This window comes from Solea solea, chromosome 20 (genome assembly GCF_958295425.1).
Source record: "Solea solea chromosome 20, fSolSol10.1, whole genome shotgun sequence".
NCBI lineage: Eukaryota > Metazoa > Chordata > Actinopteri > Pleuronectiformes > Soleidae > Solea > Solea solea.
Genome location: NC_081153.1, coordinates 884,413 through 956,501, shown reverse-complemented (window position 1 = coordinate 956,501; position 72,089 = coordinate 884,413). Strand labels below are relative to the sequence as shown.

The window sequence follows — 72,089 nt, the reverse complement described above, 5'->3', positions numbered from 1 at the left end:
GGTGTGAACATGTTAACGTCTGTGATTAGTCAACATACCAAACTGTGTTGTGTGTCAACACGACTGCTATTTTTACCACAGTACAACATTGTTATCTATAGATTGATGACGATAATCAGATCATTAAAGAATCGGACGTCATGACGTCAATGATAACAGACAGTTCATTTTGGAAAAAGATATAAATATACAGCTAATGACATCATGGATCACATGACTGTCAGTAACCAGTACAATGGGTCTATTGTTTGCCTCGTGAATAATTAACCATTGTATTACAACATATGTTAGATGAAAGAATGAATAACACTGTTGTTGTTCTAACTATAATGTAAGTACATATTTATACAGTCAAATCTGCATGATCAAATACAACTGAAAGGCATTTATTTTGTCTAAGTTTAGGGTTTTTAGAATGGTCATTTATCATCTGATATGACAGCTGATCTGAAAGGTTCCAGCACAAAACAGTCAAATCTCAGTTCTGAGGAAGAGACACAACCAAGTGAAGAGTCAACAAGATGATTCTGCATTATAAAAGAAACAGAGAGTAGTGTTGTATACATATACAGTAAAGTGTAAAAGGGTGAAAGTTGTTTAACATATACAACGTGTATGTCATGCTCAATCATGTGTTTAAGACCTTGTTGTTGTTGTTTTTTAATGAAAATAACATTTTAAAACCAAGGCCAGGACCTGCTTCATAAACTGCGAGATAAATCATCTACCAACCAACAGAGGGGCAGAGATAAGGGCGTGGCTAGTGTGTATCAACCAGGAGTCAATCTGGATTAACTGCAGCGCAACATAATTCACACACAACACCGTCAATAACCACACCGTGATCCTGTATAATTAAATATTACAATATTACAGGTTAGTAATAGACCCGTGTGTCCAGTTGGCGGACATGAATTATATTTTTGGTCTGATAGTGTTATCTTTAGTTTGAGGTCAGATAGTTGTGCGACACCACAGTCATGCTGTTGCACACTGAGTACGTCAAAGAGAAAACCACATCCATCAAAACAAGATTCATCATCCCCGACTGCGACACCAGGCCAAATGCCTCTAAGAGCAATGTCTTAGAATAAAGTTTTATACAGTGACACTTTTCTACTTCCAAAATATCACTTCAACAAACTATTATCAAAATTGAGACGCTATGACCTTCAAATACAATTATATTACAATATAAACACATGAATAAATAACAGCTTTATGATTCTTTTTTACAGACAGTTATACTTTGTATAACTTTGTGGAGTTTATTTTACTGTGCGTTTCCCTGCTAATATTAAACAATTTGAAAGGTAATATCTGGCTTTTCAACACTTGAAACACCCTTCAAACTGTAAAGTGCTAAAAACACTGATGGCTTTTTAAATGTGTCTCAGGAGCTCGATGACTTTTAGTCAATGCCCGTTGTTGTGAACAATGTGCTAAAGTCCATACATTTTCTCTGCATAGCAACAGGTGACGCTAACCAGTTATCTGTGGCCCCTTTAAATGTCAGCTCACATTAAAAAAAGAAAAGTTTATGTGGGAATGAACATTTTTCTCATTTATTTAAACATAATGTCTTGAAACTGTACGACCAAACAATGCGTATGTCACTCGGGCAGTTTGCCCCGCCCCCTCCTCCACCGGCCTGCCGGTCCTGATTACACACACCTGCTGACAATTAAGCCATGTGAACCTTAAAAACTCTCTGTTTGCTTGTTTCAGTGCCAGTGTGTTTTCGTCCATACCTGATCACCAGAGCTCCTCGTCACAGCCACAGATTCCACAAGTTTCTCGATCCTCTTAGTGAGCGACGCTTTCTTTGTAAGTTTTCTTATCATAGCCTGTTAGCTGACACTTTAGTTAAGATTTATAGCCTTTTTGTTTTCCTCCTTGGGAGAGATTTCTGTTTGTAAATTTTCACAGCCATTTTAGGAACTCCAATCACTAGGATTGTGACTTACCTGTTATTAGTTAGATTGATTAGATCCAATCATTTAGATTGCATTTTGTTTTTGACCTCGTTCTTAGTTAGTTAAAGATCGCCAATCAATAGGATTGTGCTTTAGAGTTAGTTTCCGTTTTGAAGTGTTTAGAGCTTTGTTTTCCTCCGTTTGGAGAGTTTTCTGTTTTGAGTTTTAGGTGTTAACCATAGTCTGAGTTTGTTTCCTCTTCAGAGTGATTTTTTGTTCCTCATCTCTAGGTCGAAAGTTTCTTTTGAAGGGCGTTGCGTTCTCCATTTGTTATAGTTTTTCATAGCCTCGTTTTTGTTTTCCCTCAGTAAAGAGGATCTGTCTTGTGTTTTGTTAACGAGTGCCAATAAAGACCATTAAAAGGCCTCTGCGTCTGAGTCCTCTCTGAACCGTTACAGTAATCCAACCTGGAGGAGACAAAGGCATTGACGAGCTTCTCTGCAGCTGGAAGGGAGAGGAAGGGGCGGAGTTTGGAGATGTTACGGAGGTGAAAGAAGGAGGTTTTGCATATGTGGGTGACATGATTGTCGAAGGAGAGGGGGGGGGGAGTCAAACCTGACCCCAAGGTTGGTAACACAGGGAGAGAGGGGAATGTTGTGGTCAAAAAGTGAAACTGAGGTTATGGGGGAAGAACAAAGTTGTTGAGGAGTACCGGTTTCTCCTCCAGGCAGGAGCCGAGACGAGCAACAGTGGCGGACCCAGAGGGGGAGACCTTAAGGTAGAATTGTGTGTTGTCAGCATAGCAGTGGAAATTAATTCCATGCCTGCTGACGACACGAGGGTGAAGAGAGTTGGACCGAGCACGGAGCCCTGGGGGACCCCACAGGTGACAGTGTGGGGGTGAGATTTAGCATCTCCCAGGAACACGTGCTCGGCCTTGTCAGTGAGATAGGAGCGGAACCAGCAAAGGGCAGCGTCAGAGAGGCAGTTGAAGTGCTGGAGACGGTGGAGGAGGTGTCGAACGCAGCAGAGAGGTCGAGAAGAATGAGGAGGGATGTGGAACTGGAGTCAGAGGACATCAGCAGATCACTGGAGACTCTGATGAGAGCTGTTTCTGTGCTGTGGGAGGGGTGCAAACCGGATTGGAATTTTTCATAGAGGTAATTTGAGATGGTTGTGAAGCTGGATCGAAACAACTTTTTCTAGGGTTTTGGAAATAAATGGAAGATTTGCAATGGGTCTGTAATTTGACAGAGGGATTGGGTCTAAGGTTGGTTTTTTGAGCAGAGGAGAAGGGAGGGGATCAAGGGAGCAGGTGGATGGTTTGGATCTGCGGATGATCTTCTCGACCTCCTGCTGCGTTGTGGGGATGAAACGTGAGAAATGTTGTGTTGAGGAGGACACCGTGTGTTTAAGGATTACAATCTGAATCCCCACTACGTGACCAAACACGAGGACAAATACAAGAACCTGCCTGATGAGGAGCGCAGGTAGAGAACCATGTTCAGGAGCCATCATTGTCTCTTATCATCGAACCAGCGACACCACAGTAGTATAGTATAATAGTATATTTTCAATAGAGTTTTTATTGTGTGTTTGTCTTCTGCTCAATTTACACCACACAATATAATTGACTGCTTTTTTATAAAGAGATAAAATGAAGATTGAGCAGAATTTATTGGTCCTCATGTGTCTGTTTGGTCCCCTGACCGAGACTCCCTGAGACGGATGACACGATGTCTCACCAACATCTGCATCACTCTATGTTATAAGCCCCGCCCCCTCAATGTAAGCAGCTGAGACAGATGAATTCCATTAAGGAATGTAAACATCTATTTTGTTTGTGTTTAAATGTCTCATCTGATAAACAGGTTTTTTTTTATTCTTTTAGTCCACTTTTTATCCTTGTGTGTTTTTAATTATGTTGTATTTATGTTTCATGAATTTATTTTTATACTGTCTGTTTTTAATGCTGTGTGTCTGTAATGCTTTTATTTGGTAAAACCCTTTGGTCACCTGTGGGTTGTTGAAAAGGGCTATAAAACTGAAGCACATTACATTCATCGTGTTCATGTATGTATATATATATCAGGTTAAAACAGGTTTTAAGAAATAAATTCAAATCATTCTAAACTTTGTATTTTCATTAACTTTGTACTTAATAGTAATTAATAGTCCATCATACATAGGGCTGGTACCGAACTTCGGTTCTTTTATGGCACCGACTGAAATGTTTCGATACTCCCGGGTATCGAAACATGCCTTGTTTTTCTGTCCTAAGTTTCGATACCTTCGGAGTTTATCACGTGATCAAGATCTGATAATGCTGCCGGGGATTGGCTGTAACGTTACACGTGGTTACAGCGTGCAGGAAGAATATATGCTGTTACACCCACAGACGTGTGTCTGTGTTGTTAACTACACGCAAGTGTGTTGTGATGAAGGGGCTAAAAATGTGCTGCCACTGTAACTACACCTGCTGTCATTGTAACTGCACCTGCTGCCACTGTAACTACACCTGCTGCCACTGTAACTACACCTGCTGTCACTGTAACTGCACCTGCTGCCACTGTAACTACACCTGCTGCCACTGTAACTACACCTGCTGTCATTGTAACTGCACCTGCTGCCACTGTAACTACACCTGCTGTCATTGTAACTGCACCTGCTGCCACTGTAACTACACCTGCTGCCACTGTAACTACACCTGCTGTCATTGTAACTGCACCTGCTGTCATTGTAACTGCACCTGCTGCCACTGTAACTACACCTGCTGCCACTGTAACTACACCTGCTGTCATTGTAACTGCACCTGCTGCCACTGTAACTACACCTGCTGCCACTGTAACTACACCTGCTGTCATTGTAACTGCACCTGCTGCCACTGTAACTACACCTGCTGTCATTGTAACTGCACCTGCTGTCATTGTAACTACACCTGCTGTCATTGTAACTGCACCTGCTGCCACTGTAACTACACCTGCTGCCACTGTAACTACACCTGCTGTCATTGTAACTGCACCTGCTGCCACTGTAACTACACCTGCTGCCACTGTAACTACACCTGCTGCCACTGTAACTACACCTGCTGCCACTGTAACTACAAACTACACCTGCTGCCACTGTAACTACACCTGCTGCCACTGTAACTACACCTACTGTAACTACACCTGCTGCCACTGTAACTACACCTGCTGCCACTGTAACTACACCTGCTGCCACTGTAACTACACCTGCTGTCATTGTAACTGCACCTGCTGCCACTGTAACTACAAACTACACCTGCTGCCACTGTAACTACACCTGCTGCCACTGTAACTACACCTGCTGCCACTGTAACTACACCTGCTGCTACGTGAACTACACCTGTTACACGTGATGATTTCAATGACAAACATTTGTTTAAATGTTAAGAAAGCAGCAGAAGAGCATGAAAACACCTACAGGCATAAAACGTCAGGACAGAAACATGTCAGAAAACCATTTGATTTGATGTTTACGTGTGTTGTGTCATTGTCATTCTTATGAGTAATGCTGATAGTATTAACAGACTGTGCAGACAGTGCAGTGCGTCACATACTCACCTTCCTGAACACACCTTTGATGTTGTGTCTTTATCTGTGCCATCAACCTTTTTCTATTGAAATCACTTCTTATAAAACGTGGACACAGATGGGATTTGTCCACATCATCACTGAGGTTTGATCACATCTTCACTCACCAAACAAACTCCATCCAAGTGTAAGTACGACTGTTCTTTATTTCTATTTATTCATAAACTACATTTGTTCTTTATGATGTGGAAATTCAATTGAAACTTTAGATTTTTGATCGTTAATCATTTTAAATTTTACTACGAAAAGTTCAAATATTTTCACTATTTAGTATGAATTACCAAACTTGTTTCCAGCAAGATTCATGACACAAATCCTACATTCAATTCATGTCATCATTCATTTGACAGTTTTATACAAACTTCTAACTATTTTGAGTTCAATTTGTTAATAAAAGTGTGTTTGTGTGTTTGACTGATTTGTGAATAGAACAAAGGTAGTAGTAGAAAAGAAGTAAAAAAACTTCAAATATAATAATTTAAAACCTTGAACATTCATGAGTTGACACTTACAATTTAAAACCACACAGAATAATTACATTTTCATGTTTTCATACGTTTTCATGTTTTCAAACATTTTTATGTTTTCATGTTTTCATGTTTTCATACGTTTTCATACATTTTGTTTTTATGTTTTTATGTTTTCATACTTTTTCATGTTTTCATACATTTTAATGTTTTCATACGTTTTCATGTTTTCATACGTTTCATGTTTTCATACGTTTTCATGTTTTCTCTCTTGATTTTCCAGGTGAACGAGAAGAATCATGAAGAATACAAACATTTGTGTCGTTCTTCTATTGTTCATTGGTAAGTTGATTTTTGTTTATCTTTTTAATAAATGTAATCATTTTTATTCAGGGAAGAATTATTGTTACTGTAAAAATTACTGAAATATGTTTGTTAAAGGCTTTTAAAAAATAATAATACTGATCTACAACTACAACTACAGCTGCTGTAACTACAACTACAGCTGCTGTAACTACACCTGCTGCAACTACAACTACAGCTGCTGCAACTACAGCTGCTGCAACTACAACTACAGCTGCTGTAACTACAACTACAGCTGCTGTAACTACACCTGCTGCAACTACAACTACAGCTGCTGTAACTACAACTACAGCTGCTGTAACTACACCTGCTGCAACTACAACTACAGCTGCTGTAACTACAACTACACCTGCTGTAACTACACCTGCTGCAACTACAACTACAGCTGCTACAACTACAGCTGCTGTAACTACAACTACAGCTGCTGTAACTACAACTACAGCTGCTGTAACTACACCTGCTGCAACTACAACTACAGCTGCTGCAACTACAACTACACCTGCTGCAACTACAACTACACCTGCTGCAACTACAACTACAGCTGCTGTAACTACAACTACAGCTGCTGTAACTACACCTGCTGCAACTACAACTACAGCTGCTGCAACTACAACTACACCTGCTGCAACAACAACTACAGCTGCTGCAACTACAACTACAGCTGCTGCAACTACAACTACAGCTGCTGCAACTACAACTACAGCTGCTGCAACTACAACTACACCTGCTGCAACTACAACTACAGCTGCTGCAACTACAGCTGCTGCAACTACACCTGCTGCAACTACAACTACACCTGCTGCAACTACAGCTGCTGTAACTACAACTACAGCTGCTGCAACTACACCTGCTGCAACTACAACTACAGCTGCTGTAACTACACCTGCTGCAACTACAACTACACCTGCTGCAACTACAACTACAGCTGCTGCAACTACACCTGCTGCAACTACAACTACAGCTGCTGTAACTACAACTACAGCTGCTGCAACTACAACTACAGCTGCTGCAACTGCACCTGCTGCAACTACAACTACAGCTGCTGTAACTACACCTGCTGCAACTACAACTACACCTGCTGCAACTACAACTACAGCTGCTGTAACTACAACTACAGCTGCTGCAACTACACCTGCTGCAACTACAACTACAGCTGCTGTAACTACACCTGCTGCAACTACAACTACACCTGCTGCAACTACAACTACAGCTGCTGCAACTACACCTGCTGCAACTACAACTACAGCTGCTGCAACTACAACTACAGCTGCTGTAACTACACCTTCTGCAACTACAACTACAGCTGCTGCAACTACAACTACAGCTGCTGCAACTATAACTACACCTGCTGCAACTACAGCTGCTGCAACTACAGCTGCTGCAACTACACCTGCTGCAACTACAACTACAGCTGCTGCAACTACAACTACAGCTGCTGTAACTATAACTACACCTGCTGCAACTACAGCTGCTGCAACTACAGCTGCTGTAACTACACCTGCTGCAACTACAACTACAGCTGCTGTAACTACACCTGCTGCAACTACAACTACAGCTGCTGTAACTACAGCTGCTGTAACTACACCTGCTGCAACTACAACTACAGCTGCTGTAACTACACCTGCTGCAACTACAACTACAGCTGCTGCAACTACAACTACAGCTGCTGCAACTACAACTACAGCTGCTGCAACTACACCTGCTGCAACTACAACTACAGCTGCTGCAACTACAACTACAGCTGCTGTAACTACACCTTCTGCAACTACAACTACAGCTGCTGCAACTACAACTACAGCTGCTGCAACTATAACTACACCTGCTGCAACTACAGCTGCTGCAACTACAGCTGCTGCAACTACACCTGCTGCAACTACAACTACAGCTGCTGCAACTACAACTACAGCTGCTGTAACTATAACTACACCTGCTGCAACTACAGCTGCTGCAACTACAGCTGCTGCAACTACACCTGCTGCAACTACAACTACAGCTGCTGCAACTACAACTACAGCTGCTGCAACTATAACTACACCTGCTGCAACTACAGCTGCTGCAACTACAGCTGCTGTAACTACACCTGCTGCAACTACAACTACAGCTGCTGTAACTACAACTACAGCTGCTGTAACTACACCTGCTGCAACTACAACTACAGCTGCTGTAACTACAACTACACCTGCTGTAACTACACCTGCTGCAACTACAACTACAGCTGCTACAACTACAGCTGCTGTAACTACAACTACAGCTGCTGTAACTACAACTACAGCTGCTGTAACTACACCTGCTGCAACTACAACTACAGCTGCTGCAACTACAACTACACCTGCTGCAACTACAACTACACCTGCTGCAACTACAACTACAGCTGCTGTAACTACAACTACAGCTGCTGTAACTACAACTACAGCTGCTGTAACTACACCTGCTGCAACTACAACTACAGCTGCTGCAACTACAACTACACCTGCTGCAACAACAACTACAGCTGCTGCAACTACAACTACAGCTGCTGCAACTACAACTACAGCTGCTGCAACTACAACTACACCTGCTGCAACTACAACTACAGCTGCTGCAACTACAGCTGCTGCAACTACACCTGCTGCAACTACAACTACACCTGCTGCAACTACAGCTGCTGTAACTACAACTACAGCTGCTGCAACTACACCTGCTGCAACTACAACTACAGCTGCTGTAACTACACCTGCTGCAACTACAACTACACCTGCTGCAACTACAACTACAGCTGCTGCAACTACACCTGCTGCAACTACAACTACAGCTGCTGTAACTACAACTACAGCTGCTGCAACTACAACTACAGCTGCTGCAACTGCACCTGCTGCAACTACAACTACAGCTGCTGTAACTACACCTGCTGCAACTACAACTACACCTGCTGCAACTACAACTACAGCTGCTGTAACTACAACTACAGCTGCTGCAACTACAACTACAGCTGCTGCAACTACACCTGCTGCAACTACAACTACAGCTGCTGTAACTACACCTGCTGCAACTACAACTACACCTGCTGCAACTACAACTACAGCTGCTGCAACTACACCTGCTGCAACTACAACTACAGCTGCTGCAACTACAACTACAGCTGCTGTAACTACACCTTCTGCAACTACAACTACAGCTGCTGCAACTACAACTACAGCTGCTGCAACTATAACTACACCTGCTGCAACTACAGCTGCTGCAACTACAGCTGCTGCAACTACACCTGCTGCAACTACAACTACAGCTGCTGCAACTACAACTACAGCTGCTGTAACTACACCTGCTGCAACTACAACTACAGCTGCTGTAACTACAGCTGCTGTAACTACACCTGCTGCAACTACAACTACAGCTGCTGTAACTACACCTGCTGCAACTACAACTACAGCTGCTGTAACTACAGCTGCTGTAACTACACCTGCTGCAACTACAACTACAGCTGCTGTAACTACACCTGCTGCAACTACAACTACAGCTGCTGCAACTACAACTACAGCTGCTGCAACTACAACTACAGCTGCTGCAACTACAGCTGCTACAACTACACCTGCTGCAACTACAACTACACCTGCTGCAACTACAACTACACCTGCTGCAACTACAACTACAGCTGCTGCAACTACACCTGCTGTAACTACAGCTGCTGCAACTACAACTACACCTGCTGTAACTACAGCTGCTGTAACTACACCTGCTGCAACTACAACTACAGCTGCTGCAACTACACCTGCTGCAACTACAACTACAGCTGCTGCAACTACAGCTGCTGCAACTACAGCTGCTGCAACTACACCTGCTGCAACTACAACTACACCTGCTGCAACTACAACTACAGCTGCTGCAACTATAACTACACCTGCTGCAACTACACCTGCTGCAACTACACCTGCTGCAACTACAGCTGCTGCAACTACACCTGCTGCAACTACAACTACAGCTGCTGCAACTACAACTACAGCTGCTGTAACTACACCTGCTGCAACTACAACTACAGCTGCTGCAACTACAACTACAGCTGCTGTAACTACACCTGCTGCAACTACAACTACAGCTGCTGTAACTACACCTGCTGCAACTACAACTACAGCTGCTGCAACTACAACTACAGCTGCTGCAACTACACCTGCTGTAACTACAGCTGCTGCAACTACAACTACACCTGCTGTAACTACAGCTGCTGTAACTACACCTGCTGCAACTACAACTACAGCTGCTGCAACTACACCTGCTGCAACTACAACTACAGTTGCTGCAACTACAGCTGCTGCAACTACAGCTGCTGCAACTACACCTGCTGCAACAACAACTACACCTGCTGCAACTACAGCTGCTGTAACTACACCTGCTGCAACTACAACTACAGCTGCTGCAACTACACCTGCTGCAACTACAACTACAGCTGCTGCAACTACAGCTGCTGCAACTACAGCTGTTGCAACTACACCTGCTGCCACTGTAACTACACCCGCTGCCACTGTATCTACACCTGCTGCCACTGTATCTACACCTACTGTCACTGTATCTACACCTGCTGCTACTGTATCTACACCTGCTGCCACTGTATCTACACCTGCTGCCACTGTATCTACACCTACTGTCACTGCAACTACACCTGCTGCCACCACCTCATCGGCTTTTGTCAGCACAATCAATGTGTTGTCAGTTGCTGTTGCCATGTTGTCAGGTGTACTTTGTTTCCATCTTTGAAGACGTTAAGTTCAATTCTTTGTAAACATTGTGAAGAAATGAAGGAGTTTTGATGTAAACATCTAATTTTATATGCTAAGTTATCTGTGTGTGTGTGTGTGTGTGTCTTCCTGAGATTGTGTGTATATTAACCACATATCTGTGATGGGAGGAGTTTATTATTATTTGTCATTTTTTTAGTAACTTAAATTAAAACACTGTAACTGAAATGGTGTGGTTCATGAAACGGTTTTAGGTTTTTGTTCTTAATTCAGACTTCTAATAAGTCGCACTCACTGACACTGGTTTGTTGAAGACCTTTACAATAGATGATATTCCTAACAGATAATTCACTTTAAAAGATTCAATTGAACAAAATTTTTGATATAGAACTTTCTAGAGAATGAGTCACTGATTTTCCCAGGGCCACACAGTGGAGTATGTGGCTAGCACTGTTGCCTCACAGTGAGAAGGTTGTCGGTTTGTGTCCCGATGGACTGGCGACCTGTCCAGGGTGTGACCCCACCTATCAGGGTGTGACCCCGCCTATCAGGGCGTGACCTGTCGCTCACCATGACTATCCCGGACACGGTCACCGCGCTGGACAGATTCCAGCTGATTCGGGCAGACAGGACGGTGGAGGAGGGCTGCCGCAGGAATTTTCGCATGTTATCGTGATAGCTGCTTACGTTCCCCCCTCTGCTAATGCTAATGCAGCCTGTGATGTCCTGCACTCAGTGATGAGCAGGCTGCAGACACAGCATCCACAGGCTTTCCTCCTGATCTCTGCTCATACTCACTCAGTATGTCACATGCCACACCAGAGACAATAAAACACTGGACCTTTTCTATGCCAACAGCTCATCCCCCCTCCCTCCCCTCAGAAGATCTGATCACATCCTGGTTCATCTCCTTCCTGTGTACAAACCTCTGAGTGAATGTGCGTGCACCACAGGAAAATCCCCCAGCAGTCTAGGTCTATAGCAGCAGAACTAAGAGATGGTCCAGGTTTCCCTGAACCAGCTCTAACTATAAGCTTTATCAAAAAGGAACATTTTAAGTCTAACTTTAAATACAGGGAGAGGCTCCGCCTCCAGAACTGTCATTGGAAGCTGGTTCCACAGGATAGGAGGAGCCTGGTTACTGAAGGCTCTGCCTCCCATTCTGCTCTTACAGACTCTGGGAACCACAAGTAAACCTGTATTTTGTGACCTAAGTGGTCTGTAAGGGTGATAAGGTAAGACTAGGTCTTTCAGGTATGAAGGGGCCTGACCATTAAGTGCTTTGTACGTGAGGAGGAGGATTTTAAATTGAATTCTAAACTGTGGGTGGAGCCAGTGTAGAGAAGCTAACACTGGAGTTATATGGTCTCTCTTTCTAGTTCCTGTCAGAACTCGTGCTGCAGCATTTTGAATGAACTGAAGGGTTCTAACAGACTTGTTGGAACATCCTGATAATAAGGAGTTACAGTAATCTAATCTAGATGTAACAAAAGCATGAACTAGTTTTTCAGCGTCCTGTAAAGACAGAATGTTTCTAATTTTCATAATGTTCCGCAGGTGGAAGAAGGCTGTTCTGGAAATGAGTTTTATGTGTGAATCAAATGACATTTCCTGGTCAAAAGTAACTCCAAGGTTCCTCACAGTGGAACTGGAAGCCATGGTGATGTCATCTAAAGTGACAATGTGATCAGAGAGTTTTTCTCTGAGGTGTTTAGGGCCGAGTATAAAAGTTTAAAAGTAGAAAGTTACAGGTCATCCAGCACTTAATGTCTCTGAGACATTTCTGGAGTTGAACAACCTGATTTATTTAATCCGGCCTCATTGATAAATATAGCTGTGTGTCATCTGCATAACAATGAAAGTGTATGTTGTGCTTCCTAATAATGTTCCCTAGAGGAAGCATATATAAGGTAAAAAGTATAGGCCCAAGCACTGAGCCTTGTGGAACTCCACAATTAACTTTTGTTTGTAGTGAGGCTTTATCATTAACATGAACAAACTGGAATCTATCAGATAAGTATGATTTAAACCAGCAGAGGGCAGCACCTGTGATACCAAGAGTCTGCTCCAATCTCTGCAGTAGAATATTATGATCAATGGTGTCAAATGCAGCACTAAGATCTAACAGGACAAGTAAAGAAACTAGACCATTATCTGAAGCCAAGAGAAGATCATTACTAACTTTAACTAGTGCTGTTTCTGTGCTGTGGTTTAATCTAAAACCTGACTGAAAATCTTCAAACAGGCCATTAATGTGCAAATATTCACATCATTGATTAGCAACTGCCTTTTCTAAGATTTTAGAAACAAAGGGAAGATTAGATATAGGTCGGTAATTAGCTAAAATATCTGGGTCAAGGGTCGCTTTTTTGAGAAGGGGTTTAATAACTGCTATTTTAAACGTTTGGGGCACATATCCAGTTAATAAGGATAGATTAATTTGAGTTAATATAGAGCTGTTAATTAAAGGAAACACATCTGTGAGCTTTTCCCACTCACTGGGGTTCGGGAAGGACGAGGAGGCGGCGTTGAGGGAGTAAATAGACCGGTTTATTGTCAACTCAAAACAATCAACCAAACAAATAAAAGAAGTCAGCTGTGGCTGCGATGTCAGCGCTCTGCTGCGCTGCGCTGCTCTGACTCTCTCTCTCTGACTTTCCGTGTCTCTCCGTCTCTCTCTCTCTCTGGGTGTGTCTGCGTGAGGACCCAGCCTACTGCAAGAGATCAGAACCAGGTTACAAACATGCTTATATAGCTGACTAATTACCTGATTCTGTCCAGCTGTCTGATCACCGGCTGAGCCACTCCTTCCTTTCCTCCAGCAGCCGTCGCTCTAACCAAGCCCCACTGCCACATACCCCCACCGCCCGACTTAGGCCGGGACCCCGCCGGCCGCCTCCTGGGACAAAACGGCCCCCAGCCCGCTGTTCGAGGCGTCGGTCTGAGGGATGAAAGGGAGAGAAAAGTTAGGTGTGTACAAAAGTGGCTCCCCACAGAGGGCTTGCTTAACCCTCTCAAACGCCAGCTGACACGGCTCCGTCCACTGGACCGGATCTGAGGCACCTTTTCGGGTCAGGTCGGTTAGGGGGCTGGTCAGCTCCGAGAAGGCCGGAATGAACCTCCTATAGTAACCGGCCAGCCCCAGAAACCTCCTAACCTCTTTTTTGGTCTTGGGTCTTGGGCAGGCTGCAACCGCTGCGGTCTTTTGTATCTGTGGCCGCACCTGCCCTCCCCCCAAGTGGTACCCCAAATACCGTACCTCCCTCCGTCCAACTGCACACTTCCCTGGATTGGCCGTGAGCCCCGCCCTCCTCAGGGACTCCAGCACTGCTCCCACCTGCTGCATATGCTGCTCCCAGGTCTCACTATGAATGATGACATCATCCAAGTAGGCCGCAGCATATGCAGAGTGAGGCCGCAGCACCCGGTCCATGAGGCGCTGGAACGTGGCTGGGGCCCCGAACAACCCAAATGGAAGCGTGACAAATTGGTACAAACCATACGGAGTGGAGAAGGCCGTTTTTTCCCTGGACTCTAGCGACAAGGGAATCTGCCAGTAGCCCTTGGTCAAATCCAGTGTCGTAAAAAAGCGAGCCGTGCCCAGCCGATCCAGGAGTTCGTCGACCCGGGGCATTGGATAGGCATCGAATTTGGACACCTCGTTGACTCTACAGTAGTCCACACAGAACCGTATTGACCCATCAGACTTGCGAACAAGAACAATGGGGCAACACCAGTCACTGTTGGACTCTTCTATTACTCCCATCTCTAACATAGCCTGAAGTTCTGCCTGAACAGTTTTCCTCTTATGTTCCGGCAGGCGATAGGGTCGTGAACGCACTGTCACACCCGGGGAAGTTTCTATGTGGTGGTGTATGAGGTTTGTGCGTCCTGGCAGGGGAGAGAACACGTCGGCAAACTGCCGCTGCAACGAGGCCACGTCTGCTCTCTGGCCCGGCGAGAGATGAACGTCAACGGGGACCGGCGCCGACCTGTTTGATTTAGTCACCTCCGGTCCCAGCTCATCTCTCTCAATCACCGTGGTGGCCAGAGAAACAGACGCCACCTCCCTCCAGGCTTTGAGGAGGTTAAGGTGGTAAATCTGTGTTGCTCCACCCCTGTCAGAACGCACAACCTCATAGTCAACCTCCCCCACCCGCCGTGTGACCACAAAGGGCCCTTGCCACTTGGCGAGTAATTTGGAGCTAGACGATGGTAGCAATAGAAGCACTTTATCTCCCGGTGAAAACTGTCTAAGTTTAGCCCCTCTGTTGTACAGCCGCTGTTGACGTTCCTGGGCCTGGAGCAAATTCTGCCGTGATAACTGACCCAGTGAATGGAGTTTTGCTCGCAGGTCCAGTACGTGCTGTACCTCATTTTTACTGGTGCTTGGACCCGCCTCCCAGTTTTCCTTAACCAGGTCCAAGACACCCCGAGGTTTTCTGCCGAACAGGAGTTCAAAGGGCGAAAAACCCGTGGAGGCCTGGGGCACCTCCCGCACTGCAAACAACAGAGGGTCCAACCATTTATCCCAATTACGACTATCCTCGTGTACGAACTTACGAATCATGTTCTTTAGCGTTTTGTTAAACCGCTCCACCAGGCCATCAGTCTGGGGATGGTACACACTAGTCCGGATTGAGCGGACGCCCAGTAATTCGTATAGCTCGCGTAGTGTACGTGACATAAACGATGTGCCCTGGTCAGTCAGGATCTCTTTCGGGATCCCAACTCGGGAGATGACCTGAAACAGTGCCTGTGCAACACTCTTCGCCGAGATGTTGCGCAAGGGTACTGCCTCGGGATATCGCGTTGCATAGTCCACTAGAACTAAGACAAAGCGATATCCCCGTGCGCTCCGGTCTAATGGCCCGATGAGGTCCATGGCAAGTCTATCAAAAGGGACCTCCATCAATGGTAATGGGCGCAAGGGCGCTTTTGGGGTGGCCGGAGGGTTGACTAATTGACATTCGCGGCAGGATGCACACCACCGACTTACATCCGCCCAAATGCCCGGCCAGTAAAATCGGGCCATGATCCGGTTCAGTGTCTTATCATATCCGAGGTGACCCGCCATGGGGTTGTGGTGAGCCGCCTGGAAAATCGTTTCTCGGCGGCTTTTTGGGACTAACAACTGGGAGAGCTCTTCCCCTGTTCGAGTGTCACGACTCACTCTGTATAAACGGTCTTTAACGACAACAAAGTAGGGGTGAGAGAGTGCTGCGTTAGGGTGAACCGGACAACCATCAATTTCCATCACTTGGTCAAAGGCGTGGCGGAGGGTCTCATCCCGAGACTGTGCTAGGGGAAAATCTTCCATGGGCGCCATCTGTGCCCCCCCCCCCCCCCCCCCCCCCGCAGCAGCGTCGGGATGCGGCACCTCCGCCTCACCACTAAGGACAGCACATAACTCACATTTCCCTGACTTACATGACCGCACCCCCATGGTTTCCCCTGCTAAGCTCGTAAACCCCGGCCAATTTGTTCCCAAAATTAGAGGGTGCGTGAGGCGAGTACTAACTCCAGCCTTTACTCTATGTTTTTTCCCTTTAAAATAAATTTCCAGAGCCACCACAGGATAATCGTGAATATCCCCATGCACACTCCTCACCCTCACCCATGATGCCTCTAACAATGCCCCCGGTCGAACCAAGCGCTGATGGATCATGGTCTGTTCACAACCAGAATCCAGCAGAGCTTGATGTGTACCCCCTTGTATACATACCGGTATACGGTACGTCCCTTCCGAACCGGGGGAGGGGGCCGGCGGCCCGGCAACCCGAACCACTTGCCCCACTTCCATGAGCGGGCACTCCGCTCTGATGTGGCCGGGCTGCCCACACCACCAGCACACCTGCCCTGGCGTCTGAGGAGCCCCCCGGGGTGCCAGGTGATCAGACGCGTAGGCTGGGCCCTGAGGGAAAGACGGCAGAGGGTAGTTAGACGACCGGAGCGATGCATGCTCCGGCTGTGTGTGTGTGTGTGTGTGTGTGTGGGTGTGGTGCAGGAGCCGATGCCGCTGGGAACCTCCTCCTCGGGGCTGGAGTGGGACGGCTGGCAGGGATCGTCGCTGGCCTGGTCTCCTCCCTCATGCTCCGCCGGGGAAGAGAGAGATGGTCCTCCGCGAGGACGATCGCTGCCTCGATGTTGGCCGGGCGGTGGCACTGGACCCAATTGGCTGTGGACGGTGGTAACCCAGCGATGAACTGCTCCAGCGCCACCTGTCCAACGACGTCCTCAGCGGAGTGGGTCCCCGGCTAGAGCCAGCGCCTCGCTGCGTCCAGGAGCTGCTGCGCGTATGCAAAGGGGCGCCCGGCTCCTTCAAAGGAGAGCCCCCTGAACCGCCGCCGGTGTCCCTCCGACGTACTGCCCAGCCGGTCCAGGATGACTCTCCTCAGCTGTGTGTAGTCGTGGCGCGCGGCCGCCGGCAGGCTGTGCGCGGCCAGCTGCGCCACGCCGGTGAGCAGGGGAAGAAGCCGAAGCGCTCTCTCCTCCTCCGGCCACCCACACGCCTCCGCCGTGCCCTCGAAGATGTCCAGGTATGCCTCCGGGTCATCTTCCGCGGTCATCCGCTGCAGGGCGACGGGCGGAGACCGTCCTCGACCGGGCTCCGGGTCGGCGCCGTGGGCAGCCGGGCGTTGCAGCAGCTCCCGCAGGAGAGCACGATCGTCCCGCTGTGACGCCGCAATGTCCGCGAGGAGCTGGGACTGCTGCTGCTGCAGCGTGGTGGTGCTCTCCTGCATCGCAGCGAGGTGCTGAAGGGCCAGCGACAGCGGAGATTGTCCTTCCATGAGTCCCTGTTCAGGTGCCACTGTGAGCTTTTCCCACTCACTGGGGTTCGGGAAGGACGAGGAGGCGGCGTTGAGGGAGTAAATAGACCGGTTTATTGTCAACTCAAAACAATCAACCAAACAAATAAAAGAAGTCAGCTGTGGCTGCGATGTCAGCGCTCTGCTGCGCTGCGCTGCTCTGACTCTCTCTCTCTGACGTTCCGTGTCTCTCCGTCTCTCTCTCTCTCTGGGTGTGTCTGCGTGAGGACCCAGCCTACTGCAAGAGATCAGAACCAGGTTACAAACATGCTTATATAGCTGACTAATTACCTGATTCTGTCCAGCTGTCTGATCACCGGCTGAGCCACTCCTTCCTTTCCTCCAGCAGCCGTCGCTCTAACCAAGCCCCACTGCCACAACATCTTTGAACAGTTTGGTGGGGATAGGATCTAACTGACAGGTTGATGGCTTGGATGATTGAATTTTGAATGATTGAATGACTTTATTCCTCCCCCAGGTGGAAAACACACATTCACAACAGCTCGGTTAAAGAAATGAGAATAGAATAAAATAAAATACAATATAGTAAAAAAATTACAAAAAAATTAAAATTACACTCTAATATAGAGTTAGTATCAGGGGTAAGTAGGAAAGTGAGTGGACATTTAAGACGAGGAGTTAAATATCCGAACAGCAGTGGGGATGAAGGACTTTCCGTAGCGCTCCGTCCTACACTGAGGGTGCCGGAGCCTGCCGCTGAAGGAGCTGCCAAGCCCCTCCACAGTCAGGTGCAGTGGGTGGGAAAACACCTGACTGTGGTCGCTGGCGTCGCTATTTTCACGTTCCTCAGGATGGAGTCACCAATTACCAGAGTTGGTTTCTCAGTCTGTGTGTGTGTGTGTGTGGTGCTGAGAGGGGAACACTTGTTTGAGGTGTGAACAGGTTGGTGGTGGACAGGACTCTTAGGCTTAACACTACAGTCACCCAGCTGCCCTGTTTGTCTCCCGGCTGCACGGGAGCTGCTGAGGGAGCTAATGCTAATGCTATGTGGTCCGCACCGACTACAGGGGACTGGCTAACTGATTTAGCTTCTATGGTGCAGAGCCGAGTTTCTACTTCACTAAGCCTCGCCTCCACCCTAGCCAGTAAGCTACACTTTTTACTTTCATCGCTAAAGGAGGCAGAGGAGTAGCTAAACATGTGGCACCCAACACAGGAGAGAGCAGGAGAAGGAGAGGGAGAGAGAGAAGCCATCGCTGCTAAGCTAACTTGTTACGCTAGCAGAGAGAGAAACACCGTACGTGAATCTACGTGAACGATAGAGTTTAAGCAAAAGTAGCGAGTGAAAGTATTAGACTTAGTACTAGTATTAGTAATAAAACAAGTGTTTGTTCAGTTAATCGATCGTTTCAGTAGATAGAAAACCGCAGAGAGCGCAGGAGACACACAGCGTAACACCAGTGGAAGCACAGGAAGTGACACGCCCCGTCAGTCAGTTCTCAGTCTGTCAGTCACATTGTCAGCATCATTTGAGCTGCTTCTGTTGTTTATTTTGGAGGAAATGTGACTAAAACTAATAAGCCTTTTAGTCCAAAAGACTAAAACTAAGACTAAATCTAGAATGGCTGCCAAAAACAACACTGGTTTGCAGTAGTTTGACGTTTTCTGGGGGGGGATAGCCTTCTAAAGGCTTGTTTTTGTGTTATATGTAGTAGTTTGGATGTGGTATTTGTTGTGTCTACAGTTTGTGCACCTACAGTATCTGGCTTTTTTATCATCTAAATGGGGTAGACACTGGTATTATTAAATTGAGTGGTTCTAATGACACAGAGCAGTTTGCATCTTGTCCCAGGTAAAGATGACGTGGAATGTGAAGGGTGTGAATCAGGAAATCAAGAGGAAAAGGGTTCTCCCTCACTTACAAAAAGGGGTTGGTATTGCTTTCCTTCAGGAAACCCACCTTCAGAATCAAGACCAGTCTGAATTTCACAAAGACTGGGGTAGGGCAAATGTTTCATTCACAATTTAACTGTAAAGGTAGAGAAGTAGCTATACTCATTCATAAAAAGATTCCTTTCATTGTATCAGACACTATCTTGGACACAAACTTCGCTTAATATTGGTCAATATTTACAGCCCCAACTTTGATGATGATCATTTTTTTAAAAGATGCTAAGATCCATCGCTAATCTGGATAGTCATCACTTTTTCACTTTCATCACTAATTTCATCGGTCTGCTCATATTAGGAAAATGAAGTATAAGAAAATTATAGCTATCTTCAGATGCGGCATCCCGTATTATTTCGCAAATTATGCTACCTGATTATGGAGGATGGAAAGTGCCAAAATTAAATAAATAAATACACCATTAAATGATTCATTTTACCAAAAAAAAAAAATCTATAATTATTTTATGCATCATTCATTTATTTTATCTGTCAAAGTCAGTGGGCGGATTTCTAGCACCTGATTGGTTACCCTGCACATCAAGTCAAGGCAAATCAATTCCACATAATGGATTGATGCAGAGCTAGTGAACATGTTCCTATACACTGGGTGGCGCTATTCACCTCTACGTTGGTTAAGAGTCTCTATCAAACAAAACTTTATTTACAACCACTAAAAATCAATGGTCCTTTCTCTATGCCCAAGTACTTGCATTCTTGGGAAGTACTACTGGAGTACATAAGTGTACACTTCATTTGAAATGCTACATCCTTGTTTGAACTGCTGTTTGAATGGTGGGTGCTTAAGCCTCATCACAGAGTGTTGATAAATGAACATACAATACTTATAATAAATGCATATATATTATTTTCTTATTTTAAATATTTAACTTATATAAAAATATACAGTACCATGTGGAAAATACATATACATACACTGCTGTAATATGTCCACAGGAGATAAATACATAAAACATTAATAATATACAAACTTTCAAACTGTCAGGTCTAAACGTTTCCATTAAAAACAAAATAACATGTCAACAACAAATCACACCGAGCATCTAATGACAGCGACGTCTGAGCCAGCCGATCATTTCATCAGGACAGGCCGAGGTAACGCTGCGTTCTGAGCTGATCACCTCCAACAACGTCGCTGCCAAACAAGAAAAACGTCACAAACCACATGTTTGAATTCTAAATGACTCATTTCTCGCCTCAAATGATCTTAAAACTGCATTCGGGGGACACAGAAAAATATTTATTTCAGGTTTATATTTGTATTATCTGCTGCTGTGTGTCCTGTCCAAATGCATTCTGGGATACATGGCTTTCTCCAGGCATGCTACTTCAGACCAAAGCAATGAATCGGACTAGATTAGTGTTAGCTCCGCCCACTGACTTTGATTGGCGAGTTTGACAGATCATGTGACACTGGAGGAAATGAACAATGCAATAATGTCCCTTCAGAGTGGAAAAGCCCCGTTGATTTTTATAAAGAATTCAAAGATAAACTTGCCCCTCTTCTTCCCTCAGTCTTTGCAGCAGCACTGGAGAAGAACCATCGTTTATGGACAATGGCTTCAAAATGTGGGTACAAGGGTATTGAGGACACAGTATTGAGGACCTGTATGTTAATGACACTTTTGCTAGCTTTCAACAACTATCCAGAAAATTCTGTCTGACCAACAAACATTTTTTGCAATACTTGCAAATTAGAGATTTGACTCATAAAAAGTTTGGTAGTTTTCCTACACTCCCCTGGACAATGGGAGTGTACAAATCTGATTTCCATCCCCCCCCCCCCCTTAGTTTCTTATTAATCCCCATTCTATTTCCTTGGATTACCTTTTACTTACACTTCTGTATTCTGACTTTATTTCTCTTCTGCTTTTCCCACTTTCTACAAACCCATTTATACAATGTATTATTTAATTGTAACCCTGGTTTTGTGAACAATAACACGCCGACTAACACTTAATATAAGAACACATCTCAAAGCAACTTCTTACATTACATATTTCATGTATTAATCAGTGAAGTTCAATAAAAAGTCTTCTTTTGCACATTTATGGGTGTGAACATGTTAACGTCTGTGATTAGTCAACATACCAAACTGTGTTGTGTGTCAACACGACTGCTATTTTTACCACAGTACAACATTGTTATCTATAGATTGATGACGATAATCAGATCATTAAAGAATCGGACGTCATGACGTCAATGATAACAGACAGTTCATTTTGGAAAAAGATATAAATATACAGCTAATGACATCATGGATCACATGACTGTCAGTAACCAGTACAATGGGTCTATTGTTTGCCTCGTGAATAATTAACCATTGTATTACAACATATGTTAGATGAAAGAATGAATAACACTGTTGTTGTTCTAACTATAATGTAAGTACATATTTATACAGTCAAATCTGCATGATCAAATACAACTGAAAGGCATTTATTTTGTCTAAGTTTAGGGTTTTTATAATGGTCATTTATCATCTGATATGACAGCTGATCTGAAAGGTTCCAGCACAAAACAGTCAAATCTCAGTTCTGAGGAAGAGACACAACCAAGTGAAGAGTCAACAAGATGATTCTGCATTATAAAAGAAACAGAGAGTAGTGTTGTATACATATACAGTAAAGTGTAAAAGGGTGAAAGTTGTTTAACATATACAACGTGTATGTCATGCTCAATCATGTGTTTAAGACCTTGTTGTTGTTGTTTTTTAATGAAAATAACATTTTAAAACCAAGGCGAGGACCTGCTTCATAAACTGCGAGATAAATCATCTACCAACCAACAGAGGGGCAGAGATAAGGGCGTGGCTAGTGTGTATCAACCAGGAGTCAATCTGGATTAACTGCAGCGCAACATAATTCACACACAACACCGTCAATAACCACACCGTGATCCTGTATAATTAAATATTACAATATTACAGGTTAGTAATAGACCCGTGTGTCCAGTTGGCGGACATGAATTATATTTTTGGTCTGATAGTGTTATCTTTAGTTTGAGGTCAGATAGTTGTGCGACACCACAGTCATGCTGTTGCACACTGAGTACGTCAAAGAGAAAACCACATCCATCAAAACAAGATTCATCATCCCCGACTGCGACACCAGGCCAAATGCCTCTAAGAGCAACGTCTTAGAATAAAGTTTTATACAGTGACACTTTTCTACTTCCAAAATATCACTTCAACAAACTATTATCAAAATTGAGACGCTATGACCTTCAAATACAATTATATTACAATATAAACACATGAATAAATAACAGCTTTATGATTCTTTTTTACAGACAGTTATACTTTGTATAACTTTGTGGAGTTTATTTTACTGTGCGTTTCCCTGCTAATATTAAACAATTTGAAAGGTAATATCTGGCTTTTCAACACTTGAAACACCCTTCAAACTGTAAAGTGCTAAAAACACTGATGGCTTTTTAAATGTGTCTCAGGAGCTCGATGACTTTTAGTCAATGCCCGTTGTTGTGAACAATGTGCTAAAGTCCATACGTTTTCTCTGCATAGCAACAGGTGACGCTAACCAGTTATCTGTGGCCCCTTTAAATGTCAGCTCACATTCAAAAAAGAAAAGTTTATGTGGGAATGAACATTTTTCTCATTTATTTAAACATAATGTCTTGAAACTGTACGACCAAACAATGCGTATGTCACTCGGGCAGTTTGCCCCGCCCCCTCCTCCACCGGCCTGCCGGTCCTGATTACACACACCTGCTGACAATTAAGCCATGTGAACCTTAAAAACTCTCTGTTTGCTTGTTTCAGTGCCAGTGTGTTTTCGTCCATACCTGATCACCAGAGCTCCTCGTCACAGCCACAGATTCCACAAGTTTCTCGATCCTCTTAGTGAGCGACGTTTTCTTTGTAAGTTTTCTTATCATAGCCTGTTAGCTGATACCTTAGTTAAGATTTATCTCCTTGGGAGAGATTTCTGTTTGTAAATTTTCACAGCCTTTTTAGGAACTCCAATCACTAGGATTGTGACTTACCTGTTATTAGTTAGATTGATTAGATCCAATCATTTAGATTGCGTTTTGTTTTTGACCTCGTTCTTAGTTAGTTAAAGATCGCCAATCAATAGGATTGTGCTTTTGAGTTAGTTTTCGTTTTGAAGTGTTTAGAGCTTTGTTTTCCTCCGTTTGGAGAGTTTTCTGTTTTGAGTTTTAGGTGATAATCATAGTCTGAGTCTAAACGAGTTTCCTCTTCGGAGTGATTTTTTGTTCCTCGTCCCTAGTTCCGCAACGTTTCTTTTGAAGAGCGTTGCGTTCTCCATTTGTTATAGTTTTTCATAGCCACGCTTTTGTTTTCCCTCAGTAAAGAGGATCTGTCTTGTGTTTTGTTAACGAGTGCCAATAAAGACCATTAAAAAGCCTCTGCGTCGGAGTCCTCTCTGAACCATCTTGTCAGCGTAACTTTGATAAATCCTTGTGGGTTGAATTATTATTATTATTATTATTATTATTATTATTATTGTGAGAATGACTATCTTACCAAAGTGCATCCCTATTCTCATTAACAAAGCATTCTTTGACAAATTTGACACAGCAATATCCTAACCTATCTGGAATAAAAAAACCTTTAGAATTAAGAAAGCGTTTCTGCTTTCTGCTGAAACGCTTGGTATGAGGTTGCCTTGCTTTCAGCTCTATTACTGGTCTTGTAACATTCGCTCTTTGTCATTCTGGTTATTAATAATAATAATAATAGATTTGATTTGTATTGCACTTTACATTCAAACAACAAATCTCAAAGTGCTACAGAGTAAAAAACAAGATCATTTTCTAAAAAGGTAGGTTTTGAGTCCTTTTTTTAAAAGCATCCTCCGTCTGTGGAGCCCTGAGGTGGTCAGGAATTCCACAGACCGGGAGCGACAGCTTCGAAAGCTCTGTCCCCCATGGTCTTGAGCCGTGTCCTGGGTGCGAGCAGATGGTGCTGTTGGCCTGACCGGGTCCTGGCTGAGGTGTGTGGTGTGAGGAGGTCAGTGAGGTAAGTGGGAGCATCACCGTGCAGACAGTGGTGGGTGTGCAGGAGGACCTTGTACTCAATGCGGGCGGAGATGGGGAGCCAGTGAAGGGAGTGGAGGATGGGGGTGATGTGCTCGTACTTCCGCACCCTCATCAGGACTCTGGCAGCGCTGTTCTGAACATACTGCCAGGGATCCCGATGAGGAGTGCGTTACAGTAATCCAACCTGGAGGAGACAAAGGCATGGACGAGCTTCTCTGCAGCTGGAAGGGAGAGGAAGGGGCGGAGTTTGGAGATGTTACGGAGGTAAAAGAAGGAGGTTTTGCATATGTGGGTGACATGATTGTCGAAGGAGAGGGGGGGGGTCAAACCTGACCCCAAGGTTGGTAACACAGGGAGAGAGGGGAATGTTGTGGGCAAAAAGTGAAACTGAGGTTATGGGGGAAGAACAAAGTTGTTGAGGAGTACCGGTTTCTCCTCCAGGCAGGAGCCGAGACGAGCAACAGTGGCGGACCCAGAGGGGGAGACCTTAAGGTAGAATTGTGTGTCGTCAGCATAGCAGTGGAAATTAATTCCATGCCTGCTGACGACACACGATGGTGAAGAGAGTTGGACCGAGCACGGAGCCCTGGGGGACCCCACAGGTGACAGTGTGGGGGTGAGATTTAGCATCTCCAAGGAACACATGCTCGGCCTTGTCAGTGAGATAGGAGCGGAACCAGCAAAGGGCAGCGTCAGAGAGGCAGTTGAAGTGCTGGAGACGGTGGAGGAGGTGTCGAACGCAGCAGAGAGGTCGAGAAGAATGAGGAGGGATGTGGAACCGCTGTGGGAGGGGCGCAAACCAGATTGGAATTTTTCATAGAGGTAATTTGAGATGGTTGTGAAGCTGGATGGAAATAACTTTTTCTAGGGTTTTGGAAATAAATGGAAGATTTGCAATGGGTCTGTAATTTGACAGAGGGATTGGGTCTAAGGTTGGTTTTTTGAGCAGAGGAGAAGGGAGGGGATCAAGGGAGCAGGTGGATGGTTTGGATCTGCGGATGATCTTCTCGACCTCCTGCTGTGTTGTGGGGATGAAACGTGAGAAATGTTGTGTGTTGAGGAGGACACCGTGTGTTTAAGGATTACAATCTGAATCCCCACTACGTGACCAAACACGAGGACAAATACAAGAACCTGCCTGATGAGGAGCGCAGGTAGAGAACCATGTTCAGGAGCCATCATTGTCTCTTATCATCAAACCAGCGACAGCACAATTTATTCACAGAAGTATAGTATAATAGTATATTTTCAATAGAGTTAGTTATCACTGCATTTTCCTTTATTTTGTTTATTGTGTGTTTGTCTTCTGCCCAATTTACACCACACAATATAATTGACTGCTTTTTTATAAAGAGATAAAATGAAGATTGAGCAGAATTTATTGGTCCTCATGTGTCTGTTTGGTCCCCTGACCGAGACTCCCTGAGACGGATGACACGATCTCTCACCAACATCTGCATCACTCTATGTTATAAGCCCCGCTCCCTCAATGTAAGCAGCTGAGACAGATGAATTCCATTAAGGAATGTAAACATCTATTTTGTTTGTGTTTAAATGTCTCATCTGATAAACAGGTTTTTTTTTATTCTTTTAGTCCACTTTTTATCCTTGTGTGTTTTTAATTATGTTGTATTTATGTTTCATGAATTTATTTTTATACTGTCTGTTTTTAATGCTGTGTGTCTGTAATGCTTTTATTTGGTAAAACACTTTGGTCACCTGTGGGTTGTTGAAAAGGGCTATAAAACTGAAGCACATTACATTCATCGTGTTCATGTATGTATATATATATCAGGTTAAAACAGGTTTTAAGAAATAAATTCAAATCATTCTAAACTTTGTATTTTCATTAACTTTTACTTAATAGTAATTAATAGTCCATCATACATAGGGCTGGTACCGAACTTCGGTTCTTTTATGGCACCGACTGAAATGTTTCGATACTCCCGGGTATCGAAACATGCCTTGTTTTTCGGTCCTAAGTTTCGATACCTTCGGAGTTTATCACGTGATCAAGATCTGATAATGCTGCCGGGGATTGGCTGTAACGTTACACGTGGTTACAGCGTGCAGGAAGAATACAATGCTGTTACACCCACAGACGTGTGTCTGTGTTGTTAACTACACGCAAGTGTGTTGTGATGAAGGGGCTAAAAATGTGCTGCCACTGTAACTACACCTGCTGTCATTGTAACTGCACCTGCTGCCACTGTAACTACACCTGCTGCCACTGTAACTACACCTGCTGTCATTGTAACTGCACCTGCTGCCACTGTAACTACACCTGCTGCCACTGTAACTACACCTGCTGTCATTGTAACTGCACCTGCTGCCACTGTAACTACACCTGCTGCCACTGTAACTACACCTGCTGTCATTGTAACTGCACCTGCTGCCACTGTAACTACACCTGATGCCACTGTAACTACCACTGTAACTACACCTGCTGCCACTGTAACTACACCTGCTGCCACTGTAACTACACCTGCTGTCATTGTAACTGCACCTGCTGCCACTGTAACTACACCTGCTGCCACTGTAACTACACCTGCTGCCACTGTAACTACAAACTACACCTGCTGCCACTGTAACTACACCTGCTGCCACTGTAACTACACCTACTGTAACTACACCTGCTGCCACTGTAACTACACCTGCTGCCACTGTAACTACAAACTACACCTGCTGCCACTGTAACTACACCTGCTGCCACTGTAACTACACCTGCTGCTACGTGAACTACACCTGTTACACATGATGATTTCAATGACAAACATTTGTTTAAATGTTAAGAAAGCAGCAGAAGAGCATGAAAACACCTACAGGCATAAAACGTCAGGACAGAAACATGTCAGAAAACCATTTGATTTGATGTTTACGTGTGTTGTGTCATTGTCATTCTTATGAGTAATGCTGATAGTATTAACAGACTGTGCAGACAGTGCAGTGCGTCACATACTCACCTTCTTGAACACACCTTTGATGTTGTGTCTTTATCTGTGCCATCAACCTTTTTCTATTGAAATCACTTCTTATAAAACGTGGACACAGATGGGATTTGTCCACATCATCACTGAGGTTTGATCACATCTTCACTCACCAAACAAACTCCATCCAAGTGTAAGTACGACTGTTCTTTATTTCTATTTATTCATAAACTACATTTGTTCTTTATGATGTGGAAATTCAATTGAAACTTTAGATTTTTGATCGTTAATCATTTTAAATTTTACTACGAAAAGTTCAAATATTTTCACTATTTAGTATGAATTACCAAACTTGTTTCCAGCAAGATTCATGACACAAATCCTACATTCAATTCATGTCATCATTCATTTGACAGTTTTATACAAACTTCTAACAACTATTTTGAGTTCAATTTGTTAATAAAAGTGTGTTTGTGTGTTTGACTGATTTGTGAATAGAACAAAAGTAGTAGTAGAAAAGAAGTAAAAAAAACTTCAAATATAATAATTTAAAACCTTGAACATTCATGAGTTGACACGTACAATTTAAAACCACACAGAATAATTACATTTTCATGTTTTCATACGTTTTCATGTTTTCAAACATTTTTATGTTTTCGTGTTTTCATACGTTTTCATACATTTTGTTTTTATGTTTTTATGTTTTCATACGTTTTCATGTTTTCATACATTTTAATGTTTTCATACGTTTTCATGTTTTCATACGTTTTCATGTTTTCATACGTTTTCATACGTTTTCATGTTTTCTCTCTTGATTTTCCAGGTGAACGAGAAGAATCATGAAGGATACAAACATTTGTGTCGTTCTTCTATTGTTCATTGGTAAGTTGATTTTTGTTTATCTTTTTAATAAATGTAATCATTTTTATTCAGGGAAGAATTATTGTTACTGTAAAAATTACTGAAATATGTTTGTTAAAGGCTTTAAAAATAATAATAATACTGATCTACAACTACAACTACAGCTGCTGTAACTACAACTACAGCTGCTGTAACTACACCTGCTGCAACTACAACTACAGCTGCTGTAACTACAACTACAGCTGCTGTAACTACACCTGCTGCAACTACAACTACAGCTGCTGTAACTACAGCTGCTGTAACTACAACTACAGCTGCTGTAACTACACCTGCTGCAACTACAACTACAGCTGCTGTAACTACACCTGCTGCAACTACAACTACACCTGCTGCAACTACAACTACAGCTGCTGCAACTACACCTGCTGTAACTACAACTACAGCTGCTGTAACTACACCTGCTGCAACTACAACTACAGCTGCTGCAACTACAGCTGCTGTAACTACAGCTGCTGCAACTACAACTACAGCTGCTGTAACTACAACTACAGCTGCTGTAACTACAACTACAGCTGCTGTAACTACACCTGCTGCAACTACAACTACAGCTGCTGTAACTACAACTACAGCTGCTGTAACTACAACTACAGCTGCTGTAACTACAACTACACCTGCTGCAACTACAACTACAGCTGCTGCAACTACAACTACAACTGCTGTAACTACACCTGCTGCAACTACAACTACACCTGCTGCAACTACAACTACACCTGCTGCAACTACAACTACAGCTGCTGCAACTACAGCTGCTACAACTACAACTACACCTGCTGCAACTACAGCTGCTGTAACTACACCTGCTGCAACAACAACTACAGCTGCTGCAACTATACCTGCTGCAACTACAACTACACCTGCTGCAACTACAACTACACCTGCTGCTACTACAGCTGCTGTAACTACAACTACAGCTGCTGCAACTACACCTGCTGCAACTACAACTACAGCTGCTGTAACTACACCTGCTGCAACTACAACTACACCTGCTGCAACTACAACTACAGCTGCTGCAACTACACCTGTTGCAACTACAACTACACCTGCTGCAACTACAACTACAGCTGCTGTAACTACAACTACAGCTGCTGCAACTACACTTGCTGCAACTACAACTACACCTGCTGCAACTACAGCTGCTGCAACTACACCTGCTGCAACTACAACTACAGCTGCTGCAACTACACCTACTGCAACTACAACTACAGCTGCTGTAACTACACCTGCTGCAACTACAACTACAGCTGCTGCAACTACACCTGCAGCAACTACAACTACAGCTGCTGCAACTACACCTGCTGCAACTACAACTACAGCTGCTGCAACTACAACTACAGCTGCTGCAACTACAACTACACCTACTGCAACTACAACTACAGCTGCTGCAACTACACCTGCTGCAACTACAGCTGCTGCAACTACACCTGCAGCAACTACAACTACAGCTGCTGTAACTACACCTTCTGCAACTACAACTACACCTGCTGCAACTACAACTACAGCTGCTGCAACTACAGCTGCTGCAACTACAACTACACCTGCTGCAACTACAACTACAGCTGCTGCAACTACACCTGCTGCAACTACACCTGCTGCAACTACAGCTGCTGTAACTACACCTGCTGCAACTACAGCTGCTGTAACTACACCTGCTGCAACTACACCTGCTGCAACTTCACCTGCTGCAACTACAGCTGCTGTAACTACACCTGCTGCAACTACAACTACAGCTGCTGCAACTACACCTGCTGCAACTACAACTACAGCTGCTGCAACTACACCTGCTGCCACTGTAACTACACCCACTGCCACTGTAACTACACCCACTGCCACTGTAACTACACCTGCTGCCACTGTATCTACACCTGCTTCCACTGTATCTACACCTACTGTCACTGCAACTACACCTGCTGCCACCACCTCATCGGCTTTTGTCAGCACAATCAATGTGTTGTCAGTTGCTGTTGCCATGTTGTCAGGTGTACTTTGTTTCCATCTTTGAAGACGTTAAGTTCAATTCTTTGTAAACATTGTGAAGAAATGAAGGAGTTTTGATGTAAACATCTAATTTTATATGCTAAGTTATCTGTGTGTGTGTGTGTCTTCCTGAGATTATGTGTATATTAACCACATATCTGTGATGGGAGGAGTTTATTATTATTTGTCATTTTTTTAGTAACTTAAATTAAAACACTGTAACTGAAATGGTGTGGTTCATGAAACGGTTTTAGGTTTTTGTTCTTAATTCAGACTTCTAATAAGTCGCACTCACTGACACTGGTTTGTTGAAGACCTTTACAATAGATGATATTCCTAACAGATAATTCACTTTAAAAGATTCAATTGAACAAAATTTTTGATATAGAACTTTCTAGAGAATGAGTCACTGATTTTCCCAGGGCCACACAGTGGAGTATGTGGCTAGCACTGTTGCCTCACAGTGAGAAGGTTGTCGGTTTGTGTCCCGATGGACTGGTGACCTGTCCAGGGTGTGACCCCACCTATCAGGGTGTGACCCCGCCTATCAGGGCGTGACCTGTCGCTCACCATGACTATCCCGGACACGGTCACCGCGCTGGACAGATTCCAGCTGATTCGGGCAGACAGGACGGTGGAGGAGGGCTGCCGCGGGAATATTCGCATGTTATCGTGATAGCTGCTTACGTTCCCCCCTCTGCTAATGCTAATGCAGCCTGTGATGTCCTGCACTCAGTGATGAGCAGGCTGCAGACACAGCATCCACAGGCTTTCCTCCTGATCTATGCTCACACTCACTCAGTATGTCACATGCCACACCAGAGACAATAAAACACTGGACCTTTTCTATGCCAACAGCTCATCCCCCCTCCCTCCCCTCAGAAGATCTGATCACAACCTGGTTCATCTCCAGAACTGTCATTGGAAGCTGGTTTAACAGGAGAGGAGGAGCCTGGTAACTGAAGGCTCTGCCTCCCATTCTGCTCTTACAGACTCTGGGAACCACAAGTAAACCTGTATTTTGTGACCTAAGTGGTCTGTTAGGGTGATAAGGTAAGACTAAGGCCGTTTCTCAATACTCAAGTAAACAAGTATTACTTGGGAAGTATATACTTGAGAAGTATGCTGGGAGTATATACTTGACAAGTACAGGAGTACACAAGTATGTGGCTGTTTCTCAATACTCAAGTAAGCAAGTATGCATGTATTGTTCATTGGCGCCAGCCACCATTCAAACAACAAGTCTGTTAGAACCAGTGGCTGTTTCTAACAGACTTGTTGGAACATCCTGATAATAAGGAGTTACAGTAATCTAATCTAGATGTAACAAAAGCATGAACTAGTTTTTCAGTGTCCTGTAAAGACAGAATGTTTCTAATTTTCATAATGTTCCGCAGGTGGAAGAAGGCTGTTCTGGAATGAGTTTTGAATCAAATGACATTTCCTGGTCAAAAGTAACTCCAAGGTTCCTCACAGTGGAACTGGAAGCCATGGTGATGTCATCTAAAGTGACAATGTGATCAGAGAGTTTTTCTCTGAGGTGTTTAGGGCCGAGTATAAAAGTTTAAAGTAGAAAGTTACAGGTCATCCAGGACACGTGTGTGTCTCTGAGACACACACGTGGACTTCAGGTCTTTGAACAGCACTCCTGAAGTCCTTTTCCACTCTGCAGTGTTGGGGATCAACAACAGTGGCAATAATGTGATTGATAACAAAAATAAATAAATTATTAAATAATTTGAAATTATGAAATGATCAAATATTCATAAATTTTAGATTGGGGGTACCACCCTGAATACAACATCAACAATATTCAACATAAACACCAGTGTGTGTGTGTGTGTGTGTGTGTGTGTGCGCGTAACAGGAGATAAAATTAAGAAAGGGGAGTGAAGCGGTTGGTGACCAAGCTAAGCCACGCCTACTTCTGGAACCAAAGTGACGGGGGCATGTGACTGTAGACGCACACCTCCACCTAAGAGCCGCACGGCAGGAGGAGGACAAAGAAAAAGGAGAGAGAGAACAACAAGAGAGTGAAAAATGTCTGTCTTCTGGTTTTCTAGGGTCACCAGTGGAGGGGCCATAAAACAGAGACTGACAATTAGTGTTGGGAAGTTGGACTCTTTTTACTGACTCGGCTCTTTTACTCTCGGACAGTTAATTAAACAAATCTATTTTTGAGTCATTTCACTCATTTCGTTCATTTTTACAGCAGGTGGCGCTGTAGCCCTCTTGTGGGCGTTGTAAAAAAGACCGCGGTTCTCAAACACTCAAACAAATAACACTGAAGGCAACATGGTTTGCTTCAGCTGACAAAGTATAATAAACAAAATGCCACAAGCAATGGGAGGAGCTGATTGGTCCTGCACAGGAGGAATCTGTATAAGACGCCTGAACATCCCAGCTGCAGAACACTTCCTCAAACCACTCAGAGCCAGACTGTCAGCACACGTTTTTGTTTGGTTTTATTAAACCTTTGAAATGATATTTCTTGTGAGTTGGGAAAAGGGAGTCTCAAAGGAAAAAAGATTAGAACTATATAATAATGTTTGGAAGAGTGGGACATTGACACATGCTTTAAATTATTTAAATGAATCGCTGGAATAAAACTGAAATGATACAATCAGGAATTGGAGAGAGTGAAATACTTTAAACTTTTAAGGATAGGGTTTGATGAATATATATATTTACATATATATATACATGTATATATATATATATGGGTTAGGGTTAGGGTTCATCCACATTTTGAGCCACACTCCATACCAGATGGTGGCGGTACTGCACCAAATCGTTGTTTGCCAACCGCCGTCAAATGTCATCAAAGAAGAAAATGTCTCCCTCCAATTGGCCCAGACAAGAGGAGGTGGGGTTTGTTTCCCGGAAGTCGTGGCGAAGGCCGTTAGCTGTTGCTCATTGTGACTCAGGCTTGTCATCCTCACGGATATCATTTCATTTAGAGTCCACGAACATGGCAGACGACGAGGAAAAGTATGACGGGATGTTGCTCGTCATGGCGCAACAACACGAAGGAGGCGTACAGGAGGTAAAGGAGGAGTCTTCCCGGCCGCTGTGGAAGATAACCCTTTATAGCCTGCAAGCTAGCAACATTACGGACGCCAAGTGTCGTTTATAGATCTTTATTAAACTTCAGCTTCAGCTATAATGCTGTAGATTTAAAGTGTTTGATGGATTCATTTTCATAAGATAGTTGGTATCATTTATTATTTATTTAACGCTGTGTTGTGTTTGGCTGTCATGTGTCAATCACGTGTCGTTAACATGCTTAAAGTAACATGTCGTTAACATGCTTAAAGTAACATGTCGTTAACATGCTTAAAGTAACACGTCATTAACATGCTTAAAGTAACATGTCATTAACATGCTTAAAGTAACACGTCATTAACATGCTTATAGTAACATGTCGTTAACATGCTTAAAGTAACATGTCATTAACATGCTTAAAGTAACATGTCATTAACATGCTTAAAGTAACATGTCGTTAACATGCTTAAAGTAACACGTCGTTAACATGCTTAAAGTAACATGTCATTAACATGCTTAAAGTAACATGCTTAAAGTAACATGTCATTAACATGCTTAAAGTAACATGTCATTAACATGCTTAAAGTAACATGTCGTTAACATGCTTAAAGTAACATGCCATTGCAGATATGGTTATTTGTTTCCCTGGAAATATAAGTTATTATAGTGTAATATGTGTTTCTAGCATGAGCTCCTGGGACTGAAATGATCCACATAAAGTCCTTGTCAAGCATCACGGGAATGTATTTCTTGGGAATATGTAAAAGATTTTCTTTCTCTTTTCTCTGTTTAATTGTGATGAGTTTTTTTGTGTCTCTTTTCAGTTAGTGAACACATTTTTCAGCTTCCTCCGTCGTAAAACAGATTTCTTCACTGGTGGTGATGCTGGTGCTGCAGAGAAGGTAAGTAGCAGACCGCACGGTAAAGCACAAATCTATGTATGTCTTCTCTTGTCCCTCAATTGTCTCCTTTTGTCTTCAGTTGGTGAAGGAAGCTTTAGCCCACCACAGTAACCTGGCACTGAAGAGCAACAGAGAGAAACAGATAAAACAAGAGAAGGAAAAGAAAGAGAAAGAAGAAAGAGTAGCCAAGCTCGCTGAAGAACAGAGGAAACTGAAAAAGGACGACTGCCCCAGAATCCAGGAGCTGACGGATGAAGAAGCAGAGAAACTTCAGTCTGAACTTGAGAAGGTGGAATCTCTGTGTTTTGATGCTATTTCACAACAACAATTTATTTAAATCTAAGTCATCATTATTACTATTATTTATTTGTTTGTGTGATGTGTGTTTTAGAAAAAGAAAGAAGAAGAGAAAATAGAAGATTCAACAACAAACGGAGAAAAGCCTCCTGAAAATGCAGAAAAAGATAAGGGGGTGAGGGAACAGCATTTTAGTTTGTAAAAGGAAGTGTTTATGTCAAATCTGGTCCCTGACTCGTTTCCTTTCATGGTTTTGTCCACAGTCTGACTCTGAGGGAGAGGAAGATGAGAAGGACAAAGGTAAAATCAAGCCTAATGCAGGAAACGGAGCCGACCTTCCCAATTACAAGTGGACACAGACACTGACTGAAGTTGATGTGAGTTCCTTTTGTCCTCGCTTAAAGTTGTGTGTATTCCTTCAGTATGATGGTTCAGTATGTGGTGCAGTGGTGATATTGTGGTGGTGGCTGCAGTGGACCCTTAGAAATGAACTTTCAGTTCACTGTCAATCAGCCGAGTCGGTACACCTGTCCGTCCCCCCGCAGTGCCATGTTATAAGTGAACTGATGTGGTGGACGTGTAGTGAGTCCTCTGAGCTTTTATTTCTATAATTGTAGGCAAGAATGATGCCGGAGCAATGTCCACCTTCTCATATTACTTACTGTAAACCAGTGCTTCTCAAACTTGGGCCCCCCTTATAGGAAGAAATTTCCCAGAGACCCCCCAACTCTTACAAAATTGCAACAACTGGCGTATTTCCACTGGCTCTACTCGCCACGCCATGGCACGGTTTAAGTAGTGTTTCCACTAGCACAGTACCTGGTACCAGGTACTACTTTTAGTACCTGGTACCAGGTACTAAATTTCTAAATTTAGTGTTATAATAGGTTATTTGGATAAAAGGTTTGTTATTTCGATGTTTTAGAACAGCATAGCTTCATTATGTGGTTACCCTGTGCGTTCACTCTAAGCCGTCATTTTCTAATTATTATAAAACGCTCACATTCATGTCAGCTGTCATTTATGTAAGTATTGGAAGTAACTCGACCATCACACACACATCTCCCTGAGAGTTTCCCACAATGCAACAGGATCTTTCTGTGTCCAGTTCTACATGCACTGAAAGTGTTGATGCCTGTGAACTTAACAGAATCTAACAAGTTAACATTCTCACCCTCTACCATAGCTGTCGGTGCCTTTTGATGTCAAGTTTCGGATTAAGGGGAGAGATGTGGTGGTCGACATCCAGCGGCGCACCATCAAAGTCGGCCTGAAAGGTCACCCTCCTGTTATTGAAGGCCAACTCTACAACGAGGTGAAGGTAGAAGAAAGCTCCTGGCTCCTTGATGATGGCAAGGTGGTTACAGTGCACTTAGAGAAGGTAAGACGTGTGGATGTACTCGGTGTGAGAGATGGGGGGGGGGGTGCTTGATCTCAGAGACCAGGGACAAAAATGGTAACACAATCAAACTGTCCACTCTATTTAGAATAGTTCTACAGTTTAAAATAAGGATAGACCGACTCTCAGCCGAGCCGATCATAGCTGATCAATCAGCTGCACCTTTCTGTCTGCAGTCACTACTCTGTCTCCAGCGTTGCCCCGCCCACAGCATGGGTAACTAACAGCCAATCAGCAGTGAGCACTGTGCATGTACAGTGTTTATTTTTTCAATGATATGGATTTTTCATGACAAACGGAGCGTGGTGCAGCAAAAGGCTCTTTCACCACACAGTGTAAATAAGAAAGAAGTAACTGCAGCAATGAGCACGTTACTCCACCAGCTTAGCAGAAATCAAGTATGTCCTCTGTTTTGAACAGCGGCATTCTGCTGTTGCTCCGTGTGCTTGATTCAGCAGCTCTGCTCTCTACTCTACTCCCTTCTCTCTACTCTCAGCTCTACTCTCTGCTCTACTCTCTACTCTCTACTCTCAGCTCTACTCTCTGCTCTCTACTCTGCTCTCTACTCTCTGCTCTCTACTCTGCTCTCTACTCTGCTCTCTACTCTCTGCTCTGCTCTCTGCTCTCTGCTCTCTACTCTGCTCTCTACTCTCTGCTCTCTACTCTGCTCTCTACTCTGCTCTCTACTCTGCTCTCTGCTCTCTGCTCTGCTCTCTACTCTGCTCTCTGCTCTCTACTCTGCTCTCTACTCTGCTCTCTGCTCTCTACTCTGCTCTCTACTCTCTGCTCTCTACTCTGCTCTCTGCTCTCTGCTCTCTACTCTGCTCTCTGCTCTGCTCTCTGCTCTACTCTCTACTCTCTGCTCTCTGCTCTACTCTCTGCTCTCTGCTCTCTACTCTCTACTCTCTGCTCTCTGCTCTCTGCTCTCTACTCTCTACTCTCTGCTCTCTACTCTCTACTCTCTGCTCTCTACTCTCTGCTCTCTGCTCTCTGCTCTACTCTCTGCTCTCAGCTCTACTCTCTGCTCTCTGCTCTACTCTCTGCTCTCAGCTCTACTCTCTGCTCTCTGCTCTACTCTCTACTCTCTGCTCTACTCTCTGCTCTCAGCTCTACTCTCTACTCTCAGCTCTACTCTCTGCTCTACTCTCTACTCTCAGCTCTACTCTCAGCTCTACTCTCTACTCTCAGCTCTACTCTCTGCTCTACTCTCTATTCTCAGCTCTCAGCTCTACTCTCTACTCTCAGCTCTACTCTCTGCTCTACACTCTACTCTCTACTCTCAGCTCTACTCTCTGCTCTACTCTCTATTCTCAGCTCTCTGCTCTACTCTCTACTCTCAGCTCTACTCTCTGCTCTACACTCTACTCTCTACTCTCAGCTCTGCTCTCTACTCTCTACTCTCTGCTCTCTACTCTCTGCTCTGCTCTCTACTCTCTACTCTCTACTCTCTGCTCTCTACTCTCTGCTCTCTACTCTAAGCTCTCTACTCTCTACTCTCTACTCTCTGCTCTCTACTCTCTGCTCTGCTCTCTACTCTCTACTCTCTGCTCTGCTCTCTACTCTCTGCTCTGCTCTCTACTCTCTACTCTCTATTCTCAGCTCTCAGCTCTACTCTCTGCTCTACACTCTACACTCTACTCTCTACTCTCAGCTCTGCTCTACACTCTACTCTCTATTCTCAGCTCTCAGCTCTACTCTCTGCTCTACACTCTACACTCTACTCTCAGCTCTGCTCTCTACTCTCTGCTCTCTACTCTCTGCTCTGCTCTCTGCTCTCTACTCTCTACTCTCTACTCTCTACTCTCTACTCTCTGCTCTCTACTCTAAGCTCTCTACTCTCAGCTCTACTCTCTGCTCTACTCTCAGCTCTACTCTCTGCTCTCAGCTCTACTCTTCTCTCTACTCTCAGCTCTCTGCTCTCAGCTCTGCTCACAGCAGCGTTGTGTTCCGTCATTTGGAAGAAATAGAACAACATATAAATATGTGTACTACTACCAATATCTTGTGGTTGTGTCGTTGATCTCACATCATCATTTTTCCTTTTAATGTCAGATTAATAAAATGGAATGGTGGAGCAAGCTTGTGAGTACAGATCCAGAAATCAACACCAAGAAAGTGTCTCCAGAGAACTCAAAGGTAACGTTTGCAAGATCAGGTCTTTTGCCAGTGACAGTGAAATGCCTCAGATATTACTCAGCAGTTTTCCTGTCATTTGCTGTCCTCAGCTGTCAGATCTGGACGGAGAGACGCGTGGTATGGTGGAGAAGATGATGTATGACCAGAGGCAGAAGTCAATGGGTCTGCCTACATCTGAAGAGCAGAAGAAACAAGACATTCTGAAAAAGTGAGTCTCCACTGTTCCATCACAGTCCCTGGTTCAGTTCACACCTGAACCTGCACACATTAATGTTCTGTCAGCTGGTGTTTGTACAGTATGTGTTATCCCCTTAGGGCATTTCTGGCATAAACACTAACTTTGGCAGGACAGTGGAGACCAAAACCTGGTCCTAATCGTGCAGCACTTGTTAGGTTTTGTACTGTGTTGGGTGAAAGTATGAACTGATCAGGGTTACAGACAAAGCTGCTGCACAGTACTGTATGTTTGAAGTGTGATGAATGATATTTGTGGTGTCTGTAGGTTCATGGCTCAGCACCCAGAGATGGATTTCTCTAAAGCCAAGTTCAGCTGAAGGACGACGCGTTCAGCAGATTCACCTGCCCCCATATTACTGAGTCACTGTCTGAAGGGACTGGTTTGATGACGTTAATGCACACATCTCTTTGCATGTTGTCTGACTGTAAAGATGTCTGGATTTTTTTTAATAAAAGAATTTAAACATTAAAGTTAAAGTTTGCAGTATTTCTGGATGACACTAGTACTGTATAATCGCCGTATAATAATTATTGTATGATTTCCATAGCCTTAGAATAAAGGGCTTATGTCATAGTACTGAAATGAATACAGCACTTTTATTATTTATTGCCTCTTCAGTTTGAGACAGCAAAGGATGCAAGTGTAAATATAAGTAAATAATTTTTAAATACAGACAAAATTGAAGATAAAATAAATGATCAGCAATTATAAAAATTAGAACAATATGTTATAATAATAATGATAACAATAATAATAATAATAATAATAAAGTGTGATGCCCGAAACTCGGAGGTCAGGTGTGAAACCAGGAGGAAACTTCTGAATGTACCTCACATTTTCCTCTCCTGGTCCGTGGTTTTGTCCAGAGGGGTATTCCAGAAAGCAGGTTCAACACACTCTGAGTCTATCCCTGAACTCTGAGTTGACTTACTCTGAGTCGGGAAACTCTGAGTATCCGGTTCCAGAACAGCTGATCTGAGTTAGTTCAATCAACTCTGAGTATGTTAACCTCGAGGTACGCGCGTGCACAAGCACTATAAACAGCCATCATCAATGGAGCCCCGATACCACGAGTCACCATGACAACCGAGAAAAAAAAAAGATCAACATATTTCAGTGCGAAGGAGTTGGAGATCCTTTTGCTGGGCTACGGAGAATATGAGCACATATTTCGCCGCGAATGCAACACAGCTGCAGCAGCGAAGGAGAGAGAGACCGCATGGGAGAAAATTGCTGCCCGAGTCAACGCGTAAGTTTGAATGTACTATTCCATTGACGTAACATTTAACCGTAAGATCGTAGCATAGCCTATAGTTATGAATATAAGTAGGAATGAAATCTGAGTTTTTCATTTAGGTGCAATCCAACAGGAGAAAGGAGGACTTGGAAGCAGCTCAAAATGAAACATAAAAACATCATTCAAAAAGGTAAGGCATATTTTGCTAGGCTATGATTGCACCTCACTTTGATTTATTTTTTTATTTTTAATTGACTTAGGCTATTAAACGTAACGTAAATATTAATTCAGATTGCAAACATTGAGTTCTGCTCAGCCAACAGAAAGAAGACAGAGGCCCGAAAAACGGGTGGAGGGCCACCTCCACCACCTCTGTCAGAGGCTGAGGAGCTGGCTCTCAGCCAATACAGGGGTCGCCCTGTGGCTGAAGGCATCCCCGGGGGAGGCTCATCTGAGCCTGTCACCCCCCAGGACACTAGTGCCTACATCACATGCAAGTATACACTTATGTCTTTTTTTTAAATAAAACTTTTATATATATATATATATATATATATATATATATATATATATATATACTGAATATATATATATATAATATATATATACTGAAGTGTGTCTTAATATTATGTATAGCTACTGGCACTGCTCTACCCATTCATATTCATTTACATTCTTGAGTGTAATTTGGAGTTTGACATGTACACTGAAGTGATGAGCATAGATAATGGACAAACTAGCACATTCTTGTCCTTCAACAGAACATGGCTGGGCATCACCATGAGGAGGGTCCATCAACTTCTAGAGCACAGCTTGACACAGTGAGATTTTCAGTCAATACCATGTTAAATCTGTATGTAGAACTGCAGGAATTAAATGTCGTCCATATGTTTCCCAGTTGCCGGTAAAAGAGTTGTACAGGGTGCACCTAATGAAAACCATTCAAAAAACCGAGAAAGAAATGGTGTACCTGGACCGGCAAATCAGAAAAACAGACTTGGAAATTCTATTACTTGAACGCCAGTTGAGGTGGCGTTCATGTTGTCATGGTGAAACAGGTGAATATGTGAAATATGTTAATAGTTGGAACTATATTACAAATCCTGACTGTTGCTTTTGTACTTTTAGAGAATAAAGAACCAAATCACATGTGAATTTGTCTTTTATTTTTAATCAAAACGTCTAATCTGGGTCAGAAGATTCTCTCACGACGTAATGCATTTCTAATAAATACGGCTTCGATGTCGATTGGATTTCTAATGAATGGGCAATCCATGTCTAACTGCTTTCTTCGTGTGGGAGAAGACAGGTAGAAACTCTGGGTTTCTTATAGTAAACCTGCCAGCGAGCAGGTTATGTTCACAGAGTAAGTTACCGCAGTAACAGACCCAGAGTTTAAGTTACCTCTCTTTCTGGAACGGATAACTCAGAGTTTCCCTCATCTCAGGGTTAACAAACTCAGAGTTCTCACATAACCCGCTTTCTGGAATACCCCTCTGGTCTAGTCAGTATAGAGACTTCCCACATTGTTGAAACTGAGGCCCTGTACGACACTCTACTTTGGTGATATAACAGGAGAAGACAGATAGCTGCTAAAAATCATATTAGCAGCTCCATAAAGAAGCCTTCACGAGGTAATGGGGCATGGCAGAGCCACCAAGATTGTGACTGGACTACATGATATGAAAAATGACTCTGATAAATGAGGATTCAAGAGGAAAATAAGTGAAACATCAGGAAACACAGTCCAGACCCATGTATTGTTTTTTTGTTGGTTTATGTCCAAACTTTTACACACAAATGCACTGTTTTATTAAAAAAAACAAGATTCTCATTGTCACAGTTAGCATTTTTAAATGGAAATGTACCAAATCTGAACTGCAGGAGAGAAAAAATCTTCCCACACATCTCAAATAACAGTCAAATAACATAATATAGCTGTCTGTCACAGGAGGGTTTCAAACCCACAACTCTGCAATCCACAATTAAAAAAATATTATTGTTTAAATCAGAAGAGAATAGTGAATAGCAATTAATGTTTTGCTATTTAAACAGATTTGTGTGTCACGTGTCTTTAATGAGGCTGAGATCGAGACACTGATGATTTGTGATGGTGATGAGACGTGTGAAGAATGATGGATCTGAAGACTCAAAGACAACAAGATGATTGGCTGAAGACTGATTTGTGTTGCAGCACCAGTGGGACAGACGAGGCCAGCTGATCATGACAGTGACAGCTGGACACAGCTGATCATGGCTGTGACAGCTGGACACAGCTGATCATGACAGTGACAGCTGATCATGACCGTGACAGCTGGACACAGAGCATGTTTGAGAGCGTTTACCATTATTCATGTTCATGCTTTTACAGTTTACAGTTCCACTGCACTACATTCATACAACACATCTTTCATACACTGAGTGCACAGCCATCAGCAGTAACAAGGGGGTATTGCCCAGGGACACACCGGCATGTTGACGAGCAGAGCTGGGAATCTTCAAGTCTGAAGGACGACGAGCTCTACCAGTAAACTACCATTGCCCCCTATTTATTATTATACAGAACTATGTAAATGGTACACATTTGAAAAATGAATTACTATAAATCAGTGGTCTCAAAGTTGCGGCCCGGGGGCCACATGTGGCCCTCCAAACAATATCAAGTTGTAACGAGTCATTTCTAGATGTTTTTATTTTTTAATTAATAGATAAATTTTGCATCATAAATATGTTGTTTTTTTAATGTTGCATATTAAAACAATTACTTATATTTTAAAATGATCCAATCCAACTTTATTTGTAAAGCACTTTAAAACAAACACAGTGGACCAAAGTGCTGCACAGAATAATGGATAAAAGACAGAAAAGCTCACACGAGGCAAGAGTACATATAAAAAAAGCAATTAATACGGCATATTGATATATATACGTATATATATACATATATACAGTACGTATATATATACATATATATGTATATATACATATATATGTATATATGTATATATGTATATATGTGTATATATATACATACAGTTAGGCCCAGAAATATTTGGACAGTGACACATGTTTTGTTATTTTAGCTGTTGACGAAAACATATTCAGGATATAATTATATAATATATATTATAATTATATAATATAATTATATATTATATAACAATATGGGCGTAAAGTGCAGACTCTCAGCTGTAATTTGAGAGTATTCACATCCAAATTGGAGCAAGGGTTTAGGAATTACAGCTCTTTAATATGTAGCCGCCTCTTTTTCAAGGGACCAAAAGTAATTGGACAATTGACTCAGAAGGCTGCAAAAAAAAAATATGGCTGCATGGGCTATTCCATCGTTAACCTGTCATCAATTAAGCAGTTAAAAGGTCTGGAGTTGATTCCAGGTGTGGCGTTTGCATTTGGAAGCTGTTGCTGTGAACACACAACATGCAGTCAAAGGAGCGCTCAATGGAAGTGAAACAGACCATCCTGAGGCTGAAAAAAAAGAAGAAATCCATCAGAGAGATAGCAGAAATGTTAGGAGAGGCCAAATCATCTGTTTGGTACATTCTGAGAAAAAAAGAGTGCACTGGTGAGCTTGGGAACTCAAAAAGGCCTGGACGTCCACGGAAGACAACAGCGGTGGATGATCGCAGAATCCTTTCCATGGTGAAGAAAAACCCCTTCATAACATCCACTCAAGTGAAGAACACTCTCCAGGAAGTAGGTGTATCAGTGTCTAAGTCGACCACAAAGAGAAGACTTCATGAGAGTGAATACAAAGGATTCACCACAAGGTGCAAACCATTAATCAGCCTCAAAAATAGAGAGGCCAGAATTGACTTTGCCAAAAAACACCAGAAGAAGCCAGCCCAGTTCTGGAACAGCATTCTTTGGACAGATGAGACTAAGATCAACCTGTACCAGAATGATGGGAAGAAGAAAGTTTGGAGAAGAATTGGAACAGCTCATGATCCAAAGCACACCACATCTTCTGTAAAACATGGTGGAGGCAGTGTGATGGCATGAGCATGCATGGCTTCCAATGTGTTTATTGACGATGTGACAAAAGACAGAAGCAGCCGGATGAATTGTGAAGTGTATAGGGATATACTTTCTGCTCAGATTCAGCCAAATGCAGCAAAGTTGATCGGACGGCGCTTCACAGTACAGATGGACAATGATCCAAAACACACTGCAAGAGCAACCCAGGAGTTTTTTAAAGCAAAGAAGTGGAATATTCTGCAATGGCCGAGTCAATCACCAGATCTGAACCCAATCGAGCATGTATTTCACTTGCTCAAGACAAAACTTAAGGCAGAAAGACACACAAACAAGCAACAACTGAAGACAGCTGCAGTAAAGGCCTGGCAAAGCATCACAAAGGAGGAGACCCAGCGTTTGGTGATGTCCATGGGTTCCAGACTTTAGGCAGTCATTGCCTGCAAAGGATTCTCAACAAAATATTGAAAAGTAACATTTTACTTAGGGTTATGTTTATTTGTCCAATTACTTTTGAGCCCCTGAAATGAGGAGCGTTTGTATAAAAATAGCTACAATTCCTACATGTTTAATCATATATTTTTGTTCAACCTCTTGAATTAAACCTTAAAGTCTGCACTTCAATTCCGTTGTAGTTTCATTTCAAATCCAATGTGGTGGCATGCAGAGCCCAAATCATGAAGATTGTTACACTGTCCAAATATTTCTGGGCCTAACTGTGTATATATATATATATGTGTGTGTGTGTGTGTGTGTGTGTGTGTGTGTGCGCGTGTGTGTGCGTGTGTGTGTGTGCGTGCGTGTGTGTGCGTGCGTGTGTGTGTGTGTGTGTGTGTGTGCGCACACATATATAAATATATATGTGTGTGTATATATATATGTATGTATGTGTGTGTGTATATATATGTAAATGTGTGTGTGTGTGTGTGCCTGCCTGTTTTAATCATTACTACTAGGGATGCAGCCATATTTGGTATTTTGGTATGTTTTCAGCCCGTCACAAAACTTTATTGAAACTTTGTATAGTCACACAGGACTGATGTTTCACTGCAGACACACACAGACACACACAGAGACACACACGTGATACAGAGCACAGAGCGGCACTAACAGCACAGCAGTGAAACACAAACTCACACAAAACATTACATCTCACTTCCTCAGCAAAAGAAAACTAGAGCTACTACTTTTTTTTTACTAGTATTAACAGATATTACAGTAAATTCACGTTATCACTGGATGATAATGAACTGATATCCTCTTTTAAACAAACAGTCTGCTTAAACCTGATAATGTCTATGTTTCTGCCTCCATGACACAACTAAATAACAACTGAACTCAAATATTCAACTATGAAGGAGGGCTTGGTGCTAGCTCCTGTGATGAAGGGTGTAGTTCCAGAGGAGCTGGTGGGGGCTGCTGCTCTTTTGCTGCAGCGGTCCAGAGGTCTCACACCAAGGCTCATCACACATCACATGGCGTGACTGGCTGGTGGCTGAAGTGCTGGCACTGAGGTGGTGGCTTGATCCTGCAACCTGCAAGATGAGAATACAGAGAGAGAGAGAGAGAGGGGGAAGGAAGGAAGGACACAAACTAGGGAGAGAAAGAGACAAGGTTAATGACATATAAAAAGTCATATTCATACCCTGAGTGTGAGAGAGTGAATGTGCGCGCACCACAGGAAAATCCCCCAGCAGTCTAGGTCTATAGCAGCAGAACTAAGAGATGGTCCAGGTTTCCCTGAACCAGCTCTAACTATAAGCTTTATCAAAAAGGAAAGTTTGAAGTCTAACCTTTAAATACAGAGGGAGGCTCCGCCTCCTGAACTGTCATTGGAAGCTGGTTCCACAGGAGAGGAGGAGCCTGGTAACTAAAGGCTCTGCCTCTCATTCTACTCTTACAGACTCTGGGAACCACAAGTAAACCTGTATTTTGTGACCTAAGTGGTCTGTTAGGGTGATAAGGTAAGACTAGGTCTTTCAGGTAGTAGTGTGGTGAAGATTACAGAACTGCTTCCTCTGATGCATACTGTGGACCAGTGGTTCAGTGGGGCGCTAGCAAAAGCCTAGTAATAGTAATAATAGGCCTACTACTACTCATAATAATAATAATAATAATAATAATAATAGTGTGGGCCTAAAAATAATTGCCTAGCCTAGGGCTATCTATCTATCCATCCATCCATCTATCTATCTATCTATCTATCTATCTATCTATCTATCTATCTATCTATCTATCTATCTATCTATCTATCTATCTATCTATCCATCCATCCATCGGGTGGTGTAGTGGGGGTGGCACTGGGAAGGGGAGGGGGGCCCCAACTGCAATGAACCAGCTTTGGGGGGGCCCAGCTTGCAAAAGGTTGAGAAGCCCTGCTGTGGACCATTATCTGTTGTGATAGAGGCAGGGATGCCATGTCTGCTGAACTGAGCTTTCAGTTGATCGTCTTTGATGTATTTTGAGTAGTAATCCACAAATACAATGTTCTGTTTTCCTTCAAACTCAAACAGGTCAGAACTGGCAGCTCTGGTGTCTCTGTCAGTATAAGTGTGTAACACTTCACATGCTCGCTGTTAACTCTTCACGTAGTCCCTGAGACACTCTGCTGTCAGACACAGCTTATTGGCTTCTTGAGTCCCAGTAGGGTTGAACAGGAACAGGTTCTTCCTGTCTATTGTCTGGCCAGCCTTGCAGGACTGTCTGCTGGAGAAGGCTTAACTCCTCTTGTGTGCACTCTTGCATTTCAGCATATTTCTGATCACTCACTAACACAAAGGTGAGCATGGAGCAACACTCCAGGGCAGCTGCCGCTGGTGTGCTGTCTGCTTACTGTGCTCTGTAAAGGGCGTCAGGCAGCGGCATGTCCTCACTGTGATGTCATCATGCCAGGAGCATTCTGTGGATACGCAGAAGAGTAGACAGCAGCGGCTTTTTGTAGATATCCTCAAGCGGCTCGTGGTCACGGTAAATTGTGATGTGTTTACCAAATATATGATGGTGAAACTTTATGATGGAGAGCAGCTGAGCGTCAGTCAGGGATCTGGACGAGACAGCGACAGGCTGGTCATCCTGTAGTAGCACAGAATATTTCTACAGGCTTTGCTGGATCATAAAACTTGAGTAGTGGGGGTCTGTGCATCGCTGCTTGAGCTTGTCAAAGGCCTGTGAAGAGCAACTCAACGTTGCTTTTCACGAGCTGCCGTAGTGGAGCGTCCACTTCACTTCAGTTTGGAATAAACTTTGACAGGTACGTCACAAACCCTAAGAAGCGACGGACACCTTCCTTGTCTGTTGGTGGAGACATGTTCCTCACTGCTTGAGTTTTCACTGGGTCTGGTTTTAACCCATCAGCTGTAATCAGGTGACCTCCACACTGCACAGCTGACTGGCAGATGTGACATGCTTCAGACTGTAGCTTGTGACTCTCTCAACTACTTTGCACAGTATTGTGTCATGCTCCTCCATCGTGGACACTGCTATAAGAATGTCCTCCATCACACCTTTTGGTCCATGATGCGCTGAAAAATCTCAGGTGCACATTTTATACTGAACGCCAGTCTCAGCCATCTAAACCTGCCTATGGGTGTGTTGAAGGTTGTAAGGAGGGGCTTTTGAGAATACTTTTGCACCAGGCATGGTGGATAGGAACTCTTCTATGGTGCACATAGGGACATGTGCACTATGCAGATTCTAATCTTGTCATTACACGTGACAACGACCATGGAGCTGACCCACTCTGTCAGTTGGTCTACTTTGATGATGTGTCCATCCTTGACCATCTCATTAAGTTTCTCAATTATCTTGGCCACGAGTGCTACTGGTGGTCGGTGTACTGGAAGGACAACGCCCTGTGCATCTGGATCAACCTTTATGTTGTATTTGCCTGGCAGAGTGTCAGTTCAGGATAATCCTCCAGTCCTTATTTCTGTTAGCACCATCCTGCAGGAGTCCAGCCGAACAATCAGGCCCAGGGCCTCAGCTGCAGTGCCGCTGAGCACGTTCTCTTGAACAATGTCCACAATTTCCAGCTCTGCATTTGTTTCAATGCCTTTGTATTTCAGGGGGAGGTCCAGAGGTCCACTGCTGCAACTGGCTTCACCTTGTGGTTTGAGTAGGAGCGCAGCATCTTGTAGAGGCGCTTCAGTTCACCTGTGTGCTTTAATAACTGATAACAGAGTCATTGTATTACACTTTGCACCTGTGTCTATTCTAAACTGCACTTCCTGGGACACTAATGTCTCCAATCCTCTTGTCATTTCTTCTTCAAATGTGTCCTCTGGCTCCGCCCTCACTGAACTCATGCCATGGTTGCAGCAGTGGTTTTTGTGGCAGTATGAGCACACAGAGCCGTTCCGTGTATGTTTTGAGCAGTTTTTGAATTTGTTTATTTTTATCTTTTAATTTGTTCATGTATGAAGCATGCAGCCTTTTAAGGTGTACTCATGGACTTGAGACAAGATGACATCTTTGGCTGTCCAGCGTTTCATTTGTGTGGTGTTCATCCATCATCAAAACTTGCTGCGTCATCTCTTTTTCAGGAGCTGAGTCAGACACAGACACAGTGGCCGTTTCTCAATACTCAAGTAAGCAAGTATGTACTTGCGTACTTGGGAAGTATATACTTGAGAAGTACGCTGGGAGTATATACTTGCCAAGTACGGGAGTACACAAGTATGTGGTTGTTTCTCAATACTCAAGTATGCAAGTATGTATGTATTGTTCTGCTGTTTGAATGGTGGCTGCCGCCAAGTGCTGCAGCCTCATTAGCGCCACCTACAGTGTTGATAAATGAACATATGAAATACTTTTAATAAATGCATATATACTGTATGTTGTTATTATTTTTACATTTTAAATATTTAACTTCATTTATTAATGTATTTCTATTAAAATATACAATACAAATAATACAATGTGGAAAATAGATATATTACAGCATTGTAGAGTAGTATATATATGTATATATATATGTATGTATGACATATATGTACGTGTACAAATATATACTACTCTACATACTATACTATACATATCTAATATTTACATATTATATTTAAATATAAATTTTAAAACTTTAATATAAATCTAAAATTCAAAGTTAAAATAAATAAAACATTAACAATATACAAACCTTCAAACTTTCAGGTCAAAACGTTTCCATTAAAAACAAAATAACACGTCAACAACAAATCTATGGATCACACCGAGCATCTAATGACAGCGACGTCTGAGCCAGCGGATCATTTCATCAGGACAGGCCGAGGTCACGCTGCTCTGTGCCGGGCACAGTGAGCGCCGAGCGCCCGCAGAGGCGGAGCTTATCACCTCTGACAAACTATAAATACGTCTTTTCTTCATACACAAACCACATGTTTGAATTCTAAATGACTCATTTCTCGCCTCAAATGATGTTAAAACTTTGTTCCGGGACACAGAAAAATATTTATTTCAGATTTATATTTCTATTATCTGCTGCTATGCTCCGCCGAAATGTATTATGGGATACATGGCCATCGCAAGTACGCTTAAGTCACCTCCGATGCATACTTGGTAAAAATGGGCGGAGCGAGAACATTTCCGGGTTTGAGAACCGTCCTCGCTGTTCGCTTACTTGAGAATTGGAACAGAACTTGGACTGAGGCTGATGACGTTTTCACAAGTACGGGAGTACGCAAGTACGCACAGGTATGGATATTGAGAAACGGCCAGTGTGTGTTTCCCTGGCTTGAACAGGATGTTGTACAGGATGTAGGCGCTCAGTTTTACAGCCCATCTTTGGACTCTGGGTAAGTTATAGGCTTGTGTGAGGTATAGGCTTTTTGTCATTGAAGAGTGAAATCAGCAGTTTGTGATCTGTATAAATAGTGAAAACTCGGCCATACAAGTATTTGTGAAATTTCAAATATGACAGCTAAGCCCTCTTTGTCAAGCTTCAGAGTATCTCTTCTCTGTGCGGGGTCTTTGGCTGCCATCGTCCATGCTGCATGGTGACGCATCACATGAGAGACCTAACTCTCGGTCAGCAGAGTAATGGACTAACACATCCACTGACTTCAACAGATTCTTGGACTTTTGGAAAACTTCCTCTTGTTTCTTTCGCCACGTCCAGGTCCCATCATGTCTCAAAGGTTCATGTCGGGGTGCCAGCAGGGTCCACAGGTTTGGAAGGAATTTGTTGTAGTAATTTAGTTCAGTCACATTTGTGGGAGTGGGAGCACCCATGATGGCTTTAACCTTCTTCTCCCTGTGCGTCCACTATGTGTTCTTGCATGAAGGTGCTCCTGCAGCTGGCTCCCGTTACGTTTCTTTCTAAGTCCGTTCGACGTCTTCCTTCATCCAAAAAAGTCCTTGTCAAAAAGACAAAGACAAAGAATTGAGATCCACACTTTCTTCTTTACTGAACACATGCAGCATGATACAGGTAAAGCTACGTACATATGTCCCTCTGTTCTTACTTCCGGTGAAAACCTTCTATGCCACACATATCCCCAACCTGCACAAACACGACACTGCTGGACCCACAACATACCCAACAACAACCAGCCTTTCCATGAGCCCTGAACACAAATCACACACATGTAACCTTACACAAAACAACTGATTAGCTGCGATACCACATACCACATCACCACACATAAAACAGGGCTCACAGTTCTCTGAGCCATGGAGTGAGCAGTTGTTACAGAGGGGCAATTTACTCTTCTTTGTGTGGCAGGACCAAGGGGAGGAGACCAGCGACAACGCCACCTGGGGGAATTTCGCCCCCAGGAATTATAGAATAATATAGAAAAGGGCAACACAGGTTCGTTGACACACAGGACAGAGAGAGGGTTCTATGTTGCAAAATATCAGTCAGTCATCATCTCGCGCTTTATCCTCCACCAGAGGGTGCTGTGCCAATCTCAGCTACTGTTGCAAAATATCATTTATTTTATTTTATTACATATATACGTTATCAACACAATAAAAAAAAAGTTCCAAAGGCACAACCAATAATCAATATGAGAACAGGACTGGGGCTTACCACGGAGGGAGAATCCAACACAACACCACCCGTGACACAACACACCAAACATGGACTCGTGAAAAGATACCACCACCAGGTGTCGACCCACAGCACCTGTTCAACAAAAGACTACTGAGATGTGGATCAGTGTTCAGTCCAGTGTCTGATGTGGATCAGTGTTCAGTCCAGTGTCTGATGTGGATCAGTGTTCAGTCCAGTGTCTGATGTGGATCAGTGTTCAGTCCAGTGTCCGATGTGGATCAGTGTTCAGTCCAGTGTCCGATGTGTATCAGTGTTCAGTCCAGTGTCCGATGTGGATCAGTGTTCAGCCAGTGTCCGATGTGGATCAGTGTTTAGTCCAGTGTCCGATGTGGATCAGTGTTCAGTCCAGTGTCCGATGTGGATCAGTGTTTAGTCCAGTGTCCGATGTGGATCAGTCTTCAGTCCAGTGTCTGATGTGGATCAGTGTTCAGTCCAGTGTCTGATGTGGATCAGTCTTCAGTCCAGTGTCTGATGTGGATCAGTGTTCAGTCCAGTGTCCGATGTGGATCAGTCTTCAGTCCAGTGTCCGATGTGGATCAGTCTTCAGTCCAGTGTCTGATGTGGATCAGTGTTCAGTCCAGTGTCTGATGTGGATCAGTGTTCAGTCCAGTGTATGATGTGGATCAGTCTTCAGTCCAGTGTCTGATGTAGATCAGTGTTCAGTCCAGTGTCCGATGTGGATCAGTGTTCAGTCCAGTGTCCGATGTGGATCAGTCTTCAGTCCAGTGTCTGATGTGGATCAGTCTTAAGTCCAGTGTCTGATGTGGATCAGTCTTCAGTCCAGTGTCCGATGTGGATCAGTCTTCAGTCCAGTGTCTGATGTGGATCAGTGTTCAGTCCAGTGTCCGATGTGGATCAGTCTTCAGTCCAGTGTCCGATGTGGATCAGTCTTCAGTCCAGTGTCCGATGTGGATCAGTGTTCAGTCCAGTGTCTGATGTGGATCAGTCTTCAGTCCAGTGTCCGATGTGGATCAGTGTTCAGTCCAGTGTCTGATGTGGATCAGTGTTTAGTCCAGTGTCTGATGTGGATCAGTGTTTAGTCCAGTGTCCGATGTGGGTCAGGGTTCAGTCCAGTGTCTGATGTGGATCAGTGTTCAGTCCAGTGTCCGATGTGGATCAGTGTTTAGTCCAGTGTCCGATGTGGATCAGTCTTCAGTCCAGTGTCTGATGTGGATCAGTGTTCAGTCCAGTGTCCGATGTGGATCAGAGTTCAGTCCAGTGTCCGATGTGGATCAGTCTTCAGTCCAGTGTCCGATGTGGATCAGTGTTCAGTCCAGTGTCCGATGTGGATCAGTGTTCAGTCCAGTGTCCGATGTGGATCAGTCTTCAGTCCAGTGTCCGATGTGGATCAGTCTTCAGTCCAGTGTCCGATGTGGATCAGTCTTCAGTCCAGTGTCTGATGTGGATCAGTGTTTAGTCCAGTGTCCGATGTGGATCAGTGTTCAGTGGGACTTGCATGTAGCACCAGTGAAGGTGATTGAGTGTGTGCTATAGCAGTCTATGGCCAGTAGATGGTGCTAGGCAACTGTGCTCATGTGTTTTTGAAGGGCTGATGAATGGAAGATAAAGTTTCATGTTCTCATATCCACAGATATCACATCAACATCAAATTTATACAAAAAGTCAGAATATTGTTCAGTTTAAGGAACTTTGACATTGGTTACTCCAAATGTACACAATAAAAGTACGTCATACTACTTATGTATGAAATAATAAACAATGTGGATTTGATACTGCTTCAAAAATATAAGTGTATGAATATTTTAAATTTGACTCTATATTTCTCCAAAAGTACATGATAAAGTACTTCATACTACTTGAGCATGAATAACAAGAAGTACTAAGTGTAATAGAATTGAACCCATAAACTACTGATAAAAATTGTGGATTTGATACGACTTCAAAAATAAATGAATAACCTTTTTTCAGTGATGTGAACTTTGACCCTGGGTTACTCCAAAAGTACACACACACACACACACACACATTCTCTAGTCTGTTGCACGACCGTCAAACCAGGATGAGGAGGTGCGGCTTGTTCAAGCCAGGTGTAACTTAGCCTGGTAAGATCTGTAACGTGAAGTTAAGCAACGTTGATCATTTGCATTTTTGTTGATAGAAATAAAATAGCATTTGTTATCATGCACAGCTACTGCATGAAGACTCACACACATGAAAAAGGTGCATGTGCATGTGATAATTAGCAGATACAGAGCACAGGTGCAAACGTTGAAGACGTTGAAAACGTGCAAAGAAAAGAGTCCACGCTCAGTGTAGATCTGCTGTCTTTAAAACAATCTGGCAGTTTTGAAAGATAAAATAGAGCTGACAGGTTTTATCAATGTTGGACATGCTCATAACTAGTGGTTAGAACAATCCAGACCTGTGGTAACTGTTGAATGAAGTCTTCTTACCACAGCAGTCATGTGCAGTAATATCATCACCATCCTACCTATTACTGCACTATATAGCAGTGGAAAAATATTCCATCTCTTAGTCAGTTTGGGGTCAGAAAACACACTCGTACCATGAACAGTCCAACACATGAGATGTCTGTTGTAGAGTAGTTGGCTGTGAAAATAGAAGCAACAATGGTGTCACGTTCTTCAGAATCCCTACAGGACCGGGTCTGTGGCTCCAAGCATCAAAAAGAGCAGAACATTAAATTACAAATGTATTGTACACTTACTACATTTATGTTATTTTATTATTCATTTCATACATCAGTCTCATTTCGACTGAGGTTGATAGTGTTTCAGCTGTAAAGTTTGTTTTTAAAGTTCAGATGTGATTGTCAGAGTCAAGACATTAAATTTGCAGAATACAGAAATTGTGAAAGTTACCAATCTGCGAGCTCACGCTGCCTCGTGTTGTCTACTAGTTTCACAATATGTCTCAACTTATTTGGATTCTTTTATTTATTTTTGCTAATTTTGGCTTTTTGTTTGTGATAGTTTTGTTTGTCATGTTAACATTATTTTTTTCCTTTAGAGTTATGGAAAATAAATGTTATTAATGTAATTAAATTTGTCGTATAAAAATATGTGCACATAGCCTGACTGTACTCCTGCGAGTTTCACCCTCCCTGTGCTTCTGGGCTGGAGTACATCAGGGAGCAGTTGGAGGATCCGGCTCTTCTGATGAGGGCGATTTCTTCTATGCCCTGAAAAGTTCTCAGGAAACACCAAGCGCCACCTAGCGGCTTGATTCGTACGTGGCCTGGTGAACAGACGACATCGACATCCTGAAGACGTTTCCTGTGGTTCTCGGGTTCTCTGTCAAACTCAACACACCTGTGAAAGACTGCGAACACTGTGAAAATCAACTTCTGCTGCAAGTTGAACTTGTTGATCACCACTTGAACCAGAACCAGAGAGTGTGTGCGTGTGTGTGTGTGTGTGGGGGGGGGGGGGGTGTTGGTCTGGCTCAGCCCATGAGGATTCACCAAACACAGCTTCAGAGTGGGAAAGTGATGTGCGACCAGTCTGCAGTGATGCTGCTGAGTGTGTAGTATTGTGAAGCACACACACAAGGCCCCTTATTTAGTTGTGTTCTCTGAGGCACACAGAAGGGACTTTATTTATAGACTAGAATAGAAATACTTTATTCCTCCCCAAGGGGAATAGTTTTATAATTTTATAATTTATAATTGAATTGTTTTATAGTTGTGTTCTCAGGCAGACACGAGACTCAGGTGTTATGATAAAATCATCATCATATCTATTTCATTCACCTGAAAGTGAAATAAGAGAACAAGGGGAGAAGTAGTTTTGGTTGTTTTGCTTCTTTTTATGCGTTCTATTAAAATACTTTACTTGTATTTCTGATACTTAAGTACATTTAATGTGAGCTACGTTAAGACTTTTACTCAAGTGATTTATACACCTGCGCTGACCTGACTCTGGACCGACTGAAGTAAGTAACCCAATATAAATACTTAGAGAAGTTATTAAATAACAGTTTTCATATGATTTATCATTATTATTGATTTATGTATACATGTATGTAAAAAAGCAGAAGTATCCTACAAAATAAAATCCACTGACATCATCATAGTTAAGATTCCTTCATGTTTCCTGGTGTTCTGTAACGTGACCAATCACACGACAGAAAACTGGAACACAACATGAGTTTCCCTACGACTGTAAGAGAACGGGAGTATTTGTGAAACTACTCGCTACTACAGCACGACACAAACAAGCAGAGTCACCACTGCACGGCTGCCTGACACTGCGGTGACACACACACACACACACACACACACACACACACACACACACACACACATGACTGACTAGTGACTTTACACCAGACTCCTGTAGTTGTTAGAGATTAACCCACGTGTTTAGGATCGATAAGTAGTTTTAAGTGATCTACGGTTCAGTGCTGTTTGGCTTGATTTAGACGTCTCTTCCTGTGACGGCATTCTGACCAATCATCACATAGCTTTTGGAACCTGGCCTGACCAGGTACTATATTTAGTACCTGGTACTATATTTAGTACCTGGTACTATGCTGGTGGAAGCACTACTTAAACCGCCCCGTGACGAGGCGAGTAGAGGCGGTGGAAATATGCCAATATGGTGATGTTTTCGTTATAGCAGTTTATGGCCAGTAGGAGGTGCTATAAGATGTTCTGGGTACAGTTACTGAAGAGGTGTTACCTGCATTAAAACCAGCTGAATGGAAGATAAAGGTTCATGTATTTATATGCAGAGAAATCACTGACTTTATCACATACAGTTCTGAACGGAAATCAGGCCTTTATTTAGATTTGCCACTTGTCCATGTGAATATAAGATATGAATGTAAGAATAAGAATAACAGATCAGCTGTGGTGAGTTCACGGCTCTGTGCTGTGTGAGGATTCATAATAATCTCATGCAGGTACGTGTCCTGTCAGGAAGTTTGTCTAAGAATCAGAGCTTCATCGTCTAAAACATCACTGTGACACAAACACAGATGAATGAATGAGTGTTTTATTCTCTCGTCACTGACTCAGTGACCTCAGCTGTTTGTAATCATCTCAACATCTGCACAAACATATCACGATAAAAAGGTTTCAAATACCAACATTAGTCTTCAATCATTTAAGACTGATCAGAAGTAAAATGACATTGAAGCACATGTCATCACTGTAATCTTTAATGCAGGTTCATAAAACTTCAAAAAGTTCATGAGTTAAACACGTTTATTTCTGATCAGATCAACAGCTGACTGGACAGACCGAGCACCAGGATTAACAAAGAATAAATCGCCACGGTAACTTCTTCACCGTTGTTTTCGTGCAACCGACTTGAGGCTAAGTTCAGCCAGGATGAGCAACATAGCCCGGCTTAATCCCTTATCCTGGTTTGGTGTAACAAGCCCCTGGTGGATACAGTACTTTGTTTTGGTTTAGAAAACACTGTGTAAGACTGACGGATGAGCCGCACCAATATCTGTGGAATATCACCGCTGTCTGCCATCACAGAATATTCTGATATAACACCTTCTTGTTGAGTCTTCAGTTGTTTCACTTTATTCAGATTGTTTCTATTACTGCAGAGTGATGTTCAAAGACCTGATGACCCACTGACACCACACACAGCTGATCGTGTCAAAGCACTAAACTGACATGAAATGTCAGTGATTCCATGAACCTCAGTCTGCGTCGGGTCCACAGATACAGCTAAAGCTACAGGTCTGCTAAACCACGCGTTACAGTGTGGATAAACCCGACTTGTTCTAACTTGAGTTTATGTGACAACTGTGTGAGAAAAGTCATATTCCTGGAAAACGTGAAACATGACTGCACCTCGTCGGATGACATCATTGGAGTGGAGGCGTGTCACGGTGTCTGAGAGGTATTTATGACAGTGCAATTACACTCTGCGCCTGTGGGGGGCGCTTGTGTTACTGTGTTGGGACTGCAGTGGCTGTGTGGGAGCTGTGTGACTGTGCCGGGGTTGAGAGGCCACAGCACAGGCTGCTCAGCTGAGAGCAATGTCTCACACAGGTACCAGAATTTCTTCATTAACGAAGACACACAGACATCAGAGGAGGGGTGAGGGGAGGGAGAGGGCAGGGTGAGGGGGGAGTCTGCAAACACACCTCCCCACCACTGCACTGACTCGTTGTTCCAGACTTGACGACTTGTTTTTTGGCAGTGGTCCCTCATAAATCAGCCCATACTAACTTCACTATGTGACTCACCTTTATCATGTGCTGTTCCTGCCCTGCTCTCTTCTTACATTATACTGTAGCTTATTCCTGCACATGGGAGAGGAAAAATGTGAGGACTGCTTTAGATTTGAAATGAACTTAATGGTGACACAACTCTGACTTCATTCCTACAACCCTACAACCAATTTCTTGATGTCAACATTTGAAGTTTTTCATTCATAAACTCTTTTTCCTGTCAATAAAAAACCATAAAACCAAAAATCATTACCACCAACATTAAATGAAGTCGTGCTGTCTGCATCTGTTGTTTAGACTCATCCATCCTCCACACCTGGGTGCTGGGCACACTCTGTAAAGCGTATTTGGAGCACATACTTCCAGGGGTGGAGACGAGGCCACTGTGCAAAGTCCAACTCCAATGGTCAATTAGTGAAGGCCAACACAGAACAGATCAGCTGTCCCTGATGACAACGCCTTCAGTCAGCTCAACACACACTCCATTAAACTTCCTCCTCAACCACTATGGACAACTGTGTAGGCTTGTACAAGAGAACACTGGCTATGTCCCCAGTGCACTCCTAGTTCTGATCCCTAACCCAGATGAACCAGGAAGCAAAAGAAAATCTCCCTAGAGAGGCAGAAGCCGGAGGTTTCTTCCTGATCTCATTAGAATAAGGGTCAACTACAGGAACGCTCAAGTAGTAAAATGAAGTAAAGCAAGTCAAATGTAGTAAAGTAAGTCAAATGTAGTAAAGTAAGTCAAATGTAGTAAAGTAAGTCAAATGTAGTAAAGTAAGTCAAATGTAGTAAAGTAAGTCAAATGTAGTAAAGCAAGTCAAATGTAGTAAAGTAAGTCAAATGTAGTAAAGCAAGTCAAATGTAGTAAAGTAAGTCAAATGTAATAAAGTAAGTCAAATGTAGTAAAGTAAGTCAAATATAGTAAAGAAAGTCAAATGTAGTAAAGTAAGTCAAATGTAGTAAAGTAAGTCAAATGCAGTAAAGTAAGTCAAATGTAGTAAAGCAAGTCAAATGTAGTAAAGCAAGTCAAATGTAGTAAAGTAAGTCAAATGTAGTAAAGCAAGTCAAATGTAGTAAAGTAAGTCAAATGTAATAAAGTAAGTCAAATGTAGTAAAGTAAGTCAAATATAGTAAAGTAAGTCAAATGTTGTAAAGTAAGTCAAATGTAATAAAGTAAGTCAAATGTAATAAAGCAAGTCAAATGTAGTAAAGTAAGTCAAATGTTGTAAAGTAAGTCAAATGTAGTAAAGTAAGTCAAATGTAATAAAGCAAGTCAAATGTAGTAAAGTAAGTCAAATGTAGTAAAGCAAGTCAAATGTAGTAAAGTAAGTCAAATGTAATAAAGTAAGTCAAATGTAGTAAAGTAAGTCAAATATAGTAAAGTAAGTCAAATGTTGTAAAGTAAGTCAAATGTAATAAAGTAAGTCAAATGTAATAAAGTAAGTCAAATGTAATAAAGTAAGTCAAATGTAGTAAAGTAAGTCAGATGTAGTAAAGTAAGTCAAATGTAATAAAGCAAGTCAAATGTAGTAAAGTAAGTCAAATGTAGTAAAGTAAGTCAGATGTAGTAAAGTAAGTCAAATGTAATAAAGTAAGTCAAATGTAGTAAAGTAAGTCAAATGTAGTAAAGTAAGTCAGATGTAGTAAAGTAAGTCAAATGTAGTAAAGCAAGTCAAATGTAGTAAAGTAAGTCAAATGTAATAAAGTAAGTCAAATGTAGTAAAGTAAGTCAAATATAGTAAAGTAAGTCAAATGTTGTAAAGTAAGTCAAAAGTAGTAAAGTAAGTCAAATGTAATAAAGCAAGTCAAATGTAGTAAAGTAAGTCAAATGTAGTAAAGTAAGTCAAATGCAGTAAAGTAAGTCAAATGCAGTAAAGTAAGTCAAATGTAGTAAAGTAAGTCAAATGTAATAAAGCAAGTCAAATGTAGTAAAGTAAGTCAAATGCAGTAAAGTAAGTCAAATGTAGTAAAGTAAGTCAAATGTAGTAAAGTAAGTCAAATGTAGTAAAGTAAGTCAAATGTGGTAAAGTAAGTCAAATGTAATAAAGTAAGTCAAATGTAGTAAAGTAAGTCAAATATAGTAAAGTAAGTCAAATGTTGTAAAGTAAGTCAAATGTAGTAAAGTAAGTCAAATGTAGTAAAGTAAGTCAAATGTAGTAAAGTAAGTCAAATGTAATAAAGTAAGTCAAATGTAGTAAAGTAAGTCAAATGTAATAAAGCAAGTCAAATGTAGTAAAGTAAGTCAAATGTAATAAAGCAAGTCAAATGTAGTAAAGTAAGTCAAATGTAGTAAAGTAAGTCAAATGTAATAAAGTAAGTCAAATGTAGTAAAGTAAGTCAAATGTAGTAAAGTAAGTCAAATGTAATAAAGTAAGTCAAATGTAGTAAAGTAAGTCAAATGTAGTAAAGTAAGTCAAATGTAGTAAAGTAAGTCAAATGTAGTAAAGCAAGTCAAATGTAGTAAAGTAAGTCAAATGTAGTAAAGTAAGTCAAATGCAGTAAAGTAAGTCAAATGTAGTAAAGCAAGTCAAATGTAGTAAAGTAAGTCAAATGCAGTAAAGTAAGTCAAATGTAGTAAAGTAAGTCAAATGTAGTAAAGTAAGTCAAATGTAGTAAAGTAAGTCAAATGTAGTAAAGTAAGTCAAATGTAATAAAGTAAGTCAAATGTAGTAAAGTAAGTCAAATGTAATAAAGCAAGTCAAATGTAGTAAAGTAAGTCAAATGTAATAAAGCAAGTCAAATGTAGTAAAGTAAGTCAAATGTAGTAAAGTAAGTCAAATGTAGTAAAGTAAGTCAAATGTAATAAAGTAAGTAAAATGTAGTAAAGTAAGTCAAATGCAGTAAAGTAAGTCAAATGTAATAAGTAAAATGTAGTAAAGTAAGTAAAATGTAGTAAAGTAAGTCAAATGTAATAAAGTAAGTCAAATGTAGTAAAGTAAGTCAAATGTAATAAAGTAAGTAAAATGTAGTAAAGTAAGTAAAATGTAGTAAATTAAGTCAAATATAGTATAGTAAAATGTAGTAAAGTAAGTCAAATGTAGTAAAGTAAAATGTAGTAAAGTAAGTCAAATGTAATAAAGTAAGTCAAATGTAGTAAAGTAAGTCAAATGCAGTAAAGTAAGTCAAATGTAATAAAGTAAGTCAAATGCAGTAAAGTAAGTCAAATATAGTAAAATAAGTCAAATGTTGTAAAGTAAGTCAAATGTAGTAAAGTAAGTCAAATGTAATAAAGCAAGTCAAATGTAGTAAAGTAAGTCAAATGTAGTAAAGTAAGTCAAATGTAGTAAAGTAAGTCAAATGCAGTAAAGTAAGTCAAATGCAGTAAAGTAAGTCAAATGTAGTAAAGTAAGTCAAATGTAATAAAGCAAGTCAAATGTAGTAAAGTAAGTCAAATGCAGTAAAGTAAGTCAAATGTAGTAAAGTAAGTCAAATGTAGTAAAGTAAGTCAAATGTAGTAAAGTAAGTCAAATGTAGTAAAGCAAGTCAAATGTAGTAAAGTAAGTCAAATGTAGTAAAGTAAGTCAAATGTAATAAAGTAAGTCAAATGTAGTAAAGTAAGTCAAATATAGTAAAGAAAGTCAAATGTTGTAAAGTAAGTCAAATGTAGTAAAGTAAGTCAAATGTAATAAAGCAAGTCAAATGTAGTAAAGTAAGTCAAATGTAGTAAAGTAAGTCAGATGTAGTAAAGTAAGTCAAATGTAATAAAGCAAGTCAAATGTAGTAAAGTAAGTCAAATGTAGTAAAGTAAGTCAGATGTAGTAAAGTAAGTCAAATGTAATAAAGTAAGTCAAATGTAGTAAAGTAAGTCAAATGTAGTAAAGTAAGTCAAATGTAGTAAAGTAAGTCAAATGTAGTAAAGTAAGTCAAATGTAGTAAAGCAAGTCAAATGTAGTAAAGTAAGTCAAATGTAGTAAAGTAAGTCAAATGCAGTAAAGTAAGTCAAATGTAGTAAAGCAAGTCAAATGTAGTAAAGTAAGTCAAATGCAGTAAAGTAAGTCAAATGTAGTAAAGTAAGTCAAATGTAGTAAAGTAAGTCAAATGTAGTAAAGTAAGTCAAATGTAATAAAGTAAGTCAAATGTAGTAAAGTAAGTCAAATGTAATAAAGCAAGTCAAATGTAGTAAAGTAAGTCAAATGTAATAAAGCAAGTCAAATGTAGTAAAGTAAGTCAAATGTAGTAAAGTAAGTCAAATGTAATAAAGTAAGTCAAATGTAGTAAAGTAAGTCAAATGTAATAAAGTAAGTAAAATGTAGTAAAGTAAGTAAAATGTAGTAAATTAAGTCAAATATAGTATAGTAAAATGTAGTAAAGTAAGTCAAATGTAGTAAAGTAAAATGTAGTAAAGTAAGTCAAATGTAATAAAGTAAGTCAAATGTAGTAAAGTAAGTCAAATGCAGTAAAGTAAGTCAAATGTAGTAAAGTAAGTCAAATGTAGTAAAGTAGAAAAAAAATTAGATTATCTCCCTCCTGGTGGTACTGACTCATCTTTTAGCACAAGAGCTTTAGAAGCACCAGGTGCACAGTTAGACAGTTTCTCCCCTATAGATCTCCCTGAGTTAACATCATTAGTTTCATCATCTAAGCCATCAACCTGTCAGTTAGATCCTATCCCCACCAAACTGTTTAAAGATGTGTTTCCTTTAATTAACAGCTCTATATTAACTCAAATTAATCTATCCTTATTAACTGGATATGTGCCCCAAACGTTTAAAATAGCAGTTATTAAACCCCTTCTCAAAAAAGCGACCTTTGACCCAGACATTTTAGCTCAGAATAGCACAGAAACAGCACTAGTTAATGTTAGTAACGATCATATAATGGTCTAGTCCAGGGGTGTCAAATGTACGGCCCGCGGGCCAGAACTGGTCCACCAGAAGGTCAAATCTGGCCCGCAAGATGAATTTCTGTAAACTACTGTTGTAAGAATGCTGCGGCCCCTTTAAGAGCTGGGCAAGTGTTAGTCTCTATAAAGTCGGGCAAATATCTGTTGTGTTCCAAGCCTGGTGAGAGAAATAAACACTCAGACTCTTCCAGATCACCTGCGTGTCCGCCTGTTCATCCCCATCTGTAGAAGAAAGGGTGTTCACCTGGACCATTGTCCAGAATCAGAGGATCAAAGTTGACACTACATTGAAGTCTTTCAAGACCCACAGAATATTGTGTTCTATGACTATGTAAACACCGAAACTACCAAAACAAAGAGTAGAGTCTCTTCTTTCATCTGGAAAAAAGTTTGTTTCTACCTTTTTCCGTTCTTTAGTAATCGGCATTAGAACATGCTGATTTCACCAAAAACCAGTCCACGCCGACCCTGGAAAATGCCTGCAGCTGTCGTGGTGTCTATCATAGGCAATAACTCGAGAAACTCCTCCGTGACAGTGAACGTATCATCAACTCCACAAATAAATATGGCCAGTTGAGCGACATCCATAATATCAGTGCTGTGCTCAATGCCACAAATGACTCCACTTTGCTTTTCAATTGGCTGTCCAAATCTGTCGATAGTTCTGAAATCCTTTCTGCCAAAGTATTCCTCATCAGGTTGATGTTGGCAAAAGCTTGTCGTTTCTCAGGACACACAATTTCTGCAGCCAACCCTGCAGTACTCACAGTAGGGCTTTGATGCTAATGCTATCACCCCTGATCTAGATGTAGGTCCTCCCAAGTGGAGTGTAGTGGAAAGAACTGTTCAGCGAGCAAGAACAGCATCCTCGCCTGGGCCGTCTGGGCCTTACAGGCTCTATAAAAACTCACCAGGAGTACTTCCTTTTCTTTGGAGACTGATGAAGGTGGCATAGTCGTGTTCTTGGACCTTGCCAACACCTTTGGTTCTGTCCCTCATAGTCTCCTGTGGACTGTGTTTGACCTTTTTAACATCCCACAGGCTATCACCATTCTTGTCATATACTACTTCCAGGACATCCAGCTATGCCTCACAACTGAGGAGTACACAACAGCATGGCAGTTCTTGGAAGTAGGGATTATGGCAGGATGCAACATCTCCCCTCTGACTTTCACCATGGCAATCGGGTTCATCATCTGTGCCTCCCTGGGTGGTAGGAGGTCAGCAGTTTGTCCATGTCATTTTATTGTGACAATCCCTCTTATTTTGAAGTTTTATTGTCCCATGTCTGCGTGCACTTTCCTTTTCCTTGATTACCCCAACCTGTTTCACGTGTGTCTTGTTTGTCTCTCCCTGATTCCTCTGTGTATTTAACCACACCCCCTTCCTTTGTCTTGTGAGTTTTTCTTCGTTTTTCTTAGTTTGTCACCGACCCTACACATACTTTTTGAGCCCTCCTCTCCGTCTAGTATTTTTGACAAGTTTTTCAGTGGATTTTGGATTTCATGTGAGTGCTTCTGTGCCGCTGTTAAACTCTGCTAATTTGTTCCAGTCATATGACTCTCATGTCGATCCCGCGCCTGCGTTGAAAACGCTATTTGAGGATCTTCGTTCCTGTCTGCCTACCATGATTTTTTGTGTTTAAATAAAGACTGTTACTTACCACCATCCTGCATCTGGGTCCAGTCCTGTTCGTCACAGTACAAACCCACCAACAATGGACCCAGCAGATGGTGGTAGGATGGAAGCGGTCATCCAGTGGCAGGAGGAACACATCACTCAAAACACCGGCCACTTGGAGAATATTGGCCGGCTGTAGTCTGGAGCAGATGGCTATCCACCACGTTCCGCTCGCTGAGCAAGCAGCTGTCCGCCATCAGTGCTCGGCGCACCTCCGGAGACTCTCCTCCGCCCGTTCCAACACCTGTCCCCGCCACGTCCATGCTTCAGCTAGCTCACCCCGGCTACTTCACAGGTGACTCAGGTGATTGTCGCTCTTTTTTGACTAAATGCAGACTCCATTTCGAACCCTGCTGCATTCCCCACTGAACGGACCAGAGTAGCTTATGTCATTTCTCACCTTAACGATAGAGCTGAAGCATGGGCAATAGCAGAATGGGACAGACAAACTAGTATATGCCACTCAGTTAATGACTTCATGGACTCTCTGCGCAAAATATTCCACCATGTGGCACCAGGCAGAGAGGTGGTGAGATCATTAATCCATCTACGACAGGGGGCGCATTGGGCGAGTGACTTTGCCATTCAGTTCCGGACCCTGGACATCCCTGATGACCTCGATTCCCTCATCGCCCTGGTCAGCCAACTGGACAACCGCCTTCGTGAACACGACCGCCGTTCAGGGGCCCTCGCTCCTCGTTCCCGTCAACCCTCTGACTTCGAACGCCGTCTTGAGACTCCGCGAGCTGTACACGAAGCGCGCACTGCACCGGAGGCTCTCTCCATCTTTAAAAAGTCCATGCAGGTTGGACGGATGCACCTCAGCCCAGCTGAATGTGGCCGCCGCCTTTTTGAGGGGCTTTGTCTGTGCTGTGGGGGCAAAGGACACCAAAGGGCTCACTGTCTAGTAAAAGACAGGGCTCAGCATTAAAGAGAGCACTGGTGAGCCCCACCATCGTCACTGAAAGCCTCTCTCGTCCCGGTGATGGAGACATTCCCTAACCCTAACCCTAACCATGGTTAACACACCCTTCAGACTCTCATCGACTCAGGAGCCAACGCCAGCTTCATCTCCGTACGCCTGGTCCAGGAGCTGCGGATAGGACGTCAGAAGTTGTCGCCACCTCTGGAAGCGCATGCCCTGGTCGGGTCAGTCATCGCACGGTTCCTGTCCAACTGGCGTTCCCTGGTGGACATAAGGAATGTATCCAATTCCATGTTCTCAAGAACTCCGTCCACCAGCTCATCCTGGGTCATCCCTGGCTCCAGCAGCACAACCCCGTCATCAACTGGTCCAAAGGCATTATTACTAAGTGGGGGGAGGGCTGCAACCAGGGGTGTTTCTCACCTGTCTCTCTGCTTCCCTCTTCTCGGTCTCCGTTGGTTGCTGCAACATCTCTTCCAGTCACCACTACGGAACTGTCCTCGATTCCACCCTGCTATCACGATCTTGGTGATGTATTCAACAAAGCTAAAGCCACTTCTCTCCCTCCACATCGTCCTTATGACTGTGCGATAGAGATCCATCCTAGTTCTGTTCCTCCCCGTGGTTGTCTGTTCTGCCTTTCTCAACCTGAAACCATTTCCATGACAAAATACATCCAAGAATCTCTGAAGTCAGGTATAATTCGTCCTTCATCCGCTCATGTCATCTGCCTTCTAACTCCTCAAAGGAGCCAATGTTTTCACCAAGCTTGATTTACGTAATGCGTATCATTTGGTCCGGATCAGAGTAGGGGACAAATTGAGGATCTTTGTTCCTGTCTGCATGCCTTGTTTAAATAAAGACTGTAACTTACCACCGTCCTGCATCTGGGTCCAGTCCTGTTTGTTACACACACCCACAACCATGCCATGCACTAGGCGACTTCTGGGACAGCTTCAAGAGAACATTGAGTTGGCCCGAATGAAGATAAAGCAAATCTAGGAGCATATCAGTTGTCAAGGGCAATACAACTCAATCGACTCAAAAACTTGCAGTGCAAGAACAAAAATGTAGTATAAATCATAGTCAGTCATCATCTACCACTTTATCCTCTGCCAGAGGGTTGCGCTGTGCCAATCTCAGCTACATGGGGCGATAGGCGGGGTACACCCTGGACAGTTCGCCAGTCCATCGCAGGGCCACACACAGATAGAGACAAACAACCATTCACTCCTATGGTCAATTTAGAGTTTCCAATTTACCTAATCCCCACATTGCATGTTTTTGGACTGTGGGAGGAAGCTGGAGAACCCGGAGAGAACCCACGCACACACGGGGCGAACATGCAAACTCCATGCAGAAAGGCCCTTGTTCCAACCGGGGCTCAAACACGGGTCTTCTCGCTGCAAGGCGAGAGTGCTAACCACTACACCACCGTGTGTCCCTATATGTAGTATAGTATGAAGTATAAAATAAGATAAAGTAAAAAGACAAGAACAATAAAGAAATAGAAATTTCTATTTACATTCTTTATTTACACCATCTTAAGAGAGAGAGAGAGAGAGATGAAGGAAATGCTCATTTCAGCCACAGCTTCGTGAAGCAGGTGAGAGGAGTTAGAGTTCATGATGGATTTTATCCTTCTCTCACTCACTTCCTGTATGAGGTCCAGAGAACAGTCCAGGACCACGCACGAAGAAGAAGAAGAAGAAGAAGAAGAAATTATAAAAACATTATAAAAACAATGGAAAATGTAAATAAATGAGCTCCACAGTATACAGTCTGTGACGACCGTGTGTAATCTGCATTCAAATGTAGTTTAAAAACGTTAAGGTGACGTATTTCCTGTTCCTTTGAGGGCACACAACATCTTTACCATATTACACTATATTACATTATATTACATTATATTACATGTCATTTAGCAGACGCTTTTATACAAAGTGACTTCATTAAAGTGACCCTTATACTCGTAAAAGTTGGTTATAATAATGTTAATTATATAAAGATTACTCACAACTGGCACATGGAGAATATTTGTGTTTACATTAACAACAGAAGCCAAAGCAGTTATACTAATGTACTTTTTATTTAACTGACCACGTGACATTCAAGTGCTACATTTAGTACTGAGGTAGAACGCATCATAAATGCTTTTACCTGTGTTTAAGTAAATCAGTGTGAACATGTGTCCAGTCCATGAGATTGACAGTAGAATTCAGAAAATACATTTACAGTTTGTAATAAACACCCTAGAATTCAGGGCTGGACTGAATATAAATAGTATAAATAAAATAATTATGTATACGATATATTTATAGGATATATGCTCACTTTGTGTTGTTTAAAAAATAACGCGTACATAGAAGAGAGTGACCATGTTAAAAACTGGAGACTCGCAGAGTCTTTCATCTTGGGAGAGATGGCCACAGTGTCACAGTTCCCATCTTGAAGTTAAAGTGGTTGTCAAAGAAACACAGCTAGAGATGTCTTTTCAGTGTTTAATGAAATATACTGTATATATAATATCTGTCGACTATTTCCTCGATTAATCGAGTATTCTTTTGTCCATAAAATGTAGTTAAAATGTTGAAAAATGTCGATCAGTGTTTAACAAAGCTGGAAATCATGATGTTCTCAAATGTCTTTTCTGTTTTAATTAAAAAAAATTCAAATGGAGCAAAGAAAATATTCACTTGTATTAATTATTAGAAAAAAAACAAAAAAACTTTAAAACTGATCGATTTTTAAAAAATGATTAATCATCCATTTCGGCAAAGCAATGTTTCACTAATATTAAGTGTAATTAGTGTAAACTGTAACACCTGCAAACTAAAGAAAATGTTCCACCCTGGTGGACAATAAAGACTTATTCTATTCTATTCTATTCTATTCTATTCTATACCTTTTTGGCAAGCTAAAATAACACATTATCCACTGGCACATTAAAGTTGTGTGCCACTCGATGGGACTGCGTCTGCACTTGATGTCCTGCGGTCCCGGAGGTCCAGAGGTCCAGTCCATTTCCCAGCTGTGACTATTTCACACAGACAAGTGCAAGAAATCTGCTTTTTTAGCTTATTGAAAGAACAATTAGAGTAATGGGAGTAAAGCCTCACGCCGCAGTAACAGGTTTGTATTACATGGACGATCATTAGTTTTACAGATCCATATCTACATATTATTTAATACAAGATCTATTTTAATCGATTTAGCGTTTTTTTTTTATTTTGTGTGTGTGTGTCTCTCTCTCTCAGCTCCGAACAGAGCATCATGTCTGATCTTAAATCGTGTGTGTGTGTGTGTGTGCGTGTGTGTGTGTGTGTGTGTGTGTGTGTGTGTGTGTCTACACAACAGAAACTCTATTTCCATTGTTGGACTAATGAAGACTGATCTTACATTTCTGTAACAGTGTTACTTTGATCATAACCGTTTCCGTGCTCGTCAGTTTCTTTTGCTAACTTATTGCCCACATTTACAAAATAATTATATAAGTAATTATTCTTTTTTTTCCAAAATAAAAAAAGGCCCAGCTCTTTATTTATTTAGCTCATTTTAGAGCCAGTTAATACATACATTTACTCACCATTCCTATTGTAGAATATACTCAAACAAACCCAGTTTGATAAAAAAACACCTGGAATAAGGAAATGCTTTCATTGTCTATGTGTTCTAGTGCACTTGCAAATACAACAGCACCATTTACTTTATGTTAGGGCAATTGCCACTGAGGCCTTGTGGTGTTGCCAGCCTCGTCTTTATAGTGGAAGTAAAAGTGTGGCTGCAGTAGGGGGAGGAGCATCTTGACCTTTGGCTCTGGTCTCAACCTCGTCTTCTGAAAGTGACTCTTTTTGTCCGTCTTCAGTCTGACCCACACTAGAGGATAGTTGGCCAGAATCCGGCCCGTCCAACAATTGTGGGCGCGTTCTGAATTTTAATTGTGTGGATGACGACATTTCCTGAAAATAATAAAAAAGATCTTGTTCTTTTCGCTCCGTTTTATATCGTCTTTATTATTAGAATGAGTACGATTAAGACTGAGAAAGAAAGAAATCCTTGTATTAGCACATTAGACACGTTAGACACACACTGTGGCAGCACTCTGCTACTTCAGTGTTAATTGTTGCAACATTGGTCATGAAAACAAAAATAAAGATTTAAACTTTGAGTTTCCTTTTGGAAAAGACTTCATGAGCATAATCATTAAGTGGTGATCTCATATTTACCATGAGGTAAAGTTACTTTCACCTCTGGAACAGAACAAAACGTGAGACAACAACACACATACAGTTTGCAATTTTGCAATTTCCTTCTTAAAAGTATCTACGTTTATGACAGAAAGACACTAGATTTGTCGTTTCTTTTGTAAAAATAAAGAAAATGTTACCGGGGTCTGTAAAGTCGCTAAATATTGACACAGAAACGTCACGAAGCGTAAACAAACACACCTTATTTCCCTCTCTTTCCCCTGGCTCGGTTCATTCTGGCTACGTAAAAAGTCTTCTTCTCTGTATTTTGGTGTAATGTCACAGCACAGCGCACAGTCCTGGCATATGTTCCACAGCATTTTGAGTCATTTTGGGGCATTCTGTGTGGGATCTTTCCAGGTAGGGAACCTGATGGGGAAAAGGTTCCCCACGGGTTCATTAGCGTCACCAGGTGGAGGTCAACATCTTCTCACAGGTGGTTCATAACAGTGACTGCTGTAACCAACATGCAATTCAGATAAGAAAGCAAGCCAGTGAAAACCCTTGTAACTTCCATAGCTCAGGAAAGCTGCAATCAAACATATCCTTGGTTTTACTCTCCAACTCAGGTCTGATAAGATAAGATAATAAGAGGGGGTTTGAGCCTATGAAGTGGAAACAGAGGCAGTGAAGCTACTCAGTGGTCTGTTGCTTGGTCCTGATTCAGATAAACATCATAAATGATAGTATTTCATCTTTTGTTCCCTTTTCGTGTGAGTAGATATTTGAATTTAAGGTAATGTATGTAAAATAGCACCTTTGCAGAAAGTCTGTTTCCATTCTTTGGTAGGAATTTGAAACATGTGTTGCAGGGTCTCAGGATAGCTTAGATTTGAGCTGTCAGGCCGAGCAAGAGTGCACACCCATGGGCCACACTTCTGAGACCACTATGGTGTCCTCTCCTCCCTCATGTTGGATGTTGACTCACATCACCACCATTTCCTATTTCTTATAACCATACTTATTTATTATATGTATATTTGTCATTGTGCCCTGTAGTTACATAATATGAATTGATTTCAAAGCAATATCCTTTATATATATATTATATTATATTATATTATATATAACTACTTATACTATAAACTTTATTTTATTATATATATAATAAAATAAAGTCAATTTCATTCTGTAATTCAAACCTACCTATATAAATGAGTAGATTATTCAATAATGATTTAATGCCAACAAAAATCGTCCTTTCTAAAATGATTTCAAACTTGTATTTTACTGTGACAAGAAAACACATTGGTTTGGTTTAAACGCACCATTTTATCTCATGTGACATCTGATTTCAACAGTTCGAACATAGACAGCGACTGTATTGACGTGAGGCAGCAGAGTGGAGGACCTTTGCTCTGCTTGGCCCTCCCAGCTGCACTTCACATTTTTGCTTCATTACTATTTGCCGATGGCCCCGTGACCCTGCAGCCTTCATTTGCACCTCAGTGAGGAACACTCCATCACTTCAGGGAGCGTCAGCCTCTGTGGGCCTGACACGCACATCACACCACTGAAGTCCTGAGTGCACGGCCAAGCCACAGGCCTCAGGTATGAGCTGGAGCAAGAGTTGAATTTTCCCTTCCTTAAGTCAGCTTGAATCGTCGGGTGGTTTGTTTGAAGATGATCATAGACCATTATCTCGGACTATTTAATTCTAATATAACTGATGTTACTCTTGTTGTTTGTGTCACGTGGACTTTCATTCAAGTTTTTATTAACAGTGGAGATTTCCCATAAAAAAACACACAAATTCAGTATTAAATATAAAACTGTCCATCATTTTTGAATAAAATGGTAAATTGAAATCACCAGGGTTGTTTTATGTATTATTGTCATTAAATGGAACCACATATGTGTGTGTGGCTTTATGTAGAAACACTAAAATTATAATAATCTTATAATAAAAGCCTTTGATGTTGCTCATATGCAGATCTGAAGTGTTCGCCATGTTTTAACTGTGTTCTTCATTGTCATCTCTTCTATTTTCATTTTTCATTCCCAGCAGCTGAGTGAACGATGTGATTAAAACAAAGCTTAAACATTTAGTTTGAGCCACAACTTCACTCTTTCTTATGAATTAAACCATTCAACCCTTGTTTTGACCATTGATTTCAGAGGTGATTGAACTTTATTATACACATAATATGTCCTCTTTCACTCTTTATAACATTATTTCAAATTATTGGACAGAAACCAGACTAGAAAGAAAGAAAAAAGTAGTTTGAGAAAACAAACATATTTAATTTATTATTAAATGACATAAATACAACTCACAGTGAGTTCAAATTCAAATACAAATACATAGAATCTGTACATGTGTTTGTGCAGGGAAGTCTTTTTTATCCAACAGAAACCTGCCCGGATACAGAAGGCACTTGTGACTCTCAGTCCAGTCTCAGATTTGTATTTCAACCGGAAGAAAAATACACGCTTAAATGGAAATACACGTGGCGTTAATTTAGTCTATATACACACATATACATATTTATGTTAGAGGAACAGTTTTTCACATGTTTATAACAACAAACATCTGGATTTCTGGGTATTTCTGGGTATTGTGTAGAGGCAGAAGAAGTACATGTGTAATAAGCATGTTGAGAGAAGAGAAGGCTGAATATTATTTGTCCAACATAAAAGGAGATGATTGTCTCTGCACATCACTTTCATAAATAGTGGCTCTGGAATGAATAATCGTTGCTTTTCCACAATCAGGAGCCAGAACACGTCCCAACAGGTCTTTGTAAGTTTTCCATGTCTTTCCCATGACCCATTTATTTTCAAGTCCTGCCCCAAAACCTTCAGAGAAGACCGCTGAGCCTTCAGAGAAGACCGCTGAGCCTTCAGAGAAGACCACTGAGCCTTCAGAGAAGACCACTGAGCCTTCAGAGAAGACCACTGAGCCTTCAGAGAAGACCACTGAGCCTTCAGAGAAGACCTTCAGAGGTGACGTCTCCGCTGCTCAGTAACTCTGAGCCACAGGCGCCCAGGACGCAGTGAGCCTGGCAATGGAGCTCTCAAACTGGGCCTCCCCCACCCCAACTTCACTTAAGCTGGGGTCGTACATGGAAGAAGGTGAGGAGACAGGCAGTGAGGAGGTCAGGCCCGTGTAGGAGGAGCCCCTCAGGAACTGGGAGGTCAAACCTCCTGGTATGGAGCCAGAGGCGGAGCCAGAAGGAGTTAGGGTGGTGCTGGCCATTGACCATAAGCTGGGGTACTGACTGTGGAAGGAAATAGAAAATTTGATTGATGAAATTGTTTGACA

The 72,089-nt window shown here is 42.3% G+C and overlaps 2 protein-coding genes and 1 long non-coding RNA gene across 3 annotated transcripts in view; 2 read left to right on the top strand and 1 right to left on the bottom strand.

Moving 5' to 3' along the window:
- The first annotated feature begins 33,515 nt into the window (after window positions 1–33,515).
- On the top strand, window positions 33,516–39,141 carry nudc (nudC nuclear distribution protein). The gene is made up of 9 exons (XM_058618403.1): window positions 33,516–33,694; window positions 34,518–34,595; window positions 34,675–34,884; window positions 34,987–35,067; window positions 35,156–35,269; window positions 36,079–36,273; window positions 38,344–38,427; window positions 38,517–38,635; window positions 38,930–39,141. The coding sequence occupies exons 1-9, from the start codon at window positions 33,620–33,622 to the stop codon at window positions 38,979–38,981; spliced, it is 1,008 nt and encodes a 335-aa protein (XP_058474386.1). The 5' UTR covers window positions 33,516–33,619; the 3' UTR covers window positions 38,982–39,141.
- A 1,386-nt stretch (window positions 39,142–40,527) lies between these two features.
- On the top strand, window positions 40,528–41,057 carry LOC131447659 (uncharacterized). Its single transcript, XR_009234066.1, has 2 exons — window positions 40,528–40,723; window positions 40,801–41,057. It is a non-coding gene; the product is annotated as an uncharacterized LOC131447659 (long non-coding RNA).
- A 29,987-nt stretch (window positions 41,058–71,044) lies between these two features.
- The window catches only part of tbxta (T-box transcription factor Ta), a 2,881-nt gene continuing 1,836 nt past the window's right edge, over window positions 71,045–72,089 (bottom strand). The window contains exon 8 of the mRNA XM_058619125.1: window positions 71,045–72,045. Coding sequence (XP_058475108.1) covers window positions 71,787–72,045 — 259 coding nt within the window. The 3' untranslated portion in view covers window positions 71,045–71,786. The remainder of the gene's footprint in view (window positions 72,046–72,089) is intronic.

Excerpts from the sequence above, each read along its gene's own strand:
- nudc (XM_058618403.1), top strand. The coding sequence starts at position 33,620 with ATGGCAGACGACGAGGAAAAGTATGACGGGATGTTGCTCGTCATGGCG. Across the intron at positions 35,068-35,155 it reads ATGCAGAAAAAGATAAGGGG|TCTGACTCTGAGGGAGAGGA; the intron begins GTGAGGGAACAG and ends TTTTGTCCACAG. Across the intron at positions 38,428-38,516 it reads TGTCTCCAGAGAACTCAAAG|CTGTCAGATCTGGACGGAGA; the intron begins GTAACGTTTGCA and ends TGCTGTCCTCAG.